At 47.2% G+C, this 72089-nt stretch overlaps 2 protein-coding genes across 2 annotated transcripts in view; both read left to right on the top strand.

Moving 5' to 3' along the window:
• The first annotated feature begins 27339 nt into the window (after positions 1-27339).
• ATP6V0C (ATPase H+ transporting V0 subunit c) lies at positions 27340-54252 on the top strand. Its single transcript, XM_075318251.1, has 3 exons — positions 27340-27656; positions 49950-50133; positions 53236-54252. Exons 1-3 carry the CDS (start codon positions 27575-27577, stop codon positions 53438-53440), a joined length of 471 nt encoding a protein of 156 aa, XP_075174366.1. The 5' UTR covers positions 27340-27574; the 3' UTR covers positions 53441-54252.
• A 14404-nt stretch (positions 54253-68656) lies between these two features.
• The window catches only part of AMDHD2 (amidohydrolase domain containing 2), a 33774-nt gene continuing 30341 nt past the window's right edge, over positions 68657-72089 (top strand). Inside the window, exons 1-3 of the mRNA XM_075318253.1 lie at positions 68657-68813; positions 69942-70078; positions 71716-71855. Of these exons, the coding sequence (XP_075174368.1) occupies positions 68731-68813; positions 69942-70078; positions 71716-71855 (360 nt within the window). The 5' untranslated portion in view covers positions 68657-68730. The remainder of the gene's footprint in view (positions 68814-69941; positions 70079-71715; positions 71856-72089) is intronic.

Consider the following 72089-nt stretch of genomic DNA (forward strand, 5'->3'; position numbering starts at 1 on the left):
GATTTCTTGCTACTGCACATGTGCGAGCGCCGGAGACTAAGTCCAATCTTGGAGCCATTGCACATGTGCGGGTGACATCATCGCTGACACGAGGTCACATGTCTCTGACACCTTCTATGCCGATTGGTCGCTGGTCATGTGCTTGTGACGTCTTGCTCGGTGATAGGCCAGCATGACGTCACTCCTGTCGTTCTGGAAGCGGATTGGCTCTGGTGTCCTCCATCTTGGATGAGGCACAGAGTCTATATAAGACCCTGACACACGCCGCATGGTGCTCAGTCCTCTTGGTTCATGCATATGAGTAGACGCTCTGTGCGCGTTCCTCTAGGCATTCCTCTGTCTATGCTAGGTGAGCGCTACCGGCAGGGTAGCGTTCTTATACCTTACAGCTTCGGCTGCTGTCCGTATCCTTACCTCTTAGGGGAGCGGACATAGGCAGGTGCCTGAGGCACATGGTCTGGCTGGGCCTTGTGATTGTACTCGTAGGTAGACGTTGCCGCTAGGGTAACGTTCCTTATACTGCGTCTGGCAGTTGTTCGTATCCTCGCACACTAGGGGAGCGAACAGAGGTAGGAGCTTTGTGCGGCTTACGCTGCTGTTCGTCTCTTTTGCACCACTAGAAGAGCGGACCTAGGCAGGTGCCATATCTAGTGGTTCGTGTCCTCGCACACTAGTGGAGCGAACGCAGGTAGGAGCTTTGTGCGGCTTACGCTGCTGTTCGTCTCTTTTGCACCACTAGAAGAGCGGACCTAGGTAGTTGCCATTTCGCACACATTGCCTTTGTCTCTGTGATTAACAGAGATCATTCCACACACCCTCCAAGTAAGGGAGGAATTGCTTTACTTTCTTATTATATCTTTCTGTGAGTTAACAGAGGTATTGCACTCTGCCATAGTCTGCAGCAAAGTCTTTGCACGGTGGACCCTGACTGTCTGATACTCCTTTCGGTTATTATCAGACAGCCCCCCGTAACATTAGGACTGAGCCAAGGGTCTGGCAGTTATGGCAGAATATCAGCAGTTACACCGTTACATACAAGTACTTGAGTCACGGCTCAAGAGTATAGAGGATAAACCTCAGACCATGGTGACATCTGCACATGATCCTCGACTTGCTCTACCAAACAGATATTCTGGCGATGCCAGATCATGTCGTGGTTTCATTAGTCAGTGTCAGATACACCTAGAGGTTAACTCTTCTCGCTTCTCTACGGAGAGGTCCAGAGTAGGCTTTATCATCTCCTTACTTCAGGACAAAGCCTTAGAATGGGCGACTCCCCTATGGGAGCGCTCTGATGTGGTTACTCTGAGACATCAAGACTTTCTTGATGCTCTTAAGGCGGTATTCATGGGTCCGCAGGTTACCCATGATGCGGCCCTGAGACTGTTAGATCTATCTCAGGGTTCGTTATCCACTAGTTCTTATGCCATTGCTTTTAGAACTCTGGTGGCAGAACTAGATTGGCCAGAGAAGGTGTTGATTCCTATCTTCTGGAGAGGGTTGGCTGGCTATGTCAAGGATGCCCTTGCTACTCGTGAAGTCCCTGCTTCTCTGGAGGACTTGATCACAGTAGCAACGAGGATTGATGTACGCCATAAGGAACGTAGACTTGAGGTCTCTTCCTCACGCCCTAAGCATCGGGCTATTCCAGTTGTTGAGGGTCCACTACCATCTTCCTCAGCATCTGAAACATCTCCCACTCCTATGGAGTTAGGTCATACGTTCTCCAGACTACGCAAGTCTGGTCCTCCTCTATGTTACGTATGTCGTCAGGCTGGGCACTATGCCAACAAGTGTCCTAGTCGTCAGGGAAACTCCCTGGCCTAGTAACCATTAGAGGGGGGTTACTAGAGACGTCTTCTGCACCCTCTAAGTGTTGTATCCCAGGTCAGCTCTCGTTATCTGAGAATACATGGCCTATTATGGCTTTTGTGGATTCCGGAGCTGACGGGATTTTTGTGTCCTCAGGATTTGTAAAGGGACACAATATTCCCTCTATCATGTTAGAGGCGCCTATTCCTGTCCGTGTTGTTAATGGAACTATGTTGTCTGACTCCATTACATTGAGGACAGTTCCCTTGCGCCTTTCCCTGTCTCAGGGTCACATAGAGGAGATTTCTTTTCTTGTTTTGCCTGAGGGTATAGACGACGTCCTTCTGGGTCTTCCATGGCTTCGGACTCATGCTCCTCACATTGACTGGGAGTCTGACAGCATTATTAGTTGGGGTTCGAAATGTCAGTCCCGATGTCTTCCCTTACCACCTAAGGTCGTTGCAGTTGCATCAACTGATCTCTCTCCCATACCTACACCCTATTTGGATTTCGCTGACGTGTTCTCCAAACAGGGTGCTGAGGTTCTTCCACCCCATAGGCCGTATGACTGTGCCATAGACCTTATCCCAGGTTCGGTTCCACCTAAAGGCAGGGTTTACCCCCTGTCGATACCTGAGTCGGAGGCCATGTCGACCTATATAAGAGAGAGCTTAGAGAAGGGGTTCATTCGTAAGTCTGTCTCTCCCGCGGGAGCTGGGTTTTTCTTTGTTCGGAAGAAAGAGGGTGATTTGCGTCCCTGCATAGATTACAGGGGTCTCAACGCAATCACAATAAAGAACAAATACCCATTACCTTTAATTTCGGAGCTCTTTGACAGACTGAGAGGAGCTCAAGTTTTTACGAAGTTGGATCTGCGGGGTGCGTATAACTTGGTACGAATTCGAAAGGGTGACGAATGGAAGACCGCTTTTAACACCCGAGACGGTCACTATGAATACCTCGTCATGCCTTTTGGGTTATGTAATGCACCCGCAGTATTTCAGGACTTCGTAAATGATGTGTTCAGGGATTTACTGTTATCCTCAGTAGTGGTGTATCTGGACGACATCCTGATTTTTTCTCCTGATCTGGAGACTCATCGTCAGGATGTCGTTCGTGTCCTTTCCCGTTTAAGGGAGCACTCATTGTTTGCTAAACTCGAGAAATGTGTATTCGAGCAGTCCTCATTGCCTTTTTTGGGTTACATTATCTCACAAGAGGGTCTGGCTATGGATCCTGCGAAGCTCTCTGCTGTCCTGCAATGGTCCGAACCTCATTCCTTGAAGGCGGTGCAACGCTTCTTAGGATTTATAAATTATTACAGGCAGTTCATACCCCATTTTTCTACTTTGGTGGCCCCTTTGGTGGCCTTGACTAAGAAAGGTGCTAATCCCAAAGCCTGGTCTACTGAGACATCTCAGGCTTTTGAGGCAGTAAAAAGACACTTTTCAACTGCTCCCGTTCTTCAAAGACCCGATGAGAGTAAGCCCTTCCTCTTAGAGGTTGATGCCTCTTCAGTGGGTGCTGGTGCGGTCTTGTATCAAAAGAACGGTGCAGGTAGAAAAAGGCCGTGTTTCTTCTTTGCTAAAACCTTTTCACCGGCAGAGAGAAACTATACCATTGGGGATAGGGAACTGCTCGCCTTGAGATTAGCCTTGGAGGAGTGGCGTCACTTGCTGGAAGGAGCGAAACATCCTTTCCAGGTCTATACAGACCATAAGAATCTGACGTACTTACAAACCGCTCAGCGTCTGAATCCTCGCCAAGCCCGCTAGTCCTTGTTTTTCTCCCGCTTTCACTTCTCCATCAACTATTTGTCTGGGAGTAAGAATAACAAGGCAGACGCCCTGTCTCGCTCTATGCTTTCTACCCAGGAAGAGAATGACGAACCTCGTCTTATCCTTCCCTCCAGGGTTTTTCATACGCTCTCCCCTGTGACGTTAGACCAAATCCCACCGGGCAAGACATTTGTTCCGCCTGATCGACAGAATGATATACTGTCATGGGCCCACACCTCAAAGGTGGGTGGGCATTTTGGTATTAGGCGGACACGAGAGTTACTGGAGAGGTGGTATTGGTGGCCACACTTAGCCAGCCACGTCAAGAGATATGTCGGTTCCTGCTACTCGTGTGCTCGCAACCGTCCATTACGGCAGAGACCGGCTGGACTCTTGCATCCTTTACCAGTGCCAGATAGACCATGGGAGGTGGTAGGCATGGACTTTGTGGGTGATCTTCCATGTTCACAGGGACATAGATTTGTGTGGGTCATTACGGACCATTTCTCCCGGATGGTTCATCTCGTACCGTTATCGAGAATCCCATCTTCCAGGGTACTAGCCAAACTATTCCTCAAGCATGTCTTTAGGCTTCACGGGATGCCAGATCGTATCATTTGTGATAGAGGCCCGCAATTTACTTCCCGTTTCTGGCGAGATCTTTGTAGCCTTCTGCAAATTGAGTTGAATCTCTCTTCGGCATACCATCCGGAGACTAATGGTTTGGTTGAACGTACCAATCAATCTATGATTATATACCTTCGACACTTTGTTGCTGAGAACCACGATAACTGGTCCTCCCTCCTACCCTGGGCAGAATTTGCCCTTAACAATTCGCTGGCTGAGGCCACTGGGCAGACACCGTTCGTACTCAATAATGGGCAACACCCTAGGGTACCAGTACCGTTTCCCGCTGCTGCACCTTCTCCTCTTGTGGCCGACTGGGCAACTAATGCCAGAGAGGTTTGGGATCGGACTCAAGAGTCGATCCAAGCAGCTAAGGACCGTATGAAGACGGTGTCCGATCGGTTTCGTCGCCCGGCTCCTGTCTTTTCTCCAGGGGACTTTGTGTGGCTCTCTGCAAAACACGTGAGACTTAGAGTGAGCTCTGTCAAATTTGCTCCTCGCTTCCTGGGTCCTTATGAGGTTCTTCGACAGGTAAATCCTGTAGTCTATCAATTGAAGTTACCTGTCCATCTTAGGATTCATGACAAATTCCATGTCTCACTGCTAAAGCCGGCTATTTTACCTCACGCTCGTGAAGTGCACTCTCCTGCCTCTGATTCCTCTCGCTCTAGCTATGAGGTACGAGCCATAGTTGGTTCTAAGATGGTTAGAGGGCGCAGGTTCTTCTTGATAGATTGGGAGGGCTATGGCCCGGAACATCGCTCTTGGGAGCCTGAGGAGGCTGTCCATGCTCCCGACTTAGTTGCCGATTATCTGCGTCACCGGGAGGGGAGCCCTTGAGGGGGAGGTACTGTTACGGTTGCTGCGAGCACTGGAGACTATGTCCAGATTTCTTGCTACTGCACATGTGCGAGCGCTGGAGACTAAGTCCAGATTTCTTGCTACTGCACATGTGCGAGCGCTGGAGACTAAGTCCAGATTTCTTGCTACTGCACATGTGCGAGCGCTGGAGACTAAGTCCAGATTTCTTGCTACTGCACATGTGCGAGCGCCGGAGACTAAGTCCAATCTTGGAGCCATTGCACATGTGCGGGTGACATCATCGCTGACACGAGGTCACATGTCTCTGACACCTTCTATGCCGATTGGTCGCTGGTCATGTGCTTGTGACGTCTTGCTCGGTGATAGGCCAGCATGACGTCACTCCTGTCGTTCTGGAAGCGGATTGGCTCTGGTGTCCTCCATCTTGGATGAGGCACAGAGTCTATATAAGACCCTGACACACGCCGCATGGTGCTCAGTCCTCTTGGTTCATGCATATGAGTAGACGCTCTGTGCGCGTTCCTCTAGGCATTCCTCTGTCTATGCTAGGTGAGCGCTACCGGCAGGGTAGCGTTCTTATACCTTACAGCTTCGGCTGCTGTCCGTATCCTTACCTCTTAGGGGAGCGGACATAGGCAGGTGCCTGAGGCACATGGTCTGGCTGGGCCTTGTGATTGTACTCGTAGGTGGACGTTGCCGCTAGGGTAACGTTCCTTATACTGCGTCTGGCAGTTGTTCGTATCCTCGCACACTAGGGGAGCGAACAGAGGTAGGAGCTTTGTGCGGCTTACGCTGCTGTTCGTCTCTTTTGCACCACTAGAAGAGCGGACCTAGGCAGGTGCCATATCTAGTGGTTCGTGTCCTCGCACACTAGTGGAGCGAACGCAGGTAGGAGCTTTGTGCGGCTTACGCTGCTGTTCGTCTCTTTTGCACCACTAGAAGAGCGGACCTAGGTAGTTGCCATTTCGCACACATTGCCTTTGTCTCTGTGATTAACAGAGATCATTCCACACACCCTCCAAGTAAGGGAGGAATTGCTTTACTTTCTTATTATATCTTTCTGTGAGTTAACAGAGGTATTGCACTCTGCCATAGTCTGCAGCAAAGTCTTTGCACGGTGGACCCTGACTGTCTGATACTCCTTTCGGTTATTATCAGACAGCCCCCCGTAACACTTCCTTTGTGATTAATGTTGGCAGAATCTGTTGACTCTAGTAAGATCAGCCGACCATCTAACATGTATGGCGGTCTCCCAACTGAACAAATCTATTCTTTCACTCTGACGACTTCACCAATTAGAAAACGGAAAGATCAGACATGTTGAATTACATGTTTCCCAACCAGGTGTCATGCTGGTATCCCACACATGTTGGCATCCTCAGGCCTACACACCGAACCTCCTGTTTGCAGTGCTCTTAAGGCCGCTTTACATGCTACGATTTATCTGACGATATGTCGACGGGGTCACGGTTTTCGTGACGCACTTCCGTCGTTGTTAGCGACATCATTGCGTGTGACACCTACGAGCGACTCCGAACGATCGTAAAACTAGCGAAAATCGTTGATCGTTGACACGTCGTTCATTTTCAAAATATTGTTCGTCGTTTAGAGCGCAGCAGACATATTGCTGTTTGACACCCTGCCAACGACGAACAACATCGTTAGTGCGTTCGACATCAGTGACGCGGGCGTGACGTTACGAGCAATGCTCCACGCCTCCTCCACTCTGATTGGTGTCACGCCAGGGTGTATGCTATGGACAATTATACGCCTGTGTCGTTGCCGGAATCATTGGGAGGAATGCTGTGTGACAGTGTCCACACGACCGCCTTGGTCAAACAATATATTGCTGAACGATGTAGCGTCGTTTGTGAGATGTGTATGTGTGACCGCTACAAAACGACCTATGAGCGATCTCGGCAAATCGTAGCAATGATCTGGGCGTGTCACACCACTAACGAGATCACTAGCGATATCGTTGTGTGTAAAGCGGCCTTTAGTCCTGCTGCACATTCCTGCTATCTCCACCTGGCTATAGGCATGTGAGATCGGATTCTGCAGGAATGTTACCCTGCTGCATCTTGCAGGGATAATCTTCCCTGACCAATCCCCAAGCAGCAGGGGATCAAGCAGCCATTCCCACCATTCCTTGCCTGATCTTGGTTCCTAGTTCAGTCCTGTGTGTTTAATTTCCTGGTAGGTGCTTCTTGTATTGTATCTTTTATTTTCTGAGCCGCAATGTCTTTTCATTTATCCCAACCTCTCTGCTTCTGATCTCGGCTACTTTTACTGAACCTGTCCTGCCTGCCCAGACCTCATTTTGCCTGACTATGTCTTTGGCTGTGCCCTCTGTACTTCGCAAACCTGCCTTGGCCTATTGGTCAGCTGCTGCAGGACCGAGGACTGCCCTGTGACTGGTACCTGGCGACTACCTGCGGCCCAAGGTATCCTCACCATGATAGACTCTAGTGAAACCAGGTAGTCGCTTAGTGACGCCCACCCACTAGCACAGTGGGTCCACGTCCACCAGCGTCACAGTAAGATCAGGCCATGACCTCCGCTAATAAGATGGGACCCAGTGACCCTAAGGGGCACTTTGCACACTACGACATCGCAAGCCGATGCTGCGATGTCGTGCGCGATAGTCCCCGCCCCCGTCGCAGCTGCGATATCATGGTGATAGCTGCCGTAGCGAAAATATCACTACGGCAGCTTCACATGCACTCACCTGCCTTGCGACGTCGCTCTGGCCGGCGAACCGCCTCCTTATTAAGGGGGCGGGTCGTGTGGCGTCATAGCGACGTCAGACGGCAGGCGGCCAATAAAAGCGGAGGGGCGGAGATGAGCGGGACGTAAACATCCCGACCACCTCCTTCCTTTCGCATAGCCGGCCGGGACGCAGGTAGGAGATGTTCCTCGCTCCTGCGGCTTCACACACAGCAATGTGTGCTGCCGCAGGAACAAGGAACAACATCGTAACATCGGTCTTTCCCAATTCATGGAAATGACAGACGCTACACCGATGATACGATTATGACGCTTTTGCGCTCGTTAATCGTATCATAAAGGATTTACACACTCCGATGTCGACAGTGACGCCGGATGTGCGTCACTTTCAATTTGACCCCACCGACATCGCACCTGCGATGTCGTAGTGTGCAAAGTGCCCCTAAGTTTCATGTACAAATCTTGTATGAGGAAGGCTGTGCCCAACATGAATGCCAAGACCAGCTTATGTAAGCAATCAGTGTGGTGGCAACTCAACTGCAGGATTTGTCCACCTCAGTCTCTACCCTGTATTGCACCTCAGCCGTGACAGAGCAATCCCTCCCAGTAGTTTCATCTCTAGTGAAGCCATTTAGAATCCCAGCTTCCCTCCCCGTCTCACTACGATGAGGATCCAAAGAGAGTCGCGATGTTATCAATCAGTGCCGGATTCAATATACCCTCCATGCTCATCTGTTTTCTTCGGATCAAGCCTAGAAGGCATTCATGCTTTTTCTACTGTCTGGGCAAGCCCTTGCCTAGGCAAATTTGATTTGGGAGTATGGAGGTCCGGAAAACCAAGCTAGCAGAAAATTTCTGGATATCTTCCGAGCGGTGTTCGAAGCTCCTGGTCGCACCTTCTCAGCCACCTCGTCTCTTCTGAGTTTGAAACAGGGTGTGCATTCTGTGGCTCAGTATGCATTTTCGTACCATGGCTGCAGAATTGGCCTGGAATGAAGAAGCCCTGCAGGTGACATAGTGCCATGGGCATTCCAGTCGTATAAAGGATGAACTGGCAGGCAGAGACCTCCCTTGCTCCCTGGATGCCATTATAAACCTGGCTATAAGAATAGTTCTCTACTTTCATGAGCAGGCTCTGAAACGGGCCCAAATATTTCCATGTGATAGAGAATCACCCAGGCTTTCACCAACTTTCCTCTTTCACCCCTGCTGCCAGAGACTGGAACTCCCATTAGTTAGCCAATGCAGGTTGAGCGCTCCAAACTCTCTGTGCAAGAACTTCAGCAAAGGATAAGAGAGATTAGAGTGTATATATTATAGCGTCATTGCCAAGCCGGTAAACGCCTGCTCCTAGGGTTATGCGGCCGTCACATGAGACGATCTATTGGGCGATATGTCGTCAGTGTCACGGTTTTCGTGAGGCACATCTGGCATCGTTTGCGACGTCGTTGCGTGTGACACCTCCGAGCGACTCTGAACGTTCGCAAATCAGTTACAAATCGTGTATCGTTGACACGTCGCTTATTTTTAAAAAATCGTTTATTCTTCTTTGCGCCGGTTGTTGATCGTACCCGGGGTAGCACACATCGCTCCCTGTGACACCTCGGGAACGATGAACACAGCTTACCTGCGGCCGCCGGCAATGCTGAAGGAAGGAGGTGGATGGGATGTTTACGTCCCGCTCATCTCCGCCCCTCCGCTTCTATTGGCTGGCCGCTGTGTGACGTCGCAGTGACGCCGAACGTCCCACCCCCTTCAAGAAGTCAATGTTCGCCGCCCACAGCGACGTCGCTCAGCAGGTGTGAGCGTGTGACGGGGGTTTAACGACTTTGTGCCCCACAGGCAACTAATTGCCCCTGACGCACAGACGACGTGGGAGGGTGTGATTGCTCGTGCGATCGCACGATAGATCGTCTCGTGTGAAGCCCGCATTAGTCAGAGAGATGTGAGAAAGATTGCTGTCCCAAGCTGTCGACTGAAGTCACCCTGCTCTGGAGAGAGAGGTCTCCTTCTCCGGCAGCTCATATAGACTCCGGATTCGCTGGCAACTGTCTCCATCAGGACCTGGTTCAACATCTCCAGCTCCTTATGCAACAGTTCGATGTCCCTCTGAATATTGCCTCCATTGACGGACAACTCTTGCCTGAGTCCATCCAATATATCACTGTTACGAGGGGGACCCGGGAAAGCGTGCCAAGATGGGGAATGGACAGCTTCCGCCGGTCAAGGTCCACTGTGCGGTGTAAGGGACCGCTGCTATGGTGGGTGAAGAGTGAGCGGGTTGCTGCTAGCGATCGTCTGGAATGTCACAGACGATCTATGTACACCGGTCTGCCCTAACCCGTGTGGGTTGTATGGCAGGGATCACACGGCTCGGTGTACCTGTTGCACGGGGAAGCACAGAGGTGCCCACGCACGTGTGCCAGTGGAAGTCACGAGAATATGGCACGAGGGTAGCACAGAGGTGCCCACGCACGTGTGCTTTCAATAACCAGGTGAGTCCAGTGGAGACTCGAGGAGCTCACCTGGGACAGGAACACGGCCTGTAGAAGGAGCTACTGCCGGAGCAGCAAGGCAGGGACACGGCCTGCAAACCAGGTGCTGCCTAAGCAGCAAGGGCCAAGCCCACAGAGGAAGATAATGCCTGAGCAGTGGCGTGGCAGCACGCTGCCAGACATCCACACATAGAAGGACGGTCGCGCGCCGCCATGATGGCAGGAGGAGCTTTTAAGGAGGTGTAGCTCCAGCCAAGGGCGGGCGCGAGGCGGAGATGACGGACTTGACCCAATCAGGATCCACGACATCCCAGCCTGGCCAGTCAGGATTCACCACGTCACCAGCCTTGTCATCAAGCCGTGTGACGTCAGTGGGCGAATCAGGATCCAAGCATAGCACATGCTCACCCTCCTGCCTCTGGGAAATAGAGGCGGGATCCTCGGTCTCACAATGTGTAGAGATAACGGGGGTCTCACTGCTTCCCTGAGCAGCAAACCTCTGCACATTGCGCAACCTCACAGACCTTCGAGGCTGCTGAGCAGGAGGAGCTGCGGCAGGCAAGGAATGGGAGACCACCTCATTTCTTGCAACAGGAGTACCACTAGGTGTCACCCTTGTGCTGCCTCTCTGAGGAGGTTTCTCCTGCAGTCTGGCAGACCTTCGGCGCTGCTGAGCAGGAGCACTCGTGGCAGGCAAGGAGACTGTCTCATTCCTTGCCACAGGAGAGCCACGAGGTGTAACATTACCCCCCTGTCTAGGCCCCCCCCCCTGCCCATGCTCGAAGGCCGCTATCAAACCCGGGGCGTGGATATGATCCTCCAATTCCCAGGATCTATGCTCCGGACCACGGCCGACCCACTCCACAAGGTAGTACCTCCTGCCCCGTATAACTTTTGTCTCCACAAGCTTCGCCACCTCAGAGTCGTCAGGCGGGGGGTCAGTTTGAGGCGTCAGGGACCCTGAGAACTTATTAAGTCGTACGGGTTTCAGGAGGGACACGTGAAAGGTGTTGGCTATAGCCCAGCGTGGAGGGAGCTGGAGTCGGTATGCCACCGGGTTCACCTGCTCTAGCACTTTAAACGGACCCAGGTACCTAGGGGCGAACTTGGCTGCCTGTACCCGTAGGTTAACATTCTTAGAGGACAGCCACACTAGGTCACCAGGGGCGAAGGATGGTGCAGGGCGGCGGCGCTCATCAGCCGTTGTCACCATCCGGTCTTTAGCCCTCTTAAGGGCCTCTTGGGTGTTATCCCAGATCTCCCGGGCCTCGGTCGCCCAATCCTCCACTCTAGGATCGGGTGACGTTATGGGCATAGGAACCGGGATTCTGGGATGTTGTCCGTTATTGAGCAGGAACGGAGTCTGACCAGAGGATTCATGGACCGAATTATTAATGGCAAATTCGGCCCAAGGAAGGAGGTTAGCCCAGTTGTCGTGGTGCGCGGAGATAAAATGGCGGAGGTAAGTTACCAAGGTCTGATTGGTCCTCTCTACCAGTCCATTGGTTTCGGGATGGTATGCGGAGGAGATGTTCAGCTCTATCTGCAGGAGCTTACAGAGCTCTCTCCAGAAGCGAGACGCAAACTGGGGACCCCGGTCGCTCACCACCTTGTCAGGCATGCCATGCAGCCTAAATACATGCCTAATGAATAAGGTGGCGAGAGCACGTGACGTCGGGAGTCGTGGGAGAGGCACCAAGTGGACCATTTTAGAGAAGTGATCCGTGATGACCCATACGACCTTGTGACCTGCTGACTTGGGCAGATCTCCCAGGAAGTCCATTCCCACCACTTCCCAGGGACGATCCGGCACTGGCAGTGGGTGAAGAAGACCTGCCGGTCTCTGCCGGGACGGCTTATTCCGTGCACACGACATACAGGCTTCCACATACTCCTGTATGTCCTGGGGTAGTCTCGGCCACCAATAGTGCCTAGTCACAAGGTCTCTGGTCCTTTTGACCCCAAAGTGACCCCCGACCTTGGAGGCATGGGCCCACGATAGCACCTCATTCCGTAGTTCAGGGGGAACGAGGGTCTTGCCAGGTGGCACCTGGTCCAAAGAAGTGGGAGTGACCATCCTCAAGCTGTCCGGGGGTAGTATAAGACGAGGCTCCTCCTCGTCCTCCTCCAACACAACCATACAACGTGACAAGGCATCGGCCCGTACGTTCTTCTCACCGGCCAGGTGGCAGATAATAAAGCGGAACCGGGAGAAGAACAAGGACCAACGGGCCTGCCTTGGGTTCAGGCGTTGTGCTGTCTGGAGGTATGTGAGATTTTTATGGTCGGAAAATACTTCAAATGGATGCTTCGCACCCTCCAGGAGATGCCGCCATTCCTGGAATGCTAGTTTCATCGCTAGTAACTCCCTATCCCCTATGGAGTAGTTCCTCTCGGCCGGAGAAAAGGTTTTGGAGGAAAAGAAACATGGATGCTTCCTTCCTCGTTCGTCTTTCTGGTACAGGACTGCACCAGCACCGACCGAAGAGGCGTCTACCTCTAGTAGAAAGGGTTTGGAGATGTCTGGACGATGAAGGATGGGAGCTCTGGAGAAGTAAGTTTTGAGAGTGTGAAATGCCTCTACCGTTTCCCGTGTCCATGCTTTGGGATTAGCGCCCTTGCGGGTAAGGGCAATGATGGGTGCTGCCACCGTCGAGAAGTTGGGAATGAACTGGCGATAATAATTGATAAACCCCAAGAATCGCTGGATCGCTTTCAGCGAGCGGGGCTCAGGCCATTTCATCACTGTCTCCAACTTCCCCGGATCCATTGCTAACCCCTGACTGGACACGATATACCCCAGGAACGGCAAGGATTCACGTTCAAAAACGCACTTTTCTAGCTTAGCATATAACGAATGAGTGCGGAGCCTCTTAAGTACTCGGATGACATCCCTCCGATGGGTGGCAAGATCGGGGGAGAAGATAAGGATATCATCCAGGTATGCAACCACGGAAAGATACAAATTCCGGAAAACATCATTCACAAAGTCTTGAAATACGGCGGGGGCATTGCAGAGTCCGAAGGGCATTACGAGATACTCGTAGTGACCGTCCCTGGTGTTGAAGGCGGTCTTCCACTCATCGCCCTCTCGGACTCGCACTAGATTATACGCCCCGCGTAGATCCAGCTTCGTGAAGATCTTTGCCCCGCGGAATCGATCAAATAATTCCGTAATGAGGGGCAAAGGGTATTTGTTTTTGATCGTGATTGCATTTAATCCCCTGTAATCGATACAGGGGCGTAGATCCCCTTCCTTCTTTTGCACGAAGAAGAACCCCGCACCGGCCGGTGAAATAGACTTGCGAATGAACCCTTTTGCCAGGCTGTCCTGAATATATTTGGACATAGCCTCCGTCTCTGGAGCAGAGAGGGGATACACTCTGCCCCTAGGGGGCTCGGAGCCTGGCTTCAGATCTATTCGGCAATCGTATGGCCGGTGGGGAGGAAGGGTATCTGCGGCCCTCTTGGAGAAGACGTCCCTGTAGGCCTCATAAGGTGTCGGTAAACCTGGCTCCCCTGTATTCCCTGAGGACCCAACCGACCTAATGGTAGCGGGTGGTTCGGTAGTCACGAGGTGCTCCCTACAGGATCCTGCCCATGATGAGATCTCCCCTGTTGCCCAGTTGAGTATAGGAGCATGCTGTCTCAACCAGGGGAGGCCCAGTAGGATCTCATCCGTCCCCCCTGGAAGCACCAGGAAGGACACCTGCTCATGGTGTCCTGGTGATACTTCCATCCTGAGAGGGATGGTGATCTGGGTGATGGGATCGACTAGTAGGGACCCGTTGACTACCCGAACCCTGAGTGGCTTGGGCAAGAGAACCAGGGGAACTGAGTATCGGGTTGCCAGGGAGGTCGAAATGAAATTGCCATCAGCGCCTGAGTCCAGGCAGGCCAGAGCAGAGAAGAGAGTAGTGCCAAACTGCAACTGGGCGCTGATAGTCAACCTAGAGGGAGAAGCAGCGTCTAGGAACCCCCCTCTGATGGAAACTAGACGCTGTCTTTTCCCGACGGTTTGGGACATCGGGTAGCTATATGTCCCCTCTGCCCACAGGAAAAGCAGATGACACCAGACCGAGAACCTGGGGTAGAGGAGACCGCTTTGGACACCTCCATTGACTCCACGGAGTCGCCTACAGAGCTTGCTGGGAGACCTGTCTGGTGGAAGACGGGAGCCAGACGCTTTTTAGGCCGTGAGGACGTGGGTGCTGAAGAGACCTCGAGCCTCCGCTCCGCCTGGCGGATGTCTATGCGAGAGGCAACCACAATCAAGGACTCTAAAGTAGCAGGCACCTCACGCGTGGCCAGTGCGTCTTTGACGAACCCTGCCAGGCCCTCCCAGAACACAGGGACAAGGACCTTATCGGGCCAGTCCAGCTCTGCGGCAAGTGTCCTAAAGTGTACGGCAAAGTCCCCGACTGAAGCGGACCCTTGCCGAAGTCGTAGGAGGCGCAGCGCGGAGTCGTGGGTGACTTGAGGCCCGAGGAACACCATTCTCATGGCCCCAAGATAAGATGCTAAGTTAGTCACCACCCGATCTCCGCGCTCCCACAACGGCGTAGACCACTTCAGCGCTCTCCCTGTGAGCAGGGACTGGACGAAGGCTACCTTCGCCTTCTCGGTAGCGTAAAGATTCGCGGACAGCTCTAAGTAGGTGGTAACTTGGTTTATAAACCCACGGCACTCGGAGCTGTCCCCGCTAAAGCGCTCTGGAAGCGCAAGGCGAGGAGACCTTCCGCCCAATAGCACAGCCTGGGTAGCCGCCTGGGTGGCGACTGTCGTCAGAGCAGTCTTGTCGGAGGAAGACTGCTCCACTGCTGCCAAACGTGGCTCCAACTGCTGCACATAACGCAGCAACTGCTGCTGCTCTTCAGCCATAGCCAGACCTTTGGCGCGCGACCGTAATGTTACGAGGGGGACCCGGGGAAGCGTGCCAAGATGGGGAATGGACAGCTTCCGCCGGTCAAGGTCCACTGTGCGGTGTAAGGGACCGCTGCTATGGTGGGTGAAGAGTGAGCGGGTTGCTGCTAGCGATCGTCTGGAATGTCACAGACGATCTATGTACACCGGTCTGCCCTAACCCGTGTGGGTTGTATGGCAGGGATCACACGGCTCGGTGTACCTGTTGCACGGGGAAGCACAGAGGTGCCCACGCACGTGTGCCAGTGGAAGTCATGAGAATATGGCACGAGGGTAGCACAGAGGTGCCCACGCACGTGTGCTTTCAATAACCAGGTGAGTCCAGTGGAGACTCGAGGAGCTCACCTGGGACAGGAACACGGCCTGTAGAAGGAGCTACTGCCGGAGCAGCAAGGCAGGGACACGGCCTGCAAACCAGGTGCTGCCTAAGCAGCAAGGGCCAAGCCCACAGAGGAAGATAATGCCTGAGTAGTGATGAGCGAGTATGCTTGTTACTACTCGGTACTCGCACGAGTATCAATGTACTCGGGCTACTCGGCGGGGACCGAGTAATCTCGCGATACTCGTGCTGTACTCGGGGTCTTCATGTTGGCGCTCTTTTTACAGCCATCCCTTATGCAGGGATTGGCTGGCAGACCACTGCAATGCCACAGCCCTGTTGTGGAATTGCAGTGATTGGCCAGCCCGCACAGCGTGACCGTGCCTTTAGCCCGACACTTCCCCGCTCGGCTACGGCCCCTCCCGCACTCCACTCCGCGTGTATATATATATGCACGCTTACACACACACGCACGTTTTTTTTTTAATTTACAGTTTTATGGTTTCTACATGCTGCCGGGGGTCATTTCAGAATAATACTCGGGTCTCCCATAGGATAACATTGGGCTCGGTGCTCGGGCCGAGTACACGAGTATTTTGAGATGCTCGGCCCGAGCCTCGAGCTCCCGAGCATTTTAGTACTCGCTCATCACTATGCCTGAGCAGTGGCGTGGCAGCACGCTGCCAGACATCCAAACATAGAAGGACGGTCGCGCGCCGCCATGATGGCAGGAGGAGCTTTTAAGGAGGTGTAGCTCCAGCCAAGGGCGGGCGCGAGGCGGAGATGACGGACTTGACCCAATCAGGATCCACGACATCCCAGCCTGGCCAGTCAGGATTCACCACGTCACCAGCCTTGTCATCAAGCCGTGTGACGTCAGTGGGCGAATCAGGATCCACCAAGCATAGCACATGCTCACCCTCCTGCCTCTGGGAAATAGAGGCGGGATCCTCGGTCTCACAATGTGTAGAGATAACGGGAGTCTCACTGCTTCCCTGAGCAGCAAACTTCTGCACATTGCGCAACCTCACAGACCTTCGAGGCTGCTGAGCAGGAGGAGCTGCGGCAGGCAAGGAATGGGAGACCGCCTCATTTCTTGCAACAGGAGTACCACTAGGTGTCACCCTTGTGCTGCCTCTCTGAGGAGGTTTCTCCTGCAGTCTGGCAGACCTTCGGCGCTGCTGAGCAGGAGCACTTGTGGCAGGCAAGGAGACTGTCTCATTCCTTGCCACAGGAGAGCCACGAGGTGTAACATATCACGCTGCCGATTACGTTACAAATTGGAGCTCTGCATTTTGAGAAGATTTTCTTCCATGTGTTGTCCAAATCCGTGAATTCAGTTCTTCTGGGCCTTCCCTGGTTGCATCTTCATGCGCTGGTTGTAGACTGGTCATTTGGACAGGTGCTTCGGTGGGGACCAATTGTGCTACCAGATGCCTTGCTAAGGTCTCTCCTAAGACTCTGTCCTCCATGCTTAGAGTTCTCTCTTCTCTGCCCTCCTATTATTCCTTTCCAGATGTTTTTTTGTGAAAAAAAAGCAGAGGTCTTAGCTCCCCATAAACCTTACAATTGTTCCATCGATATTCAGCTTGGCACCTCTCCACCCCGGGGTCAGGTGTGTCCTTTATTCCTGCCTGAGACTTGCAACATGTGAAAATACATACAGGAAAACTTAGCCAAAGGAGCAATCCGCAAGCCAATACTCCTGCCAGTGTCGGGTTCTTCGTGTCAAAAAATGATGGGTTCCTTATGTCCCTGTATTGACTATTGGGGACTCAAAAAGATCACCTTAAAAAATAAATACCTTATGTCTTTGATTTCTGCACAAATTTACAGGATCTGAGGAGAGAAACTATTCTCGAAGTTAGATTTAAGAAGGCCTTATAACTTGATACTGATTCGTAAAGGTGAGGGATGGAAAACAGCCTTTAATACCCGTGACGGTCAGTACGAGTATTTCGTCATGCCCTTTGGTCTGTGCAATAAGCTCCCCATGTTTCAAGAGTTTTTTGACATTTTCCGAGACCTTCTCTATGTGTCCGTGGTCGTATACTGAATCTGGACTACATCCTGATTTTCTCCCCAGATGCATCTACCCACAGAAGACAAGTCCATCAGGTTCTGCTACATCTACAGGAGAACAATTTGTTTGCTAAGTTGTCCAATTGTGTGTTTAAAAACCCTCTTTGCCTTTCCTCGGCAGCATTGTTTCCAGTCAATATCTCGAAATAGATCCCGAGAATGTTTCTGCTTTTCTCCCCGATGTCGTCCTCAAGGTTTTCGTGCTACCCTGCAGTTCATGGGTTTCGTCTTCTTCTACAGACAATTCTTTCCACATTTTTCGTCCCTCATGGCACCCATCTCCACTATAACCAGGAAGGGGGCTAACATCAACCTCTGATCAGTCAGCTGTATTGGCCTTCCAGCAACTGAAAAAATCCTTTGCGAGAGCTCTGGTGCTTCACCACCCAGATCCTAATAAGCAGTTTCTCCTGGAAGTGGATGCCTCCTCTATCGGTGCTGGGACAGTCCTTCTGCAAAGGACTTCCTCGGGAAATTCTGTCACCTGTGGGTTTTTCTCTAAACTGTTTTCTCTGGCTGAGTGAATTTATACCTCGAAACTTGTGGCATCTGTGGCTTTCTGCTGTGTGATAAAACTGCACATTTTAGAGTGGCCTTTTATTGTGGCCAGCCTAAGGCACACCTGTGCAATAATCATACTGGCCAGCCTAAGGCACACCTGTGCAATAATCATACTGGCCAGCCTAAGGCACACCTGTGCAATAATCATACTGGTCAGCCTAAGGCACACCTGTGCAATAATCATACTGGCCAGCCTAAGGCACACCTGTGCAATAATCACACTGGTCAGCCTAAGGCACACCTGTGCAATAATCATACTGTCTAATGCTGTACCTGTGAGGTGGATGGATTATATCGCCAAAGGAGAAGTGCTCACTGACACAGATTTAAACATATTTGTGAACAATGTTTGAGGGCAAAAAAGGCCTTTTGTACATAGAAAAAGTCTTAGATCTTAGAGTTCAGCTCTTGACAAATGGGAGCAAAAACAAAAGTGTTCCTTTTATATTTTTGTTCAGTAGAGCTGTTGGCAAAATGAGTTATCGTCACCCATCGAAAGTGTATGGGCACTTAAGAGCATGTTATTTTATTGCTTCTTTCTCTATGACAAAACTGTACTATCTCCAAAAGGGAAGTCCCTGCCCATTACTAGCCATCTGTGCAGTTATTTTATAACCATAGACATGTGAATGATAAGAGACAATGTTCAGTATTGATTGTCACAATGTGTCTGCGGTGTGTGCCGAAAATGTAAATGTAGTATTGCCTCTGCGTTTGTAATAGTGAGCAGGGCATCCCACTTATTAAAAGTTTCCATTACTTTTCTTGGTGCGTATTAACACACGATCCTGTGCTCTTCTATAATGACCGAGCACGATCTTATGGTTTCCTGTCCTATATCACGGGCAGCTCCACCACAGTTATTGTGTGTATTTACATGTATAGTCATTGAGAGCATAGCCTCTGGTACAGGAAGTCATTGACAGTTGGGGACAATCAGGTGTTTTTTTTGTTATCAGGCTACACAACACTAGTTCTGCAAGTTTTTAAAGCCTTGTGTAAATAAACCCGAGTTATATGACTTTCTAATATACTTTGTCATTCAGTTTTCAAGATCTCTGCTAAATGCCAGTGAATTAAAACATTCATAGATTATAAAAAGAGGCTCATTGTAGACAGTTTGCTCATTACAAGTTATGTTTTCAGCTCCTGGACAGCAAAAGGGGTCACGATCTTCATACAAGAGCCATCCGTGATAGATTGTTTGCCGTTTCTACACGAGCGTTTAATATTTTCCTTTGGAAAAGAGACTTGAAAAAAAATTATCTTTGAGCTTCAGTAAAACCTCAACATTTTCTCAAATGGGACAGTTGAAAATTGGGCAATAAAAGTGTCCATTCCAGAGCTGCATTCACAATTCTGCAGGCTTCAGAGCTAAAATCCCCAAATGAATGTTATTTTCTGCAACATATTGTCAGTATTTCAGGTGCAGAAACAGTAGCATACATTTCTACAACTTTGCTGTGTATGAACCCATCAAAAGGGTATGTTCTGTTGTAGAATATCTGCAGTAAAATCTGCTGTGGATTTAATTGCAGAATTGCAGTGGACATGCTGCATATTTTACCCTCCACCACAATCCCTCTGCCAGATTAACAGAGCCCTTTTGACACCTTTCTTCTTGATGAATGGTATGAGACAATGGTTCTATGTATCCTAGGTGCCATCTGCATACCAATGGCCGCCTGCTAGTCCTCCTCCTACAGGCTCCTTTGTAATTCTGTGAGGTCAGGATAGGGTCCAAGCCTTAGGTTATGTTCACACAGGGCTTTTTGGCAAGTTTTTTTCCTGACCAAAAACTGATCTTCTGGCAGGAAATCTCCTTTGAGTCATCTGCATTTTTGGTGTGTTTTTTATTGGCGTTTTTGGTGCGTTTTTTTTCTACAAAGTAATATTTATTCACTTATTAATTCCATATACAGTAATATCCAAATATATTGGCAACTGTGCCCCCATTGGGGTTCACAATCTAAAATCCTTATGAGTATGTTTTTTGGAGTGTGGGAGGAAACCCATGCAAACATGGGGAGAACATACAAACTCCTTGGAGATGTTGTCATTGGTGGGATTTGAACCCAGGACCCCAGCGCTGCAAGACTGCAGTGCTAACCACTGAGCCACCGTGCCACCCTATAGTTGTAGCAATGAAAAAAGGTTGCAAAAACGCTGTAAAGAATTGACATGCTCATTCTTTGAAATCTGCAGCAAAAACGCAGGTATTTGACAAAAAACATAAGGAAAAAATCTTCAGGTGTTTGTGTATGTGCATGAGATTTCAGAAACCTCATAGACTTTGCTGAGACTGTAAAAAGCAGCTTTTTATTAGCATGGATTTGCATAAAACCAAGGCAAATCTGCAGCTAAAAAGCACAGCAAAAACTTACCAAAAAAGCCCTGTGTGAACATACCCTTAGGGTTTGTGCCCACGATCAGTGTTTGCAGCGTTGTGGATGTAGCGTGTTTTCGCTGCTTCCAAAACGCTGCGTTGTACAGTACATGCATAGTGGATGGGATTTCTAGAAGTCCCATGCCCACTGTGCTTGTTTTTTTCCACCAGAAACACTGGTGGAAAAAAACCGCAGCATGTCAATTGTTTGCTGCAGATTCGCATACGTCCTCCATAGGGAGAACACAAGCGAGAGGCCGCAGCGCACAGAACCCTGATCATGGGTAGAAGCAGCTGCGGTCTCCTGCGGAGGACTATCGCGGCCCCGCAGGTCTGGACCCGCTGCATCCAGGACGCAGTGAGTCCTAATGGTAGGCACATACCCTAATTTGGGACACATTATCCAAGTATATAGAATTGAGGACATTTCTGTTGACAGGCCGGCCATAGATTTGGGAACATTCTAGAAGTTTAAAACCCCTGTGTGTGAAAATTGAAAATATCTGGACCCAACTCAAGAATATTTCTTGGAGTGGATGAAGGGCAGGGTTGGACTGACCCCTCAGGAGATACTGGCCCAGGCTCTCATAAGGGAGGGTTAGATCTAATTTGCAAAATGTTTTACTCTTACTATTAGAACTTGTTTCATTGTTCCCAAAGAAAACATTGAATCCAAATTACTCAAGCCACTTATCCAAAAACCCTTGCTACCCTTTTGTGGACCCAACGCACTGAACACTTGTCTTTGAAGTATTTGTTATTGACATAACAAATGTCAAGAGCATGATCCTCACATGTTCCTTATGTAGGAAAAGTAATTAGTGAGCAATCTCCCCCAGGGTGTGAAATATATACTTCTCCATTTTTTGAGGAGTCAGGATCCTCCATTGATACAAGATCTCTGAGGTCTCTCCCCTTCATAAATGGGCAAGATATTGTAACGTCCTGGAGGTGGATTCACGGGACCGTGCACCGGACTCCCACAGAGAGGCAACCCGGAGCTAGCCCCTATACAGGGACTGTCCGGTCACCCCACCAGAGGGCCTAAATGCACGGCAGCCGGAACACTGGGAGTGCGGAGAACGGGTCCTTCAGAGGTTGGCACGGGAGATGACTAATAGTCCAACGGGAACCGGAGGCAGGTGCCAAGTAGTAACTGTAGACGGGGACCGGATCCAGCGGGACGTGCAGGCTGAAGCATCCAGGTGAAATCCAGGTGAGGGGAGATGGCGGGATCCTCAGCAAACAGTCACCGGGACACTTCCTGGGAGATCGGCAATCTTGGACCAGGTCAGGACGACAGACGGGCTCTGCGGAGGAGACAGTGTTAGTCAGGGTACAAGGTACAGAGGGACCTAAACACCTAGCTCTGGGAACACGTTGAACAGGCGCCGCCCACCTGGAAAGGGAACTCTTAAATACCCTGTACCTGTATCAGCCACATCCTGTGCCCGGGATGCTGGCCCTTTAAGAAGAGGTGAGTGAGCGCGCCCGCGCCCTAATGCGCATGCGTGAGGCTCGAGTGTCGGAGACCAATGCAGGAAGCAGGGAGGAAGGTGGAGGGGATACAGAGGAGCCAGACACCGCATCCTGGGTCGCAGCGTGGCGGCGGACGGGAGGCATGGAGGATGCACGGGAGGAGGAGTGAGCGGGAACGCCACTGGCAGGAGGACTGAGGACCAGAGCGGTGAGAGACAGGCGGCGGTGCCGGGATCCGGGGAGCGTGACAGATATTTGCTATAACACCATCGACCCTAAACAATGCAATTCATGGAGAGATTGAAAACTCTCACTCCTGTTGTCAAAATTCCTATTTTAGCAAGTTATGAGGGACCTATCCTATAACTTGCTGAGAGCCGATGGGTCCTATCGTTAGGACCCCACTGAACTCAAAAATAGGGCTCAGAGATGGCACATTAGAATGGATCAGTAGTCACAAATACGAACCACTACACCAATAAGTGGCCGGGGTACTGCTAGAGATAGCTGAGCACAGCATTACCACAGACAATGAATGCAGCTATGGTGCGCATGTATCTCCAGCAGTCATACAGACAATGAAAGGAGCAGTAGAGCGCGTGCGTTTTAATTGGCAGTTTCCAACAGTCCTATGAATGAATGGAGTAGTGGTGCACATGCGCAGTATCGATTTCATTTGCAGTCTTATAGACAATGAATAGAGCAGTGTCGTGTATGCTCTGTACTCGGGTATCTCTTGCAAACGATATATGAAGCAATGGTGCACATGAGCTGAAGTTGGATATCTTCAGCAGTCTTGTAGACAATGAATGTAGTAGTGGCATATATATACAGTGGGTACGGAAAGTATTCAGACCCCTTTAAATTTTTCACTCTGTTTCATTGCAGGCATTTTGTAAATTCAAAAAAGTTCATTTTTTGGGAGTCCTTCATGTGTTTTTTGCAAATTCTATGCGAGCTTTCAGATGTTTTGCACTGAGGAGAGGCTTCTGTCGGCCACTCTGCCATAAAGGCCTGACTCGTGGAGGCTGCAGTGATGGCTGACTTTGTGGAACTTTCTCTCATCTCCCTACGGCATCTCTGGAGCTCATCTGCAGTGATCTTGGGGTTCTTTTTTTTACCTTTCTCACCAAGGCTTTTCTCCCACGATTGCTCAGTTTGGCTGGATGGCCAAGTCTTGGAAGCGTTCTGGTGGTCCCAAACTTTTTCCATTTAAGGATTATGGTGGCCACTCTGCTCTTAGGAACCTTGAGAACTGCAGAAATTCTTTTGTAACCTTGGCCAGATCTGTGCCTTGCCACAATTCTATCTGAGCTCCTTGGGCAGTTCCTTTGACCTCATGATTCTCATTTGGCCTGTCATGCACTGTGAGGTCTCATATAGACAGGTGTCTATTCCTGGCACCTTTCTAAATCAAGTCCTATCAGTTGAAGTAAACACAGCTGGACTCCAATGAAGGAGTTGAACCATCTCAAGGAGGATCACAAGGAAATGGACAGCATGTGACTTAGGGTACCGTCTCACTAAACGACGTACTAGCGATTCCGACCACGATATGACCTGGTCAGGATCGCTGGTGCGTCGCTACATGGTCGCTGGTGAGCTGTCAATCAGCCAGATCTCACCAGCGACCAGTGACCAGCCAGCAGCGACTCGTGGAAACGATGCTGTGCTTTGTAACCAAGGAAAATATCGAGTAACTAAGCAAAATACTTTGCTTGGTTACCCGATATTTACCCTGGTTACCAGCGCACACCGTTTAGCGCTGGCTCCCTGCACTCATAGCCAGGGTACACATCGGGTTACTAAGCAAAGCGCTTCGCTTAGTTACCCGATGTGTACTCTGGCTACAAGTGCAGGGAGCCAGCACTGGCAGCCTGAGAGCGGCATACGCTAGTAACCAAGGTAAATATCGGGTAACCAAGCAAAGCGCTTTGCTTGGTTACCCGATGTGTACCTTGGTTACCAGCGTCCGCAGCTTCCAGACGCCGGCTCCCTGCTCCCCCCCTGCACATTCAGATCGTTGCTCTCTCGCTGTCAAACACAGCGATGTGTGCGTCACAGCGGGAGAGCAACGAGCAAAAAATGAACCAGCACTGTGTGTAACGATCAGCGATTTCACAGCAGGGGCCAGGTCGCTGCTTAGTGTCATACACAGCGAGATCGCTGATGAGGTCACTGGTACGTCACAAAAACCGTGATTCAGCAGCGATCTCGCTAGCGATCTCGCTGTGTGAGAAGTACCCCTTACATATGAGTGTCTGAGTAAAGGGGCTGAATACTTATAACCATGTGATGTTTCAGTTTTTCTTGTTTAAAAAATTTGCAAAAATTTCTACATTTCTGTTCTTCTTTCTGTCAAGATGGGGGATGGGGGGCAGAGTGTACATTAATGAGAAAAAAAATGAACTTTTTTGAATTTACCAAATGGCTGCAATGAAACAAAGAGTGAAACATTTAAATGGGTCTGAATACTTTCTGTATCCACTGTATATGCTATCATTGTCTTTCTCCAGCAGTCCTATAGACACTGAATATAGCAGTGATGCACGTATATACTGTGCTCAGATATCTTCAGAGATCCTATAGACAATGAATGGAGCAGTGGTGCGCATGCGCTGTACTCAGATATCTCCAACAATTCTATAGACATTAAATGGAATGGAGATTTGCATATACTGTACCCAGACATCTCTGACAATCCTATAGACAGTGAATGGAGTGATATTGCACACGCGCTGTACAGTAGTTGAATACCTTATGCAGTCCCAGAGACAATAAATGGAGTGGTATTGCATATGTGGTGTACTAAGATATATTCAGCAGCACTATAGACAATGAATGGAGTGGAGGTGTGCATATTTTGTACTCGGATATCTCTGACTGTCCTATAGATAATGAATGGAGAGGTGTGCGCCTTTCCAAATCAAGTCCTATGCATGCGTTGTATTCAGATATCTCCGGCAGTCCTATATGAATGGAGCGGAGGTGCGCATGTGCCATACTCGAATATCTCCAGCAATCATATAGACAACGAATGAAGCAGTGGGGCACATGTCCTGATATCTCCAGCAATCCTATCAATAATGAATGGAGCAGTGTTGAGCAAATAGTGTAATTAGATATCTCTGCCAGGCCTATAGACAATCAATGGAGCAATGTAGCACATATGCTATACTCGGATATCTCTGACTGTCCTATAGACAATGAATGGAGCAGTGGTGTGCATACGCTGTACTCAGATATCTCTAGCAGTCCTATAGACAATGAATGGAGCAATGTAGCACATATGCTATACTCGGATATCTCTGACTGTCCTATACACAATGAATGGAGTATAGTTGCGCATACACTATTGTCTGATTTCTCTAACTGTTCTAGAGACAATGAATGGAGGTATACATATGCTGTACTTGAATATCTCTCACAGTCCTATAGCAAACCGATGGAGCAGTGGTGAGCATACACTGTACTCGGCTATCTGACACTCTTCTAAGCAATGAATAGAGTGGTGGTGCGCATGTGCAGTACTCGGATATCTCCGACACTCCTATCAGCAATGAATGGAGCGGTGGTGCGCATGTGCCGTACTCGGATATCTCCGACACTCCTATCAGCAATGAATGGAGCGGTGGTGCGCATGTGCCGTACTCGGATATCTCCGACACTCCTATAAGCAACGAATGGAGCGGTGGTGAACATGTGCCGTACTCGGATATCTCCGACACTCCTATAAGCAACGAATGGAGCGGTGGTGAACATGTGCCGTACTCGGATATCTCTGACACTCCTATAAGCAATGAATGGAGTGGTGGTGCGCATGTGCCGTACTCAGATATCTCTGACACTTCTATAGAGAGTGAATGGAGCAGTGGTGCACATACACTCTACTTGGATATCTCCAGCAGTCCTATAGACAATGAATGGAGGTATACATATGCTGTACTCGAATATCTCTCACAGTCCTATAGTAAACCGATGGAGCAGTGGTGAGCATACACTGTACTCGGATATCTGACACTCCTATAAGCAATGAATGGAGTGGTGGTGCGCATGTGCCGTACTCGGATATCTCCCGACACTGCTATAAGCAACGAATGGAGCGGTGGTGAACATGTGCCGTACTCGGATATCGCCGACACTCCTATAAGCAATGAATGGAGTGCTGGTGCGCATGTGCCGTACTCAGATATCTCAGACACTTCTATAGAGAGTGAATGGAGCAGTGGTGCACATGTGCAGTACTCGGATATCTCAGACACTTCTATAGAGAGTGAATGGAGCAGTGGTGCACATACACTCTACTTGGATATCTCCAGCAGTCCTATAGACAATGAATGGAGCCGTTGGTTCTCATATGCAAGATTGACTTTTCATATATCAGACTGTCATGTTTGGGTCAGGACTCTGGCGGCCGGCCATGATATCGTGGTCAATAATCGGCCTCATACGGCGGATTCATGAGACAAATGTCTGTGACCGTCACGTTCATATGACGGAAGCTGCTGCCAAAATATCTCCATTCACATTTTGTGCAATGAAATCTGCCACGTGTGAATTATAACCTCACTGTGATACGGGGGATCAGCTAAACTGCCTGGGGCATGTCCGTCGACAAGATTGTATACTGTTACCAATGGTAACAAACAGAATTATGAATGTAGCTCCGGAGTATAACACCGGCTCCAAAAGGACACTTGAAGCACCTTTCTGTGATTGCCGTCAACACGTTATTGCGGTCAAACATCACGGAAGCGTAATATGGCAGGTTTAATGAGGTCTAAAGGTCCTATCTGTAGGGTTTCTGACCTTTGCCATCCTATTGTGTGTCTATATTGTGTCTGCCATCTTGTTTCTGACACAATCCTTTCTCTTTGCTGTATGTGACCGAAAAACTAGATATTCCTGTCACTTTTACGGTTTAATTTATATTATGTGTGATAAAAGAAAAAAAAAAAACTGCCCCTCCTGTTACCCTCAGCCCTGACAGAACCGGCTCTACCTCGCACCGTGTCAGTATTCTAATGAGCGCCGACTGACGCACCTTGTGCTACACCCCGCTCGGACCGTACCAACTGCGACCACTAAGGGTAATAACAGACGCCAATACGGGATCGCCTATAATGTACAATGTTCCCGTATAGTATAACTAACAGAACTGGATAACATTCAATACATTATATGGATGGAGTGACTGTATTTATAGACTAGAAGACGTTGGTTCCCCCCCCTTTTCTGTCGCGCAATGGTTCAGTCCAATAAAGGGCGGGATCGAAAAGGAAAAAAAAAAAAAAGCAGGAGCCTTGGGAAGCGCCGCGTCACGTGACGCGCAGCCGGCCGCCATTTTGTGCTGCGGTGAGGTATTTAGAGCAGTGAGCGGCACTTTAGCTCTTCCAGTGTGAGAGCCGCAGCCTGTGGTGACAGCCCCGCTCCCCTCCTTCCTTCCTCCCGTAGCTCCGGGTCTCCAGCACGTCCCTTTTGTCCCTCCCCTCGGCTTCTCTTTCTCCCTTTTTGTTTTTGGGTTGTCACGGTCGGAGGAGACTTCTCGTAACCAGCAGCAGCCATGTCTAGCGAGTCCGGCTCCTCTCCCGAGTACTCCGCCTTCTTCGCGGTGATGGGCGCCTCGTCTGCCATGGTGTTCAGCGGTGAGTTGGTAATGGCGGGCTGGGTATTATGGGATGGATGGGGCCATATGCCCCCCATGGGTCTGTTATTGGGGGGTCCTCTCCTTATCCTGCCATCATGTGACCGGCTCCATCCTGCCATCTTTTCCATCACCTCCTCCCTCGGTCACACTTCGGTTATTTCCGGCCTCAGAGCCGAACCGACTCGGGTCCCCCAGCCCCCATCATTCACCTGATCAGACTTAGGGGGCGATCATTGATCTCCAGTATGGGGGGGGCGGGAGGTGAAGGGTGGCAGTGACGTCACTGGGGTGATTCCAGCAGCTGCTGAGCAGTCACGTGACTGCAGAGGGAAGAAAGGCTAGATGGGGAGGGGTCGCTCAATACTGGCCATCAGGGCTGGGGGATTTTCTTATGCAATATATACATTTTTATATTTCTCTCCTATGTTGGCCAGTCTATAATGCAATGCAGAGGTATTCACTGTCCCCCCCCCCTCAATAGGGTGATGCCATTGTGTATTTACAGGGAAGCAATCTGTCCTAGTGAGTGATTCCTGGGTAATAAAATGGCCTCTCTGGCTATATATAGCCCTGTATCTCCATAGTACAGATATCGCTGCTGGGTCTTATCAAAGGGATCCAGGAGTCTTTACCAACTATCGAGATCAATATATAATTTTGATCTCCATAGGTGGTAAAGGCTTCTGGATCCCTTAGATATAATAATCTCCATAGGTGGTAAGGGCTCCTGGATCCCTTTATATATAATGCTCTCCATAGGTGGTAAAGGCTCTGGATCCCTATATATATATATATATATATATATATATATATATATATATATATATATATATATATATATATATATATATATATATATATATATATATATATATATATATATATATATATATATATATATTGCTCTCCATAGGTGGTGAAGGCTCCTGGATCCCTTAGATATAATAATCTCCATAGGTGGTAAAGGCTCCTGGATCCATTTTATATAATTTCACTCCATAGATGGTAGACTACTGGATCCCTTTGATATGACCCAGCAGCAATATCTGTACTATGGAGATACAAGGATAGATATATAATCTTTTCTGTAAGGCAAGCATTTGGTGCTAATTAGTTGTTAAAAAATGGTGCTCTCTATAACCTCTGGGTTGCTGGCTGTAGAATAGGAGCTCACTGACAGGTTCTCAGTTGACCCAGCGGCTTAACTTTTTGATCACATCAAATTTGAAAGCCAAAATTTAACAAATCCAATTCCTTTTTTTACTTGGTGTGAAATATCTATTTTATTTTAGCTGTATAGAGCTTTACAGATGTGATAATCATGGTCCCCATTGGAGCTCACAAATCTAAATTCCATATCAATATGTCTTTGAAGCATAAGAGGAAACACATACAAACTACTTGTAGATGTTGTCCTTGGTTAGATATGAATCCAGGACCCCTGTGCTGCAATGTAACAGTGCCAACCACTGAGTCACCTTTTTAAAGGGAGTCTCATCAGGTTTTTGCTCTTCCATCTGAGAGCAGCATAATGGAGAGAGACCCTGATTCCAGAGATGTCACTTACTGAGCTTTTTGCTGTCATTTTGATAAAATCAATGTTTTCTCTGCTTCAGATCTAGCAGTTAGAGTTCATGAATATGCTGGACTACCTGGCAAAAGGTCAAGTAGTCCTGCAATGAGAATCTCCTGATTAAACAATGATATCAAAAGAACACTAAGCAGCCCAGTAAGTGACACATTGCCGGAATCAGGGTTTCTGTCCCTATGTTATGCTGCTCTCAGATTAGGTGGCAAAAACCTGACAATTCCCTTTAAATGCAGTGCAGTCTTCAGGCAGCACTAAATAGAGCCGAGGGGGCAGAGCAGATTTAGTTTTGAGGAATTCACTATTAACTTGCTCAATATGGGATTTTTAGGGTCGGTCATGAGTGACTGACAAAGGGGTTGTTCATATTTTTGGACACTACTCTTAAGTTTTACTCTGACAAGTGTATTTACAGTAGGTCTGTATGTAAGTGGCCCACCACAGATCCTTGCAGTTGATGGTGTAGATCACTTTTTTTTTTTTTTTTTACACAGACAAATGTTCCAAGGGTTGCACATTTTTTCAAACAAGTTGTTCATGGGGTGCCATCTATAAAAAAAAATAAATCATTTTTATGGATCCACTGCTGATGGATGAAGGAAGACTTGTCCATCTCTTTTGGATGAAGAAAACAAGTTTAACATACAATTTTGATCCCAGGCTGTAGGAAATCTATGGGAATGAGTATACAGACCAGCTCTTCTCCGGATGCAAGGAAGCTCTCATTACCCAAAAAATGTGCCAATCTCTAGACTGCTGTCTTGGGTTGCTTGCACCTCAGTGATAAGTCTTGCCGGGTGGAGGCCAAACCCTCCGATAAGACTATCCAGACTGGCTATTTTGGCAGATGGTTCTCAGATCAGAATACCAGGCCTGGGCCTGGCCACCGGGTCTCCTGACTGGTACTACCTGTCCAATGGCAAATGAGGCAATTACCGCTGACCTCACAGGTATGCTGGCCCGAGCACGGTCTGTTTCCAAGATGTGAGACTGGCCTTGGCAAGATGCTAGTCTGTACACTTGGTTCTTGTGGGTTTTTTGGTCCCTCACTGACCGAGCAAGTACTTGCTAAATGGGTGAGGAACAAAGCCTCTAATTGGCTGCAAGTGTTGGTTTTCCTAACTTCAGTCTTCTTCCTTCTGGAGTGGAGCCGTATTTCTTGTTGTCTGATGAAACTAGGCCCGATGGCCAACCCGTACCCTTCCCTGTATCCATTAGATTTCTTTCTTTTAGAGGAGCGCTCATTTGCATATTTAAAAAAAAGTCCACCCATTTGAAGGCAACCGTTTTTGGGGGTACCATACTCTGCCAACTATACAAGCACCCTGTTCGGTACCAGAACATGTTTGTCTAATGAAGGCAGCAACGTTGCATATTTAAAGGAACCTTTCCCTTAAAAACTACAGATTGTATCTCCATCTATGTAGTTTATGGGCGGTTTAGATGGCATTAGCCATGGCTGCAGTCACGACTCATGAATGGGATGTAAATGTCAGATATGCATCAAAGCATTACCAAGTCGAGGGAATGAATGTGCTGACGGGAGCTGTGGTGGAGGCCATATTGGCTGAAGTCTGGCTTCCTCAGATGTATTTGATGAATGGCAGCAATTATTTAACTAGTAGACAGGAAAGGATGACTCAAGGTCTTGTTTACCGGTGGTAGTCTTACATGGCTGTAATACGGTAGCAGGATCTGTACCTGGGAGGTGCAGCAGGATGGCCGCTGTGGCTACCATGACCTGAGCTGCTGCTCTATGGTCTCAGATGTTATCACCAAGGCTTGTACTGAGGATGTTGTGATCCTAGAACCAGTGACCTTTGCACTGTCATTTAGCTTTTATATCAAGGGCAAGGGTTTCATATTGTTTACTGGTCCCTTTAAAAAAAAAAGGTTAAAATGGTGACTCTTCCTTTGAGACCTACATGCATAATGGGATGCTTTTGGCCCTTGCGGAGGCTTCTTTGGCTGTCGGCATGTGACCTTCAGGAGGGTTGTTGTGTGATCAGCGTTGCCTTCTCAGGTTCTGCCTCGATTGTGATGGGAGATGGGCAGCTTCTGTCTATTTCTGGTCCTTGCTCTGCTTTAATCTGTAGATTCTGCTGCTCGTTATTGGGGAAGGTATGAAATCCTGGGTTCTCTCTGCCGACAGATGGTGTGATCACATCCCTCCTTCCCCCGGATAGCGTTCACGTTAACACTTTGCAAAATGATGTGGATGAGCCTGATCACTGGGTGCGTGCCTGCAACAACCATCGCCTCAGCATCTTTTAAGCAATCTGAAGCTGCGGCGTTTCAACACAATTGATGCAATTGTGTGCTTTTTGGCTAAAATGGGAAATGAAACCTGCATATTCTACTTGTGCCTCATCTGATCTGTGGGATTTAGTATGGTGTCATATAAACGGCAAGTGCCTAATGTCAAAGTATTGGGTAAGAAAGCTGTGCTCTATCCTGCACTCTGGAAAACAGCGCGCTGCTGACTGATTTGGAGGTTTGGACCTTTACTGGTGCCATATGCATGTTACTGGCATAAGGATGCCAGAAATATTTACCTGTGCTGCGATGAATTAGGCTGCTTTCACACCTCCGGTTTTAGCAGAGCTGGCCAATCCGGCTCTAAAACCTATGCAACGGATGCGGCGACAATACCGCATCCTTTGCATAAGTTTTTGACATGCGGCCCGTCTGGTTTTTGCCGCTTGCGGCAGGCTACTGAGCATGCACAGTGGAAACACCGCATGCGGTGGCTGGATGCGGTGTTTGCCGCAGAACACCGCATGCGGCGTCAATAGGCATGCATTGCAAATCGCGCCGGATGCGGCGCGATGCAGGTTTTTTGCCGGACAAAAAACCGTGCCAGGCAACGTTCCATCCATACAGACCAATGGTCCAAGGGTTTTTTACTCATAACTTGCACATTTTCTTTTTTTCAAACAAGTTATTGATTGGGCGCCCTCTATAAAAAAAAATAAAATAACAAACATGAGTGTGCAGGTTTTTTGCCGGACAAAAAAAGTGCCAGGCAATGTTCCATCTGGCAGCCACATCGGCTAAATTTGCCGCATGCGGCAAAAACCGGACGGAACGCAAGCCCATGCGTCACAATACGGCACTAATGTAAGTCTATGCAAAAAAACCCCACAACCTGCGGCAAAAAAGGTTGCGTTTTTTTCTGTAAAGCGCCGGATTGTGCTGCACAGGAAAAAACGTATGTGTGAAAGCAGCCTTGGTGAACAGTAAGGCCCTGTGCGCACTAGAAAATGGAATTTTCTTAAGAAAATTCCAGACCCTCTAAAAGATTATCGCATCTGTGGTAAACGCACCCGAAAACTGCATGCGGTTTGCTGCTTTTTTTTGACCATTATCTATGGCAAAAACTGCAGGTACCTGCGGAAAAGTGACATTCAATTCTTTTTGCTGCAGAAAACATGCAGTAAAACCTGTTGGTGAAAAACTCTGCGGTGTGCGCACAGCATTTTTTACCATAGTTTTTGCTCGGGAAGGACTGCAGCAAGGTTATGAACATTTTCTGCAGCAAAACCGCAGCGTGCGCACAGGGCCTCAGGCTATATGCGTACTAGGCATTGTTCAGAGTTTTTGTGCGTTTTTCAGGTGGGTTTTTGTGCGGTTTTTGGCTAAAAACTGCATGACTTTGCTTCCTCAGCAAAGTCTGACTTTTCATTTTTGCTGTCCGCACACAACTTTTTTTAGCTGCATTTTTGAGCTATAAAATGGACATGTCAATTCTTTCCTGCGTTTTTAATCTATGCAATGCATTGGAAAAACGCACCGAAACACAGTAAAAATGCATGCATTTTTTTTTTTTCAGTTTTTGCGGCCAAAAACGCAGAACCAAACGTTGTGTGCACATAGCCTAATTGTAGTAACTAATGCACAAGCAAGCTTTTCAGCTCTCTGAATCCTCTTCATGTTTTCCCCTGATATCTCATACTATAGAAGCCATCCTATATACAGTGATGTTAGATGGTGGCTGATGCAGCCCTGCTTTTGACAGCACATAGTTTAAATGCTCAGATCTTGGGTCACTGATTAAAAACTGCCTAACAACCTATCAAATGCTGTCTCCTCCAATCTGAGGCAAGAACACGGCTTCTGCGCTCAGAGGGGAGAGGAAAGTCTGTGCTAGCAGAACAAGTCGAACAGGGCTTGTGTAAAAACATTCTGGATTGTTGGGTGCATTTTATAATATGCATACAGATTAGATGCAGAAAATGCTTGTAGAATATAGTGAAGGGCTATCAGCAAAATGCTAATGGATAATGTACACCACTTGGTCTTATAATTGAGGCCTAACATATTGCAACTGGAAGGCTTTGTGTAAAGCATGCCATTAAGGGTGGGTGGACTGAATGCCAATGATTAGGATGGCACACTGATACTGAATGATCACTTTGCTTACAGGACATGGCTTTTTTTGGGGGGTGACAAGTTAATCTGGGCTTTAGTGTGGCACACATTTAATAAGCACACTACTCATGGGTCACACTAAGAATGGTAAACGCATCAGTAATTAAGCAGGCTTCTCTCCATGTAAAATGGTCTTTTCAATAAAAAAAATCTTGCTGGGAAACTATCACAAACTTCTACCAGACTGCTGTTTTATAGACCAAGATGGCGGACAATCTGAAAATGTGTTTTAAAGGGATTGTCCCCTGTGCAGAGAATCCTGGGTGCAGCTTGTTTGAAAAGCAAATGGATTTCCTACCCCAGGTCTACCCTTCTTCTACAGCTGGTAGTTTCTTCTATTGGCTGCAGTACTGTCATGTAGTCAGTGCTGCAGCCAATAGCTGAGGTTAACAGCTTTGCCGTTGTAGACAGTGCACCGCTCAATGCTTCTGAGCCATGAGTTGGCTGCAGCGCTGATGGGAAAACAGGAGCAGCGGTGGAGACTCTGAAAAGGATAACCCCTGTAGGCTATCTGATTTTTAGTTTCTATATTCACAAATACCATCAATATCTATTATAACATCCCTGTCTGTGATTCATATGGACTTTTTTTTGGGCAGCACAATGACCAAAGAACTACAAATTTATGGAAGTCACATACAGCACATGGATACATCCGTGTTTAACTTTGCAGCATATAGGCAAAGCTTTGTAATTCAATTTAACCTTACTGGGAAAAGACTGAAATATAGACACATGAAAATGACAAACTTACATGAGGAACCAGTACCAGGAGGTTTAAGTACAGATGTGTGAAGGAGGCCTTGGGTGATGTTCCCACAATGATTATTAGCTCCGTGTCCAATCACCACCGGCTTCCCTCTTCCTTCTTTCAGAAAAAGTTAAACGGGAAGTGAGTACTCCAGCTGCTGCTCACTTCCTGTTGATTGCTCTGGTGTCTGAAAGTGGGGAGAGGGAAGCCCGTGCTGACTGGAACAAGGCATCAGTAGGGGTTTTCCTAGTTGTGGACAACCCCCTTTAAAAAGGTCCTTCAAAGTGGATGGGATTTATATAAATCTTGCTAAATTGTCATGTTGCAGATTGCTTTAACAAGATCTTTATAAATCCCATCCACTTTGAAGGACCTTTTTAAAGGAGTTGTCCACAATTAGGACACCCCCTTCTGATGCTGCACATTTACCCCATGGGGGAACCTGGGGGGAATACAAATGTACATTTGCAGCAAGATAAATTGACATGTTGCAAATTGCTTTCTGTGCAAATGTGTATATTTTGTTTTTTTTGTGGACTTTGAATGAGATGATAAACATGTGGGGTTTTTTTCCCCCTGGGGTAAATGTGCAGCATCAGAAGGGGGCTGTCCTAGTCGTGGACAACCCCTTTAAAGGTCCTTCAAAGTGGATGGGATTTATATACATCTTGTTAAAAAAGCAACATGTCAATTTATATTGCTGCAAGTGTGCATTTTTTTTTTGTGGACTTTGAATGAGAAACATTTTTTTTTTTTCTCCTGCTGCCTCAATTCAATAAAATGTAATCTGCACATTACTTTGATAAAGCCAAGAAACAGCTCTTAAAACGTTACATACCAAAAGTATAATAGCATGTAAAAATGCTCTCAAATGCAATGAAGAAAAAACAACTTAAGTTGGATAATTGATCACATGCTGGAGAAAATCTGCTTTAACAGTCGGCCAGACCCACAGATACTGTTTGGCTGCTGGTCTGTGCGGGAGCTCCTGAGGGTGAGATCAATCTAGAATCTCCCATTTCCAACTTACCGATGTCCCTAGCTGTGACTTTTGGCAAACCCAAGGTGCGCTAACTTGTATAGGGCAGTCGGAGGAGATGCCTCGTCCAGTATACATCAGTCCGTTTGGTGGCAATCACGTGTGTGTGGAGTGTCATGAAAGCTTAATTTGGCCATACACATTAGGCTAGGTTCGCACACTGCGTCTTTTTGACGCTGCGTTTTTGTGCGTTTTTGGCCGCTAAAAACGCACCTGCGTCAAAAAAAACGCATGTTTTTGCCGCGATTTGGTGCATTTTTGGCTGCGTTTTGCTGCATTTTTCCAATGCATTGCATGGGGGGAAAACACAGAAAAACGCAGGAAAGAACTGACATGTCCATTTTTTTTAACTCAAAAACGCAGGTAAAAAAAAGATGTGTGCGGGCAGCAAAAATGAAAACTCATAGACTTTGCTGGGGAAGCAAAGTCCTGCAGTTTTGAGGCCAAAAACGCACCCGAAAAACGCCGCGAAAAACTCACTGTGCGCACATAGCCTTAGGCTACTTTCACACTTGCGTTGAACGGTATCCGTTGCATTGCGTTGTGTAACGGATGCAACGGATGTGTTGCATATAGTGACACAACGGATGCAACGGATGCTGCAAAACAACGCAATTCGTTTTGATTTTTTTTTTTTCTTTTTCCCGGTTTTACCAGCGGCAGACTATAGTGAACGATCAGCTGATCGTTCCCTGCAGCCGGCCGCTGGGTGATCAGCTGATTGCTCCCAGTAGCCGGCCGCCGGGTGATCAGCTGATCGCTCCCGCCCGCCGGGTGATCAGCTGATCGCTCCCGCCCGCCGGGTGATCAGCTGATCGCTCCCGCCCGCCGGGTGATCAGCTGATCGCTCCCGGCTGCCGGGTGATCAGCTGATCGCTCCCTGCAGCCGGCTGCCGGGTGATCAGCTGATCGCTCCCTGCAGCCGGCTGCCGGGTGATCAGCTGATCGCTCCCTGCAGCCGGCTGCCGGGTGATCAGCTGATCGCTCCCTGCAGCCGGCTGCCGGGTGATCAGCTGATCGCTCCCTGCAGCCGGCCGCCGGGTGATCAGCTGATCGCTCCCTGCAGCCGGCCGCCGGGTGATCAGCTGATCGCTCCCTGCAGCCGGCCGCCGGGTGATCAGCTGATCGCTCCCTGCAGCCGGCCGCCGGGTGATCAGCTGATCGCTCCCTGCAGCCGGCCGCCGGGTGATCAGCTGATCGCTCCCTGCAGCCGGCCGCCGGGTGATCAGCTGATCGCTCCCTGCAGCCGGCCGCCGGGTGATCAGCTGATCGCTCCCTGCAGCCGGCCGCCGGGTGATCAGCTGATCGCTCCCTGCAGCCGGCCGCCGGGTGATCAGCTGATCGCTCCCTGCAGCCGGCTGCCGGGTGATCAGCTGATCGCTCCCGGCCGCCGGCCGCCGGGTGATCAGCTGATCGCTGTCACTTGCCGGCGCCCGGGCATGCCGGCGGGCGGGCGCTCAGCTGAGCGCTGTGACTTGCCGGCAGCCGGGCATGCTGGTGGCCGGTCATTCAGCTGAGCGCTGTCGCTTGCCGACGGCCGGGCGCTCAGCTGAACGTTCGGCCACCGCGAGCCAAAATAAAGTTTGATTTAAAAAAAAAAAAAAAAAAAAAAAGAGCATGCGCAGTGAAATCCAGAGGATTCCGCTGCTCAAAATAACATTACATGCTGCGTTCCTCCCGCTGGGCGGAAGCAACGGAGCGTCGCCCAGCGGAAGCAACGCAGCTCCTTTTGGTACAATCCGTCAACCATACAAGTCTATGGGAAACAGCGGAATCCGTTAACGGATTCCGCTGTTTCCCAAAAGGGCGGATTGTAACGGAAGGAAAATAACGCAAGTGTGAAAGTACCCTTAGATGGAATCGGCTTACAACAATCTCTGCTGCCTTTCCCATGGAAAGAGCGCTCGCTTGACAAATTGCTTGTTTGAGAATTTTGCCACCAAATCTCTTCTGGCAGCGCAGCCTGAAATGGAACATACCTGATCGACCTCTTCCTGACAATTAGTTGTCCGGCTCCCCCTATATACGTTGACAGCTGGACCCATTGCTGTTGGTGGGTTCTGGTCAATTTTGGTCTGTGTATGGGGGACTTTATCCTGAAGGTTAAAAGGTGGCATTAGAAGACTGCACAGAAGCAAGGCTTAGGAGGAAAAAACAACTTTATTTTTAATCCATATGGCTTATTGGTGTTCTTTTGTGCTTTGTAGATATGATTTGGTAAATCATATCTACACTTGATGTCTGTATCAGCAGTTCAGGGCCATTTCTGGTGCACTGTAGTGTAGCGGTTTCTCTTATAATGCCTTATATCTCATTAATTGACAGTGTTTAAATTGTACTATAGACGTGCAATCAGTTCCCACAGCCGTGAGAAGGGAATTTCCTGCAAAAGCAGAATCACCCCCCCCCTCCTAATGTTTGAAACATTGAAGACTATCAAGAATAAGGACATTACTAAAAAACAAGAACTGGGGCTTGGTTTTACCTGATCAAACCACTGATATGGCGGTCATCAGACTCAAAACAGATCTAGTTTGGCAGATTTAATTTGTGCTCTGCAATTATATCAGTGTTAGAAAACCCCTTACCCCAGGTGCAACTTTTTTTTTTCTTTACAAAGAAACTTTCCTTTGCTCAGCCTCCCCAGGTCCAGTGCTTAGTCTTCATCACTGCTCTCGGTCTCCTCTGTCTGCAGAGCTGTTGTCATGTCAATGACACTGCAGCCAATCTGTGAACGCAGCAGCTTTCACCTGCTTGATCTTTGAATTTGCTCTGGGTGAAGCACTGTTGGACCTGGGGAAGGGTAAAGCAATTAATATTTATATTTTTTTGTTTTGATTGGTGTTTGCATAAACGTCATAAAACTGCAGCGTGAACCTTGTAGTGGGATTTGATTTCCCTAATACAACTTTATTACCAACATACAGAATTGATTTTTGCTGTTGTGGCTGCTCGTGTAGATCAGTTTGCTGGGTCAGTAGGGCAGCATGTACTGTCCTGATGTCTAGCCGGTGACTATTGGTTATAACATATTAAGCCTCTTAAAGGGAATCTGCCATTAAATTTATGCTGCTTGAGTCACTGGCAGCATAGATTGGTCAGGCTGCATGATTGCAGATAGGCTTGTTTTAAGGGTGCTTTACACGCTGCAACATCGCTAGCAATCTCGTTAGTGATGTGACATGCCAGATCGCAGATAAGATTTGCCAAGATCACAGGTCATTTTTGTAGCGCCGGTCACATGTGCGATCTCGGCAAATCGTATGTGCGATCTGGCGTGTTACATCGCTAACGAGATTGCTAGCGATTGTCGCAGCGCGTAAAGCACCCTTTATTCTCAATCCTGCAATGTTTCAGAGAAAACGTGCTTAAAAGCTTCTCCCTGCCTTTTTTCTTTTTCCTATGTAGACACGAGTTGTCAACGAGTGGGTAGAAGCCGGCTGAAAAAAAGAATTTGGCTAGTCATTTGGCTAGTCGGGTCTCCACCTGAAGTCCTGGCTTTTCAAACAATCTTTGAAACGCCCTAGTCTTTCAGAGCAAAATTTCCCTGTCTGCAATTAGGTGGCCAGGCCCTGATGACTGATCCCTGTACCCCCCAAAAATCCTCTTTAAAGGGAACTTGTCAGGTGCAATATGCACCTAGAACCACAAGCAGTCCTGGGTGTACATTGCTAATCCCTGCCTAGCCATACCTGTATACACTAGCATAGATAAAAGATCTTTATAAATACTTTTACAATCTTTTTATCGTATATCATGGGCTGCAGGGTGGCTCAGTGGTTAGCACTGTAGTCTTGCAGCGCTGGGGTCCTGGGTTCAAATACCACCAATGACACCATCTGCATTGAGTTTGTATGTTCTCCCCGTGTTTGCGTGGGTTTCCTCTGGGTTCTCCGGTTTCCTCCCACTCCAAAAACATACAGATAGGGACTCTAGATTGGCAACACTGTCCCCATAGGGACTCACAATGTATGTAAAGCGCTGTGGAATTAATAGCGCTATATAAATGAATAAAATTATCGTATGCTAATGAGCACAGGGACTAGTCCCCTGGGCGTTAGTCGCCCCTGTGGGTGTGCTATCATGCCAATGAATACGCAGCATCACAGCGTGAGCTCACTCACCTCTCCGCTGCCATCGCTGGATTTCAGCTCAGTGCGCATGACCCCGGAGTTTGGGTCATACGCACTATGAAGCCAGGTGTACGTGTCCTGGCTTCAAACTGACGTAGTGTGCATGACCCAAACTCCTGGGTCATGCACACGGAGCCGAAATTCAGTGTCGGGTGATGTCGGCAGAGAGGTGAGAGATCATCGTGACTCTGCAGGCGACCGGCCGGGGAACTAACACCCAGGGGACTAGTCCCTGCGCTCATTAGTATACGGTAAGATCTTTATAAATACTTTTTCTAAAGATCTCTTTATCTATGCTAGTCTATACAGGGACGGTTAGGCAGGGATTAGCAAAATGCATCAGACGGGGAAATCTCAATAAGGGGGTCCTATTCTAGACTTAATATTTCCTTGTCCCATGCAGCCTCATATTCATTAAAAGTAGAACCATATTAAAGCAACACATTTACCTGTAACATTTCAGAAACCGCTTCAATGTTTGCAAGGAGAGGCAACCGCGAATAATGGTAGCCCAGGTCCCAGCATGTGCAGCAAATGCAACACACCAGGACAATGTCAGAACTACAGTAATCCTGTCTTGCTAAATTCTCCTAAAAAGGGGCTTAAAGCCCGTACTTGCGAAGCGCTCACTGATATCCTACTGAGGCACGAATACTAAGATTCTTTATAGCAGGATACTATTTTCTTTAAAAGCACATGCATCATCAATGGTACATAGGCATTAGAACTACTTTAGTCATAGAATCTTATACAATAACAGAAATATGCATCAACATTACCATTATGTTGTAGCAATCCTTTCTCATCGGAGGGACTATTAGTGAGAAGGAAACATGGCATCTGCCTCACAGGAACTGTGCGTCCACTTGAGCGTCCTGGAAAATGTCCCCAATTATTAAGCGAGTCCTTTCTTTTTCTAGAAAACTTTGTACGTCGTTGGCACTGAGTGGTGAATTGGTGACCAGCATGTGTAGTGCCAGACCAGGGTCCATGAATAAAGGCAGAACAGGCCCAAGTAAATGGTGCTTAATTACAAAGCCTGTGGAGAAGGGGAAAGTGAAGTGTGAACACCAACCGATATATAATTTTGGTAGAAACAGAAGGAATCTGCAAACCAGACCAGGTGTGCACGGCATGGTGGGGGTCAGCCACCGAACCAATATATATTAGAAGGGGGGGGGCAGCACTGCTTGAAAATGGTGTGAAAAATTAAAACTGTAAATTCACAAATTCCAACTGTACTACAATACAAAAATGATGTTTTTAGCAAAAACTTGATCAATCTTTTGAGCCACCCCTGCCACGTCACGGCAATCGCGGTTCAGGTATATTGAACCTGACAAATTCCCTTAAAGTGTAAAAAAAAAAAAAAAAATAATTTTCATGTATTAAGAGTTGAAACTCCCTGGCTAACAATAAGGCTGTGTCCATGGTAGAATGTACCTGCGGATTTTTCTGCATCAAAATCCGCAGCTTTCCCCCGGAATCTGCACCTTAGCATAGGTGCGGATTTGACGCGGATTTCGTTGCGGATTTTGATGCGGGTTTTGTCCATTGTACTCTATTGTGTTTCTGAATAAAGCTTAGTCTGTTTTGAAGGAAAAAAAAGGCTTTGTCATTTCCTGTCCCAACCCTCCTTTCTTCTCCATTATCCATTTTGTAATAAAGGGGCAGAAATGTTTAAAGGGAACCTGTTGCCACTTTTTTTGTAAAAAGCTGCAGCCAACACCACTGTGCTTATATACAGCATTTTAACAGGCTGTATATAATAACCCAGTGGTGGCGGCCGCAGCTTATAGCCAAAAAATGTGGTGCCATGTTCCCTTTCACTGGTATTTTAAAAAAAAAAAATGTGCTCCGCTGTATTTTCACTGTCCAGCCCGATGCAAGCAACTGAGGGCTGTGCTTCTCAGCGGGATAAGGCTGAAGCATTCTCTGCCCCTCCCGCTGAGAAACAGTCCTCAGCTGCCCCTGAAAATGGCGGCTCCGTTGTGAAGCGCCATTCACAGGTGCTGTACCGAGGCTCATCCAGCTGCCCTGATGCATTGGCTGGCTGGGTAATACAGGGTTAATGCCAGTTTTCTGCAAACTGGCACTAAGCCCGAGGTTCATAATGTCATGCCTGTGTAGACACGGCCATTATGAACCTCCGTTTGGTAATAAACACTTTTTTTAAATTTTATTTGAAAAAAAACACACACACATCCCTGATTGCCATCTTTATTACTCCCTGAATCCCCCGACGATAATCCATGACAGCTCCGATGTGCACCCGGCTGACCCGGGCACTGACGTCAGCCGGTGACAGCAGCCGTCAGTGTATTATTAAATGCTGCACAGCTCTCTTCCGGCAGCTGGGAACGTCTGACATCAGAGCCCTGGTCAGCTGACTTAATTCGCGCGGGCGGGTCAGCTGACTGCACACCGACCAGCTGATGTGCCGGGCTCCGATGTGCACTCATGTGACCCGGGCACGGACGTCAGCCGGTACCAGCAGCCGGAAGAGAGCTTTGCAGCATCTCGAACACTGACGGCTGCTGGGACCAGCTGACGTCCGTGCCCGGGTCACATGAGTGCACATCGTCAGCTGTCGGTGTGCAGTCAGCTGACCCGCCTGCGCTCGCGAATTAAGTAAGCTGACCAGGGTTCTGAGATCAGACGTTACCAGCTGCCGGAAAAGAGCTGTGCAGCATTTAATAATACACTGACGGCTGCGGTCACCGGCTGACGTCAGTGCCCGGGTCAGCCGGGTGCACATCGGAGCTGTCATGGATTATCGTCGGGGGATTCAGGGAGTAATAAAGATGGCAATCAGGGATGTGTGTGTTTTTTTTCTTTCAAATAAAATTTTTAAAAAAAGTGTTTTCTTTTATTTACCAAACGGAGGTTCATAATGGCCGTGTCTACACAGGCATGACATTATGAACCTCGGGCTTAGTGCCAGTTTGCAGAAAACTGGCATTAACCCCATATTACCCAGCCAGCCAATGCATCAGGGCAGCTGGATGAGCCTCGGTACAGCACCTGTGAATGGCGCTTCACAACAGAGCCGCCATTTTCAGGGGCAGCTGAGGACTGTTTTTCTCAGCGGGAGGGGCAGAGAATGCTTCAGCCTTATCCCGCTGAGAAGCACAGCCCTCAGTTGCTTGCTTGCATCGGGCTGGACAGTGAAAATACAGCAAAGCACATTTTTTAAAAAAAAAAGTGTGAAAAAAGACCTGGGATTCTGTTTTGCCAGCTAAAAGCAAGCAGCCTGTAACTAGCTGCTTTTAGCTGGCAATCCAGAGTCCGGACACAACACGACTACACTGCCACTACTCTACACTACAAAATGGTGAAACTTCCTCAACTATCCTACATCACTTCCTGCGGATTTGTTTGCGAAATCCGCACCAAATCCGCAGGAAAAAGAGCCTGTGTGAACAGACCTGCAGATTTCTTGCGGATTTTACACCTTGCATTGACTTGCATGGGAAAAATCCGCAACAATAATTGACATGCTGCAGATTTTTCCGGATCAAAATCCGCCGCGGAAAGATCCGCAGCATGGGCACAGCATTTCCAAAATGCCATTGAAATGGCTTGGAAGTGCCGCTGCTGCAGATTTTCGGCAAATCCGCGGTAAATCCGCAGCGTGGGCACATAGCCTAAGCACCCAGGACTTTCAGTCCATAGACTTCACTGACCTAATTTCTGAAAGTATTGTGACTTTATAAAATGGACAGAATGAAATAAACATAACACTCTGAACCCAACAAGGTTAGCAGCAATGGAGGATAGATTGTTGATACTTAAAACAGTGATTGCTGCTAGTAAATAAGTTTTGGGACAAGCAGGTTTCTTCCAGAGTTCTTCTGCATCAAAATGAAGTCTGTGACCTTGAATGTACCTTGTACGATGCACCTTATTTTATAAGGCATGCTAATGGGATCAGGCTTCTGTACTAAAGATGACATTACAAATCCTTTGTGAACTATCTGCTGTATTCAGGAAAAACGTGCTTATGGTTGTGAAGACCTTTATTTTCTTAATGCCTCCAGAGCTCCTTCAAGAAGTAATCTCTCAAATGTAGATGGAAACCTTATATTGTGACTTCCAGCAATGCTTGGCATTAGGAGTTTACTGTTGGCAACAAGAAAACGTAATCTACTTACATAATCACCAGTTCTGTCTGTTCTCCTATTCTATCATGCATTGCGGCATTGTCCGTTGCGCAGCCGCAGTTGGAACGATGCTCTGGCTTCCGGGTCCTCACTGCACGCACGCATACACAGCAGACACTGAACATGAACACACAGCGCACATGCATGTATACACTCAACAGACACACAAACTGGTGTATACTCACCTGTTTGGGGGCTGCCGCATCTGCGGTCAGCCCTTTACTGCAGTTGAATGCTTTGTGGCGCCGTAAAGCATTCAACTGCAGTAAAGCCATGACATCAACCTGCAGTGGCCGCTTCGTACACCGGGCGCTATCACGGAGTCTGTGCTGCAGCTGGAGGCTCCGCAGGCACGGAGGATAGGAGAGACTGCATAATAGGGGATAGAAGAGAACTAGCAGGAGCACAATGTGCTCATTACGGTAGAGGACATAAGCCCCCCCCCCCACCAGATCTGTATGCCCCCAGCCCCACTCACCACCGCCTATTTCTAGTTTTAATATATTCATTAATTTTAAACTGGTCTGTCCACTACATACACACTGCTGCTACCCCATTTACTACTAAAAAACGCTTGCTTACACAGGCAAATGTACTAATGGCATAAAAGGTGCTATTAGGCTTTTTATTAGAACCACTCTGAATATGTATCCTCCAAACTGGAATCAACCCAAAGAGACCCCAATATCTGCTAGTGGGGTATGTTGTGCAGCAGATCTGACACTGCATGGTGTGGTAATGGCAGATGCAGAAATTGGGGTCCTTGAAGTCAGTTCTCTATGACTAGAGAAGCCGCAGAATGATGACTTGTCCTCCAGTTTTTTCTTGTTTTCCCCTTCCCCATCCGTTTGAGTAAACTGCAGTCGTCAAATAGCTGATCTCAACTTGGGCAATTCCATATTTGAGTCAAGTCCTGAAGATTTTTGTTCCACAGTTGTAAGTTGTGTGTGATCGGGTCAGTGCTTGGAAGATCAGATGCCTCATTGTAGAGTAGCTGCAGCAGTCACATGACTTCTGAATTGGCAAAGTGCAATGGACTAGAACGACCTTCATTGTATGCAAAGTGTCACCACCTCAGCTGTTGTGTTTTTTTTTGTTTTTTTAGAATTGATATTGAGGTTGCTCTAAACTTTTAATATGAAAAATTATATATTTTTATTCTATTGTATGTTGCCTATATTCTGCAGTCTCTCCTGGAATCATAAAGGATATGGAACACTAGTTTAGTTTGGATCTAAGTCAAACCCCACCCCCACCCCCATGTGATGTTGTCCATAAATGTATAATTTTACAGTGGTTTTGTACTCTGTGGCAGTGGTCCCGCAACCTTTGTGTTCTCTAGAGCTGCATTCAGCTCTCGCCCCTCAAAGTAATGAGTCAGACCCTCTGCTACCTGTATGACAGCCGAAGACTTTCCTCATAAATGACCACACCAAGGCAATATGCAGGGGTTACTACCTGCATCCAGAACTGCTCCTGTCTGGCGCTACAGGGGGTGGGGGTTAGCAATGGCATAGACCATCCGGATGCCTTTTTTTGTAGATGCATCACCATTCTGCAGCATAGAACACTAAATGATTGTAGATTACGGTAGTGGCTGAGAAGTGCATTGCATATGGATGCTAGGTTCGAAAAAAATTGTTCCCTCATGTGACAAATGGATGTCACTTGTACCACTTCTAGATGGGAATTATGTGTATGAGCATGCCCTACGTCAGACTCCAAACAAATGTGAGCTGGAAACCCAGAGCTGTGGTAACCTGATGCAGGACAGGAGCAGAGGCTGGACACCGTTAAAGGGTATCTGTCACAAGGTTTAACACCTAATCGGAGAGCAGTATAACATAGGGACAGATCCTGATTCCAGTGGTCACTGGGCTGCATAGAGTAGATTAATCAACAGTAATTACAGGACTACCTGGTGCACTGGTAAGTAGTCAGCATAATTGAGCTATGTATAAGGCTGGGGCCACGTGGGACTACTGCGATCCTCGCATGACACTTGGCTCATGCTGGCAGCACAGTGGGAGCAGTGTCACTGACTGAGGTGCGATCGGACCACAGCTGCGGGGGGCATGCCTGCACTGAGGGGAGTGCCAGCGCTGAGAAGGGGAGGGGGATTTATCTCCCTCTCTCCTCCGTTGCTGGCTATTGCCATTCTTGCTCTGCACTCACAGTACACCGGTGTACTGCAAGTGCAGTGCGAATTTTTTTTTTTCCTCCCCCCTAGACTTGAATGGGTGCGGAAGAAACAAGGATTGCATTACACCTTCAGCATGCTGCGACTATTTTCTCGGTCCGATTAGGGCTGAGAAAATAGCTCATGGGTTCTGGCACATAGGCTAATATTGGTCCGAGTGGAATGCGATGTTTTATCACATTCCACTTGCTCCAATTTTCATGCAGTGTCTTAGGCCTTAGTGCTAGATCTGCAGTAGATAAAACATTGATCTTATTAAAATGACAGCAAACAGCTCAGTAAGTGACAAATCGCTGCAATTGGTCTGTGTCCCCCTATATCATGCTGCTCTGATTGGGTAGCAAACGCCTGGTGACAGATTCCCTTTATGTGCAAGTTACACATTACGGAGTGGTAACATAAGGGCAATAAAATAAGTGCTAAGTGCTCTTTAAATCCAGCATGCTTGATATTTCCCCCAGAACACTTGGAAACCTTCATCCTATGAACAGAGTTGAAAGCCTGACATGGCTGGAAACACAAGTCTGGGGTCTCTGGTTGCTTGAGCAGTTTTGCTTTTTATTTTTTTTTTTTTTTTACTGACATCCTTTATCCTGCAGGCAGGTGTCATCGACTTGTGTGACAATGTTGAAATGACAGTGTGCACAATGTTTCTCCTTGCAGATTTGGTGCTGAAATAAATCTGCATATTGATCCTTGCACGTGTTTGAGCTTTTAAGTTTTCCCTCGTTTTCATGGGGCAAATAAACAGTGTCAAATGTTTTTTGCTGCCAAAAGAACATTCTACATCAAATCCTATGTGCACATATCCTACATGTTGCTATTTAGTTGACACATTTTAAGCGGTTTTGTGGCTATCATTACGACAGTCATCGCTTGCACACCTTTTTATGATCTGGTTGTGTATAGTGGCAAAAAATGTATTGGCAGCACACTATTCTGTACACGTGCTGCTGACACAATGTTTTACAAACACAGAACTTGGCTACTTTCACACCAGTTTTTTTCAATCAGGTACAATCCGTAAAAAAAACGGGTAAAACGGATCTGGTACCGCATCCGTTTTATCCCCATAGATTTGCATTGTTACCGGATTGTACCTGATGGCTTTGCGTTTCATCCAGTTTTTTCCGGAAGCGGCAAAATTAATCAAAGCGGCGGCCGGAGGCAACGTGTCTTGCAATGTTTTTTTTTTGTCCGGCAAAAAACCCGCATCGCGCTTCTTCCAGCTGCTGCGGCACATTTTTCAATGCACGCCTATGGACGCCGAATGCGGCGCGATGTGGAAAAAACTCATCCGGCCGCCGCATGCGGTATTTTCCACTGCGCATGCACAGTAGCATGCCGCAACTGGAAAAAAACTGACGGGCCGCATGTAAAAACGTATGCAAAGGATGCGGTGTTTTCGCCGCATCCGTTGCATAGCTTGCACAGCCGGATTGAGCCGCACTGCTCAAACTGCATGTGTGAAAGTAGCCTTATTGAGGGGCTGAAATCCACACATTTGACTGCACCATTGGGTTTAGTGTGACACGTCTTTTTATGCTAGCATGAAGAATAATAAAGCTGCTGATGGGGGAGGGGGGGATTTGATATCCCACAGTCTCATACACTGCCATATACTATTACTTGACGGCCCTGCTGGACTTCAGTGTTCACTATATATAGAGGGTTTTACAGACCTTCCACAATTGTAAATGTAAGCGCTTCCTTTTTTCGTTATCTCCACACATGGTTCTGGCAATGCTGCTGACACGCTAGTTTCATTACTGGTTTATAACCATAAACCAGATTTGAGAACCTTCCTTGTTCTGACTTCCAGATACAATTTAAGTTTTCTAGGTTTTTACTCAGCCAAAATTAAAGCTTGTTCTTTACACTCTTTAGAATCGGTGTATGTAATGTAGTTAAGGGGTTGTCCAGTGAAAACAAGTAGTTATAGCCTATCTTTCTATAGGCAACAGATTGGTGCAGGTCCCAGTGGTCAGACCTCAACCGATCTAACCACTGGGACCTGCACCAATCTACAGAGCTAGGGACCTTTCATCCCATTTACAAAATAGAATGGCAGGTTGGATGCTGCGCTCTTGGTCTGGGACTGGAGGAAGCAGAGCGCAGCCCTTAAGGTCCAGTCACACTAAGCAACTTACCAGCGATCCCAACAACGATAGGGATCGCTGGTAAGTTGCTAGGAGGTTGCTGGTGAGATGTCACACTGCGACGCTCCAGCGATTCCCACCAGCAACCTGACCTGGCAGAGATCGCTGGAGCGTGGCTACACGAGTTGCTGGTGAGCTCACCAGCAACCAGTGACCAGCCCCCAGCGCCGCATGGAAGATGCTGCGCTTGGTAACTAAGGTAAATATCGGGTAACCAACCCGATATTTACCTTGGTTACCAGCGCACGCAGCTACACGTGCAGAGAGCAGCGCACACTGCTTAGCGCTGGCTCCCTGCTCTCCTAGCTACAGCACACATCGGGTTAATTAACCCGATGTGTCCTGCAGCTACATGTGCACAGAGCAGGAGCCGGCACTGACAGTGAGAGCGGCGGAGGCTGGTAACAAAGGTAAATATCGGGTAACCAAGGACAGGGTTTCTTGGTTACCCGATGTTTACTGTGGTTACCAGCCTCCGCAGAAGCCGGCTCCTGCTGCCTGCACATTTAGTTGTTGCTGTCTCGCTGTCACACACAGCGATCTGTGCTTCACAGCAGGACAGCAACAACTAAAAAATGGCCCAGGACATCCAGCAACAACCAACGACCTCACAGCAGGGGCCGGGTTGTTGCTGGATGTCACACACAGCAACATCGCTAGCAACGTCACAAAAGTTGTTCGTTAGCAGTGATGTTGCTAGCGATGTTGCCAAGTGTGACTGGACCTTTAGAAGTGCTTGGAGCTGATGAAATAAGATCTGCAGTGTACATGCCCCCACATGATAAAGGTTCCCTCCTCTAACTATTGATGGACCCCTACTAATAAAGCATCTGACCAAATGATTGGTGGTTTCACGAGACAACTAGATTTTCTGAGTTGCATAATCTTAGACATTTGCTGTCTGAATTGGTGTGTATTCATGACATCCTGATGTGGGGAGAGGAAACTATTCTTGCAGTAAGTCATGTTGCTGTCATGTGCACTGCTTTGACATTAAGCTGTGAGGCAGAAATACTACAAACAGCAACTTTTCAAAGTTTTCATTCACGTTTTTGGCTCTGCAGTCATTCATGCATTTGAGTTAACAATCATAATTACATGGATGCAAATGGTTTATTAAATGACTGCAGTTGCTCAATAGGTGGTACACTAAGGCTATGTGCGCACGTTGCGTAAAAACATGCAGTTACGCTGCGCTTTGTAGCGCAGCGTAACTGCATGCGTCCTGCGGCCCCTGCACAGTCTATGGAGATTGTGCAGGGGCCGTGCGCACGTGGCGTCTAAGAGCGCAGCGCTTCGGCTACTGCCGAAGCACTGCGCAAAAAGTGACATGTCACTTCTTTCCTGCGCTTTGCCGGCAGCTCCTGCTCTATGGGAGGAGCTGCAGGCAGAGCGCATGGAATCGGCGCTCACTACGGACATTTCTGCAGCGATCTAAAGCGCACATGTGCTCTTCAGATCGCTGCAGAAATTTCTGCAGGGCTTGTACGCAACGTGCGCACATAGCCTTAAGTGGCTGCAGTCAAAGGGGTAATGTCAGGATCATGGCTTATTGCTGTACAGCACTAAATGCCATTTGAGGACTCATCCATGCTGGAAACGACTGATGCTCATTGCCTCTGTATTGCTGATATGGGTACAGTTTAGTGAATCTATACTAGGACTTCGGTATATGGTTCACTTTGCAACCATTGACTGGTGCCCACATAAGGATGAAGGATAATCTGACTTGTCATAAATTGCTTGCTTTGTCCAATCCATAAATGCTATTCTGGTATGTTTCTACCTCATGTCCTAATGTCTTTTATTTTTTGTTTTCCCCTTCAGCATTGGGAGCTGCCTATGGCACAGCAAAGAGTGGCACAGGGATTGCAGCAATGTCTGTCATGCGGCCTGAGTTGATCATGAAATCAATCATTCCTGTGGTCATGGCAGGTATCATTGCCATTTACGGACTGGTAGTTGCAGTGCTTATTGCAAATTCTCTAACAATAACAATCACACTATACAAGTAAGTGCTGTTTCTAGGGACTGGTTGTATTAAGGGATTGTCCACCATTAAACACTTTTTAAAGGGAACCTGTCCGGTGACTTAAAAAAAAAAGCTATTAACCTGCAGATATGGGGTTAATAATGTTCTGATGCAACAGCTGCTGGGAGGAAATCGACTTTATTCCTTCCTACAGCCTTGAGCTTTCAGTCATAAAGGTACAGCTGTTAGCTGTTCAGTCACTTGTCACCCCTCTGTGCATGGTGAGCAGCGGCTGTAACCAGGCCCTGCCTATGTACTGATGAACCGGCTGTCAGTGAGACTGGCAGCAGTGCCTGTAACTGAAAGCCTGAGGCTGCTGGAAGGAATAATTTCCTCCCAGCAGTGGAGCTGTCAGTGTGGCACCTGCACATCAGGATGCAAGTAACCTCATATCTTTAGGTTTTAGTGTTTTTTGTAATTCTAGCACCACCACAGTTTAGAGGGAACTTTGTCATAACACTTGCTATCTGACTGCTCTCACCAGTGGAAATGTCAGGTGACTCCTGCAGCCAATAAATATTAGCCAGGTGCTAAGCCAGACAACTTTGAGCCCAAAGTAACCTGTTAGGCTGTGCCCACGAGACAACGTACCCATGGATTTTTCCGCTGAAAAATCTGGATTTTCTAGATCTGCAGGTTTTAGCAAAAAACAGACACTCCCCATGTTGTCCTATGGGATTTGGGGAGTGCTGTATCAATGGTGCGGCATGTGTGGCTGCGGATGGCCCGCAGCCGCACGGAACCATGTCAATTATTCCCGCAGAATTTTCACTCCTCCACTATTAAGATGCATGGTGGGAATTCCGCAGGTGTTTCCACACGTGCCCTGCAGGTTTACCGCAACAAAAATGCTTGGAACCTGCAGCTATGGATGGCTGCGGATTCCGGGGAAACCTGCAGAAATATCCATGGATATGTTGTCCCGTGGGCACATAGCCTTAGTGTGGTGGTGTACATGACTGCACTAACTTCTGGAACTATTGTAATGGCCATTAATTTGTCCCATGTCAGTGAATAGTGCTGTGGTTACATGTATACCCCTCATCCTTTTGAACAGTAAATTCAATCACTGCGATGTTTCATATGTATTTAGTTGGAAAACCCCTTTTAACACGATTAGTTGTCCACATACCATTTTTCCTTTTTATATAGTGTCAACGTATTCCGCAGCACTTCTGCTAGTCATGAATTGTAGTTACATGTTGCAGTTATGAAGGTTGCACAATATTAATGGCCTCTCTGCTGGAAAGGATGCTTCCAATTATATGCATAGGGGTGTTCTGGTGTGGTGGTTTGGGGTTTTTAGAAAGGTCGATCACCCTCTGTTCCCAGTATGGTGTGATCTGGGTAATGAGATTGTACTGACTGAGAGCTCACAAAAGCTGAAGGACAAATAAGGCTTCATATGTGGCACTAATGCATATAGATTGTGTTTATAATTGGTGCTGACCATGTAACTTCTGTTCTTTACCGGTTATCCAAGCAGTTACTACAGGTATTATATAATGAGTGATGGAGGTAATTATACGGATATAACCGATCTGATCGTATTGAGGGTCTAGACTAGTGTTCAATATTAAAGGGAAACTGTCACCACTTTTTTGCCCTATAAGCTGCGGCTGCCACCACTGGACTCTTATATACAGCATTCTAACATGCTGTATATAAAAGAGCCCAGGCCACTGTGAGAACATAAACACTTTATAATACTTGCCTAACGGTCACACGGTTGGCCATATGGGCGTTTCCGGTGCCGGCGCCGCCTTTCGGCCATCTTCGTCCTTTCTGAAGCCTGTGTGAATGACATGTCTGTCATACACTCGCCGGTCCTGCGCAGGCGCACTACAATACTTTGATCTGCCCTGCTCAGGAGCTGAATGCCGGCAAGTGTGTCAGATGCGTCATCCACCGCAGCTTCAGAAGATGGCTGAAAGAGGCAGCACCGGAGAATGGAGACACCCATATGGCCATCCGCGCGACTGTTGGGTAAGTATTATAAAGTGTTTTTATGTTCACAGCAGCCTGGGCTCTTTTATACAGCATTCTAACATAGAAAAAGAAGTCAGCACGATCTGAAATTAACATGCATCATATAAAAAGTGTAAATACAGATTTATTCCAACTGTACTACAAAAGATTTTTGGAAAATAATTGATCAATTCTTTGAGCCACCCCTGCCAACGTCACGGCAAATCTGAATAGGGGGGGTCCTACACTATATTATGTATTTCATGTGCCATGCGGCCTCCTAGATAAAGTTAAAAGCAGAACCCTAATGGAGCACACATACCTGTAACCTGTATATAGCCGCTTCCATGTTGCAAAAGAGGCAATTATGGATAGAGGCCAGCCCAGGTCCCAGCATGTGGAGCAAGCTCTACACATACCAGGACTATATCAGAACTGACCCTCCCAGTGCCAGACAGCAACCATTGATAAAGGCGGACCAGATCCAAGAATGGTGCTTAGCAATGCCTGTGGAAAGGGTGAGGCAACTGAATGTGAACAGCTACCTTCCATTAACTTTATCTAGGAGGCAGCATGGCACATAAAATACATAATATAGTGTAGGACTCCCCTATTGAGATTTGCAGTGACGTTGGCAGGGGTGGCTCAAAGAATTGATCAATTATTTGCTAAAAATCTCAATTTATATTATAGTACAGTTGGAATAAATCTGTGAATTTGCACTTTTTATGACGCATGCCATTTTCAGATTGTGCTGGCTTCCTTCTCACAGCATTTGAACATGCTGTACATAAGAGCCCGGTGGTGGCTGCAGCTTATAGGGCAAAAAAAGTGGTGACAGGTTCCCTTTAAGGCCACTATGGTCACTAAATGTATAGATGTGGTCATGACACAGGCGATCCTAATGCACTGGAAAGAGTATAAAGATTGGATATGGTGACACTAAGTTGGGAGCACTGATTAAACAGTTCCCTGGATAGAAATGCTTCAGCCAAATGGTAAATTATTCAAGTTTTGTTTACTCAATTTATGTTCAGTCTGTTTTAAACTTAATGTATAAAACTAACAATTATCCCTAACTTTTTTTTTTTTTTTCCTTCTCTCCCCTCTTAGGAGCTTCTTACAACTAGGTGCCGGCTTGAGCGTAGGACTGAGTGGTCTTGCTGCTGGGTTTGCTATTGGCATTGTTGGAGATGCCGGCGTGCGGGGTACAGCGCAACAGCCTCGGCTATTTGTAGGCATGATCCTGATCCTCATTTTTGCTGAAGTCTTGGGTCTGTACGGTCTCATCGTGGCCCTGATCCTGTCCACAAAATAAAGAAGAAATTGATTTCCCACCCCCTTCCTTGACGTTCCAGAAAATCGCCACTTACAAATAATGGTTTTATCTCATGTGTACAGTCATCCTTCACCCGCCCCCGATTCAGTAGTTCTCCTCCTCCCTTCTCTACCCTGTAACTGCGCAATTGTAAGTTAGTGACTGTTGTGTGTAACCCTCTAGCTATATTCATCAAGAGGACTTCAGGGCAATATGGGGTCCTGATGCCAGTGTTGTGGGCCGGAAGCGGGCGTCACTTCCACAATCCCCACCCAACAACCACCCCTTCTGCGTGCAGTGTTTATATATTTTTTTTTTTTCTTGCCTCCCATATCGACTCTGGATGTTTCCTAACAGAAGTATCATATATAAATGATCTAGACTGTAACTTCCCAATTTCATTCAATGTTTTATTTATAAATACAAAGAATCTTCATTGTTCATACTTTAAGATGAGAGCCAGCTGTTTCTTTCCTCTTGTAACTCTTCCCAGCCCCCCTGCCCCTTTGCTGCATATATATATATTTAATCTTTAGCTGTATATCTGTGTGGGGTTTCCTTGTAAGTGCTGAGAATTCCCTGGATGTAATTTGGTTCGAGATTGCTGTAATGTTCTGACATTGGAGTGAGGTCTAATATATATTTTGTTCTAGTTTTTTTGTTTTAATACAAGAAGAAAAAAAATGATTCCCGTCCGTGTTAACTGGTGACCAGAATAATATTTTAAAGCAAAACCTTGACGTATGGTACAGATGCACCTGCTGCTGGGCATCAGTGACACATTTCCAAATAAAACATCTCGATACACGAAAGCTGTCATTTTATTCAATGTTCCCAGTTAAAAGGTTAATTGCATGAAAACTGACATATCTAATTCTAATGCTAAATCACCAATGGTGATAAACAATATAAAGATTGATTTTTTTTTATTTTTTTTTTTTTGTATCACTCCAGTGGTGCTTTAATAGTTATTACATAACTTGGTCTGTCCCCTGATCTTAAACTGACCTCTTGCCATATTCCTTTCCTGGCGGGCTCTGATTTGTGTCCTGTTGGCAGCTCATGTGTTTCATGGCGTGTGCTTTAGGTCACAACACACTCTAAGTCTAGGAGAGCCTCATTCTGGCTCCCATAGACTTGTACTGAGTGTTAACTTCTGGTCAGTCAGAAGTTATAGGCACAAGATGGTGCCATGGACCAGAGCGGCACTGAAAGAAGAGGGTGAGTATAATGCAGGGGACTTATATTTAAAGTGCCCTCCAGTGTTGAAGAAAAGCCCCCACAGAAGTGGTGCTTTTAATGGTAGGGCTTGATTGATCTCAGATTCCCCTGACCCTAAGAATGAAGGGTTGGTGTACGGTTTACTGGTTTTTACACTGGACTCAAAGCTACATCAGCATACTATCCCTTTCTTACTTGGGACATGGGTTTAGTTGTCAGTTAATGGTAATAAATCAAAAAGTGAAAAGTTTTGGAAACCCATTCTTCCCCAGCTGCAGATAATAGTTTTTTTTAGTTGTTTTTGTTTTTTTTTTTAACAAACTCACCCTTCCCTGGTCCAGAACAGTGTCTTCAGCAGTGACATAACATCCATGGCATTGCAGTCAAGAGCTTGAGCTGATGACAATCTGCTGAGCTTATTGTTGGGCTGCAGCATTGAGTAGAGTGTGCTCTTTATTCAAGCTGCTATGTTCACACTGCGTTTTTTTTACGCTGTTTTTGGCCGCTAAAAATGCACAAACTCACCCACGTCGAAAAAAACGCATGCGTTTTTACTGCGATTTGGTGCATTTTTGGCTGCGTTTTGCTGCGGTTTTCCAATGCATTGCATGGGGGGAAAACGCAGAAAAACACAGGAAAGAATTGACGGTTTGTTTTTTTTTTTCTCCCCAAGCGTTTGCAGCTTAAAAAAAAAAGTTGTGTGCGGACAGCAAAAATAAACTCAGACTTTGCTGGGGAAGCAAAGTCATGCAGTTTTGAGGCCAAAAAACGCACCTGTAAAAAGCCGCAAAAAACGCACTGCGCACATAGCCTTAGGGCTGTGGCCAAAAAGATAAATGAGCTCAGTGGCTTGGAGCATCAGTGCCCACTCCACTCAATGGAGTGTGTGTTTGATTTGAACTGCTGAGCTCACTTTGGCTGCAGCGCTGAGTGGTGTGCGGTGTTGATTTGAGCTGCTGAGCCTTATTTGGCTGCCATGTGGAATAGTGGGCTGTTAATTTGAGCTCCTGAGCTTTAATGGTCACTGGGCTTTTGCTTTGACATTAATCTGGTGGTGGTGATGCAATGCTGGACTGGGTGGGAAGGGTGAGTAAAACTAGGTTTTAGTTTTTAATAACTAGAAATTAAAACTTAAGTAGAAATACTCAAATGCAGGTTTTTTGCTCTTCATTAAAGGGAACCTGTCAGGTAATTTTGTGTTCCAACCTTTTAGCTGTGTGATGTGTGGCCTAGTAACCCCTACCTACCCATCCCTGCATTGTAATATTGTGTAATGTGCATATATGAAAATGTTATTACTTATGTGTACCCTATGTAAATGAGCAGGGTTTCTAGCTCCATGGGTGTTGCATCGCCCTGTGGACGTTTACATGTTTTCTGTGGCATGTGCCTGTCATACCATGGATTTACATGATTGATATCCTGTCGCTCCTTGAGATCCTGCACATGCACTTACCATTTCCACAAGCTTGTTACCTGGGCGCTTGTTGTCTTCAGACGCACACTGCGCATGCTCAGACGCCTGCGGTTCTGGTCATCTGCATCTGAAGATGAGAAGTAAGCACCTGAATAACAAGCCTGTGCGAATGGTAAGTGCGCATGCACCGGATCTCAAGGAGCGATGGGATGTTGCTCATGTAAATCCATACTATAACGCCCACAGGGGCGTGATACTACAGGAAACATGCAAATACCCACAGGGCAATGCCCATGGGGCTAGAGCTCTTGTTCAATTACATAGGGTACACATGTAAAAACAAATTTTTATAAATGTACACTATACAATATTACAACACAGGGATGGGAAGGAAGGGGTTACTAGGCCACACAACACTGCTACTAGGTTAGAACACAAACTACCTGATAGGTTCCCTTTAAATGGTAGATATTAAAATGACAGGTCTCACTAAAACAGACGTTTCTTCAAACACTGATAACTTTACTCAAATACTCTGCATTAAAATATCAATGGAAGACATTTCATGAGGATAGTAAACTGCTTTACACCATGTGGGTTTGCTGAGTTCTTCTGTTGGAGTCTATTTGGGTATTGAGGAAGATAAGTTCTAGTAGTTTAGTCAATACTAATATAGATATAGTTCTACCATGTGTATATATAATATGGTATTGCTGTACAGCATGGCCTTTCCTACCAACAGAACTCTCAACACAGGAACAAAAACTACCTAGAGGAAATAACAAGCTATTTAATACTTTATTCTTAGGATTTTGCATTAGTTCTGAAAAGGGTGGTGTTATTAAAATATGAAGATAGAGCAGGATCCTGTCAATAACAAGACTATCCTGGGCCCATGTACAGTTGGAAGGATTGCTGCAGTGACCTGGATATACAAACACCATGTACTGTTATGAGAACAGACTCAGCAACACTGCCATTATTAAAGTAAATGTGCTGGATAGCAGTGTGAGCAGCCTCTTCTTACTGCTGTGCTTCTGCCGTCAGGATATTTTCCTACAGGAAGAGAAGACACGTTATGTCCCCCAATTACCCCCCCCTGCACCCTATCATTTCTGAACAATTTCTTTGTCACATCACTTTTCCAATATGCTGTGGTAACTGACTGTACCACTGTTGACACTGCAAATAGGACTCTATATTTCTTTTTTTTTTTTAATTCTTTATTTTAAAGACCGACACGAGAACATACAAAATAACCACTGTTCCACAAAAAGCAGAAAAACAGATTTCAAATATTTAACATTGACATATATCCCACCCTTCCGCTCTCCTGTACATATCTAATAACTGCAACTGCTCGAGTCAGTCCCATTTTAATCCTTTTATGAACCAACCCAACATGGGTAGAATACAGAACATAGAAAGAGAGGGCAAAGCCCGAAAAGAATTTAGAACCAGGATAAGAGAAAAAGGTAGAGAGAGATTAAAGGGGAGGGGAGAGTAGGAGAAGATAGTGGGCAGAGAGGTGAGAGAAAGGGAAAGCGAGAAAAGAGGAGAAGAGGAGAAGAGAGAGGAAAAAAAAAAAAAAAAAAAAAGGGGGGGGGGGGGGGGAGGGAATGCTCCACCAGAGCCTCACAGCAGCCGTGGAGGAGCGAGTAATCTGGCGTAATCCGCCGAGTAAGTGAACTCCAACCATGGGAGCCAGGTCCTGCGAAAACCTTCCTGACTGTCATTGAGAGAGGATGTCAGGTCCTCCATGTGCCTTAGGTCATTAACCCTTGCAACCCACTGTGCCAGTGTAGGGGGGGTAGTAGACTTCCAGCCAAGCGGGATACAAGACCTGGCGGCCATTACCATAAACCTAAGCAAAGAGCGCTTGTATCTATGAGCCGGGAGTTCCGAAAGCTGTAAGATATACAGTTCCGGACCCAATGTCTCAGCCGTGCCGGTCACCAGTCTAGTTACCTCCCTCACTCCTGACCAAAACCGTTGTAAAGAAGGGCAAGACCAAAAGATGTGCACGTAGTCACCCTCCCCCGAACCACACCTCCAGCAAACGGGATCGACTGAGGGGAATATCCTATGAAGCCTGGTCGGGACTCTATACCACCTGGTCAGAAGTTTGAAGTTGGCCTCCAACATTCTGGAACTGACCGAGGTTTTATGTGCCAACATTAGGACGTTGTTTCGCTGCGTGTCTGACAAGGTCGTCCCAAGGTCCCTTTCCCACTGCCGCAAATAAACCGGGGTGGGCAAATCACCCGGGTCTGATAGCAGATTGTATGCCAGGGAAAGTGAGTGCCGCAGGGCCCCCTCTCCCAAGCACAATTTTTCGAATCTAGTGAGAGGCCCAGCATACCGGGCGAAGCAGGGAAGGGAGCTCAAGAAGTGTCTCAACTGCATTGCCCTCCATCTCCCCATGGGGTCCGGCGGCAGGAGACCACAAATATCCGAAAGAGACAACCAGTCACCCTCTCCTCCCATCTGGTAAGCTCTGAATCTGCCCCCCTGTACCCAGCTCCGAAAAACTGGATCTGAGAGGCCGGGACGGAAATCCGGATCTCCTATAATTGGTGACATGGGAGAAGGCAACGGCAGGAGAAGGCGCCGAACCTCTCCCCTCGAACAGCATTCCAGAGTAGCGCCAATGGTGGGATGAGATCTCACAGAGGCCGGGAACAGGCTCCCGACCCAAGGCATGGCTGGTAAATGTACCTCCGAGAAGCTCTGTTCCAGGGCGACCCAAGGTTTCATCCTGGAGTGACGGCACCAATCCAGAATCCTAACCATATGTGTGGCCCAGTAATATTTTTTCATATCAGGTATTCCCAGCCCACCCCTACGCTTAGGTCTGCACAGTAGGGAACGGGAAAGCCTCGCCGGCTTATTTGCCCAAATAAATTTAGTATATAGTGAGGCCACTTCCTTGAAAAAAGAGCTCGGGATCTTAATTGGCAGGGCCTGAAAGAGATAGAGAAGCCGTGGTAATATGTTCATCTTCAATATTGCACACCTCCCAAACCATGTGAAAAGACCCCTCGCCCAGTTTGCGCAATCTGTTCTAATGGACTGCAGGAGAGGGAGATAGTTCAGCTTATATAGTTGGCTATTGTCCGCTGCCAGCTGGACCCCCAGATACCTCAAAGAATGATTAGCCCACTTAAACCCAAACGCAGATTGAAGCGCAATAACAAGATCTTGGGGTAAAGATACATTCATAGCCTCCGATTTTGACATGTTAATTCTAAAATTAGAAAGAGAGGAGTATGTTTCCAGCTCTCTCAGTAAATTGGGCAGGGAGACCCGAGGGTTAGTAATAAAGAAAAGTAAATCATCCGCGTACGCCGCGATTTTGTAGGTGGAACCCGCAACTGTAGGGCCGGAAATGTCAATGTTACCTCTAATTCGGCAAAGCAGGGGTTCCAGGGTCAGGATAAAGATCAGGGGTGAGAGGGGACATCCCTGCCTTGTGCCGTTAAGAATGGAAAATCTATCTGAAAGGAGACCGTTCACCCTGACCGCAGCAGAGGGATTGCTATACAGAGAGCAAATCCACCTGAACATCATCCTCCCCAACCCCACCTCCCGCAGAACCTCCTCCATGAATATCCAATTGACTCTGTCGAACGCTTTTTCTGCATCGGTCGACAAGAGCATCAGGGGCAACCCTTCCGAATTAGCCCTGTGGATTAAGTTCAACGCCTTAGTGGTGTTGTCTCTCGCTTCCCTTCCCATCATGAACCCAGCCTGGTCAGGGTGGACAATCTCCCCCAGCAATGGAGAGAGTCTCTCTGATAATATTCTGGCGAAGAGCTTCAAATCTGTGTTGAGGAGGGAGATGGGTCGGTAACTAGAACAAGAGGTAGGGTCTTTACCCTCTTTAGGGATGACTACTATATTAGCGGCCAGAGAGTCTCTCGGCAAGTGAACTTTTTCAGAGAGTGAGATATTGTTAAAGGCCGAGAGAAATGGGGGAAGCAACATGGAGCCCATCTTTTTGTAGTAAAGCAGGGGAAATCCATCCGGACCAGGGGCCTTACCAGTAGGGGAATTTTTAATTGCAGCCAAGTACTCCTCCTCTGAGATGGGTCTTTCCAGGGCATCCGCATCCTCAGGTTTAAGATGTTTCAACCCGGAGTTAGAAATGTACTTCTGGATACGCTGCCGTAGTTCCGTCCTGGCCCTCTCCGACCGCCCCCCATCTATTGAGTAGAGAGAGGCGTAAAAGTCTTTAAAGGCGGAGGCAATGTCTTTCGGAAGAGTGGCCCACCTGTCGCCAGACATGTGCACTCTAGGAACATATCCCCTCGCCCTCTGGTTCCGGAGGGCTCTAGCCAGGGTCCAGGACTCTATATTTCTTGTATATTGTGATGTTTCTAGCACTCCTAGACAGTGAAACCTTTCATATAGTCCTAATGTGTGCACACACTGGAAAGAACAAAAATAAAATCTGAAAATGTTCACTAAATCAGTGTAGGAGTCTGCATCAAGTATAAAGGCCTGGCCGATGCCTCCAGGGAGATGTAAGGGTTACATGATTTACAAAGTGAAATCACAAACGACTGTACTTTAATTAGGGAAGTTGATGTCAGCGCCAGTCCCTTAAGCTGGTGTCACACATAACGACGACGACAACGACGTCGCTGCTACGTCACCATTTTCTGTGACGTTGCAGCGACGTCCCGTCGCTGTCGCTGTGTGTGACATCCAGCAACGACCTGGCCCCTGCTGTGAGGTCGCCGGTCGTTGCTGAATGTCCAGCTTCATTTTTTGGTCGTCACTCTCCCGCTGTGACACACACATCGCTGTGTGTGACAGCGAGAGAGCGACGAAATGAAGCGATCAGGAGCCGGCACTGGCAGCTGCGGTAAGCTGTAACCAGCGTAAACATCGGGTAACCAAGGGAAGACCTTTCCCTGGTTACCCGATGTTTACGCTGGTTACCAGCCTCCGCTCTTGCTGCCAGTGCCGGCTCCTGCACTGTGACATGTGGCTGCAGTACGCATCGGGTAATTAACCCGATGTATACTGTAGCAAGGAGAGCAAGGAGCCAGCGCTAAGCAGTGCGCGCGGCTCCCTGCTCTCTGCACTGTGACATGTAGCTGCAGCACACATCGGGTTAATTAACCCGATGTGTGCTGCAGGAGAGCAAGGAGCCAGCGCTAAGTGCGGCTCCCTGCTCTCTGAACATGTAGCACAGCGACCTTATGATCGCTGCTTCTGCTGTGTTTGACAGCTAAGCAGCGATCATAACAGCGACTTACAAGGTCGCTGTTACGTCACCAAAAATGGTGACGTAACAGCGACGTCGTTGTCGCTGTCGTTTAGTGTGACACCAGCTTTAGTCTGCGAAGCATTTAGTCTGATAAATCGTACTCTAAGGCTAGGTTCACACTTCTGCTGTTTTGCATCAGTCACAATCTGTCGCCTTGAGGAATTACAGTATCCTGCAAAATATTTTGCAGGAATCCAGTTTTTCCCCCATAGACTTCTATTAGTAACGGACTGCGACTGATGATGCTGCGTTGAGTCCGCTGTGTTGTGGTCAGTCGTTTTTTTCAACTGACCGCCGGGCGGGAGCAACGCAGCCTGTAACGTTTTTGAGCAGTGCAATCTGTAGGATTTTGCTGCACATGCTCTCTGCACCTGTAACCAGGATACACATCGGGTAACCAAGCAATGCGCTTTAGTTAGTTACCCGATATTTACAGTGGTTACGTGTGCAGGGAGCCAACACTAAGCGGTGCACGCTGGTATCCAAGATAAATATCGGGTAACCAAGCAAAAAGTGCTTTGCTTTTAGTTACCTGATATTTACCCTGGATATGTGTGCAAGGAGGCCAACATTTCCCCACTTGGCTCAGCCTCCTCCCACACTCCGCATGTGTACACACACACTTGTCCCCGTCCCTGCGGCACTGATGTTCTCGGCGCCATGGCCCCGCTTGGCTCCGCCCCCCCACCCCCCTCCCGTAAACTGAGTCCGACACTGATTTCTGTTCTTTGTCATCCGTTGTACAACGCATCAGTCACATGCATCAAGCAACGCATGTGACTGATGCAAAATAACGGAAATGTGAACCTAGCCCAAGCCAGCGATCCCACCCAAACAAGCATACAGATGGGAAGAAAAGGCAATGCATGTGAGGACAACTGTGGGGTTTCCCTGATCACAAGACTAACACTGAAGACATAATTGGAGGTCATTTAAGATGTTTGCATATTTTACTAATTGAAGTAAAATGTGTCAGTTAAGCATGGAGAATATATGTAGACCTACTATGTGCTAAACGCCAACAATTAAAATGATTGCGCAAACCAAGCATGTGACCAACCTACCCTTTGTGTGGCCAAAGAATATTTTTGGTTGATATTGAAAACCTGCTGCACGAGCGCCTTTAGCCCCTTCAAACAACTGATTAGTGGGGTCACAGATTCCCATCCGTCTGATTTTTTTAACAGCCTATCGTAATCCCTTTTAGGCTATGTGCGCACTAGAAAGTGCCTTTTTCTTAAGAAAAATCCTGACTCTGAAAGAATCCTGCACTCGCGGTAAAACCGCACCTGTGATTTGCTGTGGATTTATAGCAAGTTGGTCCCTGTGCATTTTTACCATTATCTATGGCAAAAAACATAGGTACCTGTGGAAAAGAAGTGACATGCGGGTAAATCTGCGGGTATTAAAAAAAAAATGCAATGTGCGCACAGCATTTTTTAAAACTCATAGGATTAGCTGGGGAATGACTGCAAAAATGTTAGACACATTTTCTGCAGCAAATCCATGGTAAATCTGCAGTGTGCGCACAGGGCCTTAGGGTACGCTCACACCAGCGTATAACATGGCTGAGTGCTCTCTGTCTTATTGAATAGCACTTGCCCAGTGTTATACTACAGAGCAAGGCAGAGCAGTGATTTTTTTTTTTTATTTCCTCCCCTCCTCTGTTTGTTCATGCCAAAAATTGCTGCATTTAGTAATTTTTATTGTATCATGTACACTCATAAAAGTCTATGGGTGCCTATGAAACATCGGACTGCACTCAGATGACATCCAGCTGCTGTCTGATATATGAAGAAAAGGTGGAGAAATGACTATCTCCTCCACACCTGTGATATGAGTCTCACGTGAGAATCTAAGCACAGTGACTGACACTTTCATAACACAGCAGAGGTTGAGCTGTCATTAGCATATCACATCCGATGCTGTACACTAATAGCCCCTGATTTTAAAGGGAGTATTATTGACAGAAAATGACTATTCAAACTGAGCACAGGTGCTAGGTGCAACCTTAGCATGACCAAAAAGTTCAGTTCAGTGCACCTTCCCAGCTCCATGTTTATCCTCTGCCTCCAGCAAAACCAGAGCTGTCAATCAAAGAAGAGGAGACAGAATTAATGAAAAAAATACTACTGTTTAGATACCAAGTGCTTGGTTTGGACAGTCATCAGGTTTCCCCTTAGTTCCTTCCTAATAAGGATCCTAACTCCATTCTGGCACCTGGATTAGTGAACTCATCGCAGGCACCGTGACTATAGCTCCTTTTGAGAGATGTGCCAGAATGTAGGGGGTGTATGGACTGATTGGTAGGATCCTCATTGGGAAGGACTGTGCTCTAGCAGCAGTTTATGGGTATGTGCCCATGATCAGGGGTATGTGGCAATCTGGCCTCAGGGTATTTCCACTGCATCTGCTGTGTTCTGATAACTAGGGGAAAAGAGAGGTCTAAGGTTCACAAAGCAATAAACACAAGCCAAATTTATAACACTTGATCAAAGCCTTACTGATCCCTACACTAAGCTTCTTTGAGGCACAAATGGCGTTAGGGTCCCCTTTACAGTAAGTGCCACTGTCCTTTAAACCTTTGCCCTGTACAAATAAGGGTTTTATTTATTTTTGCCCTGGGTGAGTGTGCTGCAAATCTCCAGGGTTTTTTTTTCTTTAAAAAGTGCTGCAAAAATATAGTATGCGTTATACACTTACGATGGATCAATATACTGTGCGTTATACACTTACTATGGATCGCAAATGCTCAAGATATAATGTGAACAAGTTAATTATAGTGAAAAAGTCTAATATTTCCTTAGGTTTGCACAATTATAAGCCTCTGAGGTTTGTCTGTGGAACTTTTGTTTCCAGTCCAACTTCCAGGTATTGTTTAGTCACAAGACTGCAATTATCCCTGACTCATCGTCCAAGGTACTCGCACAGAGAGCGCTGCTCTGAAGTTAAGAGACTTTACCTGATGGACTGGATCTTGGTAAAAAATAAAAATATAGAAACTTATTAGGCTATGTGTCCACGGTAGAATGTACCTGCGGATTTTTCTGCATGAAAATCCGCGACTTTCGTGGCAAATCCGCACCTTATTTTTGACGCGGATTTACCGTGGATTTTTTTTTTTTTTTTTTTTCCCCCCATTCTATACCCAAAATCCGCAACAATAATTGACATGCTGCAGATTTTTCCGGATCAAAATCCGCGGCGGAAAAATCCGCAGCATGGACACAGCATTTCCAAAATGCCATTGAAATGGCTTGGAAGTGCCGCTGCTGCAGATTTTCGGAAAATCCGCGGCAAAATCCGCAGCGTGGGCACATAGCCTTAGACTGTCATTAGAGAAATTTTGTTCCAGATATAAAGATTCCAACCTGGCAAGGGAGCACTATATGGATCTGTGGGAGGTATATGTGACCACTTAAAGGGGTTGTCCTCAGAGTAATTATTGTTTTTGATATCAGTATTGGAATGTGGTTGACATGTAAAGTGAACCTTCCCTTTAAGGTTCGATTGGAGGAAAGATCTATATTTTGATAGAGCCCCATACACTGGAGACGCCATTAATTTTTGCAGAGATCTGAGCAGTATTGCACCCATGGTGCAGGTATGGGGGCCAGATGTGGGTATAGCAGCTATCCTCATCCTTGGTCATGATGCACGTTACCGCCTCTCTGGTCAATCACGCTGCTGCTGCTCGCTGCCGTCAGACACTTTTCATTAGTGCGGCAGCCTCCTTTATTTAAATCCACAGATGGAGACCAATTTACAAGCAAACAAAAGGAGCTCACCCAATTAAACCCAATCACAATAGGTCTGGAAGATAATTAGGTATAAATATAGACTTTCCATTTCAGAGAGAGCGCGTACATTTATCACATGTGGCCAGATGCTCTAGGGCTGCCCCCTAGAGGTTCACCGACGCATTGCACCTCTAGTTTAAATTTTTGGGCAAAACCAATACAATGACAGATTCTTTACCACAATTTTTTTTGGCAGGAGGGGTTCAGTGGTGACCACATTAGGTGGAGCTTAAAATCTGACCTTCTACTCCATATAACAGACCACAAGGGAAGCATGAATTTAATGGTTATTTCTCATGGAGATGTTTATACACATACAGCCTCTATAATGGGTACAATACTGGGCCTCACATTTTTTAGCACCTGAAACACTTTTTAAAGGGAATCTGCCTGCAGGTTTTTGCTATGTAATCTGAAGACAGCATGATGTAGAGGTTAACACTCAGATTTCAGTGATGCATCTCTGTTTACCTGCAATGTTTGTTTTAGCTTCAGGAGATTGTCTGTGCTGCACTAGGTCAGCTAATCCGACACACCCCCTGCTGCGATTAGCAGCTCACTGTGTATAGACATTGTATATAGAAAGCCTATTGTGGTGGGGCATCTCTCTCAGCTCTGCTGCATTGCTAAATCTAAAAACTGATTTTTTCAGAAACATTCCACCCCGTACACTAAGTGATACATCCTTGGAATCGGGGTCTCTTTGCCTACATTATGCTGCTCTCAGATGATGTATCAAAAAGCTGCTGACAGATTGCCTTTAAATACATCCCTCAAAGATGAACTTAAAGGGAACCTGTCAGGGGATTTATGCTTCCCAAACCATGAGCAGCATTAATCGCAGCCTGCCCGCATGATTGAGACCTGTCAATCACCTGCAGCAGCGCTGGGAAGAGCTGGATGGAGACGGGGGGCTGGATTAATGTCATCTCCGGCTGTGTTTCCTGGCCAGATCTTCAAAGTATATTTTCTCTGAAATGAGAGTCTCAGAGGATAATTTATATGGCTGCAATTCATACTGTCTGTGGTTTGGAAAGCATGAAAACTAAGTACTGTGCCCCCAACTGCACACTCAGGATTCTGCAATGTCGGGAGCAGGTGCTCATGTGACTGCATGTATGTGATTTCCATGTGATCAAAGTAGAACTTTTTTGGGCTAAAAGCAAAAGGCAATGTTTGGTAGAAAACTAACACTAAACATTACCCTGAAAACACCATCCCCACCGTCACACATGGTGGGAGCATCCTGCTGTGGAGAGGCTTTTCTTCAGCAGGGGCAGGGACGCTGGTCAGAGCTGAGGGGAAGATGGATGGAGCTAAATACAGGACAATCCTGGAGGAGAACCTGGTAGAGGCTGCAAAAGACTTGAGACTGGGGAGAAGGTTCACCTTCCAGCCGGACAAGAACCCTAACCACCCTGCCAGAGCTATAATGAATGGTTTGGAAATATAACACAAGAAACGAACCAATTTGTACGAGTATAATAGCCATGTTCACAGAATATGAAAGCAATATGTTTGGCCAACCCATTGACCCCTAGCAAACTGCATGAGGCAAATGGACATATCGCATGAAGCTAACAAAACAAAGGAAGAAGGAGGCGATCAATTGTCCCGATGTATGCACATATATCAAATTTTATTAAGAATATATGGAACCAGGTAGGTGGGTGAAATTAAATATATACAAAGAACAAAAAAGAAAACTATCCACACTGAATAAAACACATCATGTCCCATTAGTTTCAGATGAAAATGGTCAATACCATATAAAAAAAAAAGTGAAGTGTGTAAACATTATCTGCCATCAGATGGCGCTAAAAATTCAAAGTTCACAATACTGGTGTCCCATGAAAAATGTGATACATGCAACCTTGGAACATCACCATGTAGATATAAGATGGCTATAAATAATTACCAGATAGTAGCAATGCCTTTGTTGGATCAAGTGGAGTTGAGGTCCTTGCGTCCAGCACCCAACGCGCGTTTCGGCATGTAAGACTCCGTTAGGGTCCTTCATCCTCTGCATGTACTTAATCTCACCCACTTACCTGGTTCCGTATATTCTTATGTTAATAAATGGTTTGGATCCAAGAACATTCATGTATGTATTGCTATAAGGCTACTTTCACACATCTGTTTTTTCCCATCAGGCACAATCTGGAAAAAAACGGATCCGACTCCGGATCCGTTTTATCCCCATTGATTTATATAAGCGCCGGATTGTGCCTGATGGCCTTGCGTTGCACCCTGCGCAATTGGCTAATGCGGCGGGTGGAGTGGATGGAATGTCTCTTGTAACGTTTTTTGTCTCTGACAAAAAAACGCATCGCGACGCATCCGGCGTGATTTACAATGGAAGCCTATTTATGCCGGACCTGGCATAATGCGGCAAAAACCGGATGCGGCCGCCAGATCCGTTTTTTTAAAGTGAGCATGCTCCAATTTATTGTAAAAAAACCGGATCCGGCAAAAAAAAAAAACGGACGAAACAGATGCAAAAACGGATGTATCGGATCCGTTTTTTGACGGATCCGGTATACCAGATCCGTAAAAAAAAAAAAAGGATCCGGTGCATTCGTTTTTGCATATTCTGCGCCGAATCCGTTGCACCAGGCACACGCCTGATTGTGCCTGATGCCAAAAAACTGATGTGTGAAAGTAGCCTAAGGAAGCAGTAGCTTTGCATAGTTTGGTCACGTGCAGACTAGACGTGTGCAGCCTCTCTCAATGCAAAGCCGAATACAGTCTAGTGGGAATGTGTCCGTATGTAAGCAAACCACTTCTAGATGAGCTGGCAAATCCCCATCCCAGGCATTCTCTCGTGTACTATTGGGATGGCGCATCCTTAGATGGAGCGGTGTAATCCAAACATACATGCAGGGGGTGGGATATCAGGCATGGAGGAGGCGTGGCCTGTAAGAATAGGAGGAGCTATATACACACACCGTGTGTGTGTATATATATATATATATATATATATATATATATATATAAATAAATAATAAAATATACCATACCCAGCAAGTATTGGATGCTGTTTTTTCCTGTCGAGATGCAGAAACAGTGCATGAATTTGAGCAGCAGCCCCCTCCCCATATGTTGATAAAACAAGAGAAGACCACCCTCCTATATACTAGCCCACATACAGGCTGTATGTGGGCTAGTATATAGGAGGGTGGTCTTCTCTTGTTTTATCCACATTTACAGGAGCAGGAATGGGCACAAATGACCTAAAGTGGGCGTGGTTTCCCAATCTTACAATTTACAGTCTTTGCAGACACGATAAAGGCGCAGATTATATCCCAGAATATTCCCTTCACCCAATCAAGACGGAAATCTATTGACCTTCTCAACATGGCTGATCTGACCTTCCCAAGATGGCCGCGGTAGTGCCCCACGTCACCTGACGGCCGCGCGGACATCCTGTCATGTGACTCAGGCTCACGTGACTGATAGATATCCTTTTTTTTTTTTTTTTTTTCTTTTTTCTTCTTCCAACGAGTGAAAGGCTGGACGGGGGATGATGAAGGAGGCGACACCGAGTCACGGACGGGTAGTTTGATGCTGAGCGATGCCTTCCAATAAGTCCGTGTCTGACGCCCCCATCGTCCAATTCAGGAACTGCCGGATCCTCAGAGACCATAAACTTCAATGGTGCGTGACCTGCGGGCTGCAGAAATGTAGGGGGCGGGCTATCAAAACTTGTCCAATCAAAAGTGTAGCGGTATCACTTGGCAACCTATCAGAACGCTGCTTTCGTTTTTAGTTGAGCTAAGAAATGTAAGACGGAATCCGATTGGTTGATGTGGGGAAACCCCTCCTCTTTCGTTTTGCTTTAGATTTAATCCATGCTCTGACTTCATGGACATTGAATTATAGTCTGTGGACAGATTTGGGGGTATTTTATTGATAAATAATCGTTAATAAAAGGTGGGGATGAGGGTCAGCGACAATTGACAGAAATGTGTTGTCTGTAGTAAAATTCCTTTAATTTTTCAATAAGCAGGAAAAGAGCAGATTGTGTTTATTTCTGCACAGTTTTGTACAGACATTATCATGAGTAACAGCTCGGTTCTAGCCGCCTTGGTCCTGTTAGGTGGGAGTCTGTCTTCACTTTTGTGCCGGGTATTCTGGCTGCTTCTTGGGCTTTCTAGGCTCCTCCACCTCATGACTTGGTGTGAGGATAGGTGACAGAGGCGTCCAGGATGCCGGGTGCAGAAATGAAGGCCGGTTGCCAAAGAAAAGCTGATTGGACGCCAGATCTGGGGTGGGGGGGGATCTGAATTGCTCATTTGCAGTCCCTACATAAGGGTATGTCCAGATATGGCGGAAAAATCCCCACGCACGCACGCACAGATCTCGCTGCAAGTTCACAGAAAAATCTGCATTCACTGGAGTTGGGGGCTAGCAATGTGTGCCGTGTCCGGATTCCAGCTTCAGATTCGACTACCAAGACGTTAATTCTGGCCAAAGATCACGCCATCCTGTTTGTACATCCCAGCACAGTGCAGGCGAATCCGATCACATAGTGACCCGCAAGGCCGCTGCAAGCAAGTTTCAAGGAGTAGGACTTTTTGTTACTTGCTTGCAGCGGTACCCTGCAGGTTACCATCCAACCCCATTCATTTGCACTATGATGTATCGGTGATCTTTTTCCCATGTGACCTAAACCTCCATACAACCTCAGCCTTACTGAGGTGTGAGGTGCGCTGAGTTTCGTTATTACAAGGATCAGATGATATCACCAGCACTAGGCCCATCTCTCTGTCCCTTCTCTCATAGGGAGGATCTGTGGGTGCGACAAGGGAAGATTCTTAACCCCGAAAAACTTTTCTTTGATGAGAAAGGTGCAGCTGATGTCCAGGTGGACTGTCAGGGGAGAATTGTTGCCCCCGGATTTATCGATGTCCAGATCAATGGTAAGAGACTACCGCCTAGATGGCGGAGGGGGCACACACTAACTGGGAGGCAGAGTGCTGCGTCCCCTTTTGAGTTTTTCCTGCACATCTGGGAGGTCTACACTAGCGCTGCATCCCCTTTGGGCCGTATTCAGATAACTAATATATAAAGCTCAGTGTATGTATGTGTGTATGTTTGTATGTATGTATGTATGTATGTATGTGTGTGTGTGTGTGTATGTCTGCTAAAGGAATTCGCACTGTCACATTTACAATCACGAAATTTTGCACGAACACTCCATATGACACAGGGAACATCATAGAATATGTTTTGACGGGAAAATGTAACCCCACACTTTACAGTTACTTTCCAAAATCCTGCTTCCATTAAACTGAATGGAGGTGGGAGCTACAAGATATTAATATCATCTGTTAGTGTTCTATAGGAACAAAATAAACTGTTAGTATAAGAAGCTTATGTGTGAGGTAATGTGATGTCGGTGGTGAGACGGATAGAGAGACAGCCCGGGAAAGAGACAGACAAAGACAGCGTGGGAAAGAGACAGACGGGGAAAGAGACAAACAAAGATAGCCCGGGGAAAGAGACAGAAAGAGACAGCCCGGGAAAGAGAAAGCCCGGGGAAAGAGACAGACAAAGACAGTTGGGGAAAGAGACAGACAGGGAAAGAGAGAGACAGACAGACACAGATTGATACAGATAGAATGATACAATTACAGTCGGAGAGATAGAAACGGACAGACAAAGACATAGACACAGACAGACAGCGACACACAGACAGAGACTGGGAGAGAGACAGAGAGAGACAGTTACTATCCCGGGCAACGCCAGGTACTACAGCTAGTCTGTATATAAAAACATCTTTTTGTTGCCCTTGGGAACTTGAACCTTCAATCATTTAATCTCTTACATTATATACTGAAGTATATAAGGTTAATGATGGTTTCCAGTGAAGGCCAGCCTGTGGCTTGGCATCACAGAGGTGACATCAGACCACCGGCTGCCTTATTAACCCGTCAGCTTTCCACACACGCACTGGTGATCTCTTTATTATAAATATCACAATCAGTGATTGCCAGAAGCATCTAAATGGTTAAACCCCCGTGATAGGAGCTAGCTCCAGTCGCTGCTGGTATTGGCAGATGCTGGCTGTAAAACAGCTGGGATCTGCTTTGTATGGAATAGGCTCAGCTCCTGAGTCCGCTCCACACACCACATACCCTGTGATGAATATGTACCTTACAGGTCGTTAAAGGGTTATTCCGGCACCCCTCACTTTCGCATTGGGTGGTGAGTGGCCCTGGTGGAGTCACATCTACAGATCGGCGGGTAACTGGTACCATTCATCTCCCAGTGCAAGAAAAACCCTTTAAATCTCTGTATAATGCAAAGTTGTGCAACTTTGTAAAATAGCAATCCCTTCCCAGTCTCAAGATCTCAGCTTGCTGTCAGTGAATGGGAGCTTTCTTGTCTTCATCCAGATACATCTTTACTAGTTTATTAATTCCCTTCAGGTCACAATGGGAAGAACCCTGACAATATTGGGTCGGGGTCGGCTATTGACTCTTCTGATAGCCATTTTATCTGCGACTTTTCAGACACCTTTTTTTCCTTCCTTTCTGTGTTTTTCTTCCTTTAGGGGGATTCGGGGTGGATTTTTCCCAGGAAACGGATGAAGTGGAAGAAGGGATTTCTCTGGTGGCTCGTAATGTCCTCCCGCATGGAGTGACCTCCTTCTGTCCGACCATCGTAACCTCGCCCTCGTCTGTCTACCACAAGGTACATTATTTACAGGTGTGAGATACAAATGGTGCCGTGATTTAGGTAGTACGACGCCAAGTAATTCCATCACCTCCTGTACGGTATCTCATTTTTTCTTTATAACTATACATATACTGTATTTTTCGTTTTATAAGGCACACCACAAATTTAAAGAAAAAAAAGGTAAAAAAGAAAATATATGGAGTCTGTTTTATAATCCGGTGGTGTCTTACCGGGGAGTTGGGAGGCGGC

This window comes from Anomaloglossus baeobatrachus, chromosome 7, assembly GCF_048569485.1.
Source record: "Anomaloglossus baeobatrachus isolate aAnoBae1 chromosome 7, aAnoBae1.hap1, whole genome shotgun sequence".
NCBI lineage: Eukaryota > Metazoa > Chordata > Amphibia > Anura > Aromobatidae > Anomaloglossus > Anomaloglossus baeobatrachus.

Excerpts from the sequence above, each read along its gene's own strand:
- ATP6V0C (XM_075318251.1), top strand. The coding sequence starts at position 27,575 with ATGTCTAGCGAGTCCGGCTCCTCTCCCGAGTACTCCGCCTTCTTCGCG. Across the intron at positions 27,657-49,949 it reads GTCTGCCATGGTGTTCAGCG|CATTGGGAGCTGCCTATGGC; the intron begins GTGAGTTGGTAA and ends TTTCCCCTTCAG. Across the intron at positions 50,134-53,235 it reads ATAACAATCACACTATACAA|GAGCTTCTTACAACTAGGTG; the intron begins GTAAGTGCTGTT and ends CTCCCCTCTTAG.